The following is a 72089-nucleotide window of genomic DNA, read 5'->3' as shown; positions in this document are numbered from 1 at the left end:
CCGTCGTGGGGTCCGTCGCTTCTGCCAGTTTTTCCAGAATTGAAGTCTGCTGCTCAAAATGACTAAACAGGTCGTTACATTTAAATTCCTAGTTATACACTAACTAATAATAGAAAGTCATTTGCCAATAAATTGATGGATAAGATTTGCGACCTTTTTGGCTTCAAACAACACAATTCTTCTATGTATTATGCAGCTGCAAATGGTCTATTTCAAGCATTTAAAAAGACGTTGTGCAAATTTTTAAAGAAGGTTGTCTCTAAATCTAAAAGAGATTGGCATGATAGAATGAAAGAAGCTATTTGGGAATACCGGACGACTCATCGCAAGCCGACTCAAGCAACTCCTTATTCTTTTGTTTTTGAAACTGAAGCATTCCTTCCACTTGAGCGGCAAATACCATCATTGAGGCTTGTCATCCAAAAGGGACTTACTTTATAAGATAATGCTCGTATGTGTCTTGAAGAGTTAGAAGCTCTCGATGAGAAAAGGTTGAAAACTCAACAAAGTCTTGAATGTTATCAAGCTCATCTTTCTCGTGCTTTCAATAAAAAGGTTCACCTAAGGTCCTTCCAAATTGGTGATCAAGTCCTTCCAGTTAGAAGACCAATTATCTATCTCATAAATTGAAAGTAAGTTCACCTCAAAATGGATGGACCATATGTCATCCAAGAAGTCTATTCAAGCGGATCTTACAAACTTGTGGATACAGACGGCTTGCGGATTTCTCCCATCAATGAAAAATTCTTGAAGAAGTACTATCCTTGAAACGGCAGCGTACTTTTGGAGCGCAAGAGTATAAACTGTGTATGGTTCCAAAAAAAATGTCCGATAGGTTGAAAATCTCGAAAGGGGAGACCTATGCAAAAATTAGGACACAAAAAAAATAAAAAATTAAAGCTCACTTTCGGAACTACATTATGACTTTATCCTTTTCACTAAGCTACATAGGCAGCTTAGATTATTTTTACTCTACGTTAAGTCATAAGAAGAAGAAAAATATAACGTTGTCATGTGAACATCATATGATTCTATCAAATGAAGAGTTAAGCACCTAGATTTTGAGTTGACTTTGAAGACAAATCTGCATTAATTCGTAAATCTTATGGACGTGATTTTTGTACAGACTAAAAATCGTGAAGTTATCTTTCCAACAAAAAAAGCTCATTATTTTGGCACTTCTACTCCACGTTATAAATTTTCTTCCACACGTGTACAAAGCTGAAGAAATCTGATGATTCAAGCACACATATTTTGAGCCAACTTCGAACACAAATCTGTACTAATTCCTAAATCTCATGGATTTGATTTTTACACAAAATTGAATATATTATAGTTATATTTCCAACAAAGAAAGATTTTTATTATTCCGATACTCCTACTCCATGTTATGAATTTTCTTCAATATGTGCACAATGCTGAAGAAAGCTGAAGATTCAAGCACACATATTTTGAGCCAACTTTAAATACAAATCTATACTGATCTGTAAATCTTATAGATTTGATTTACTTACAGATTGAAGATATCAAAGTTATATTTTCAACAAAAAAAGAATCTCATTATTTCGATAATCCTACTCCACGTTATGAATTTTCTTTCACATGTGTGCAAAGCTGAAGATTTAAGCACGCATATTTTGAGTCAACTGCGAACACAAATCTGTACTAATAAGTAAATCTCATGGATTTGATTTTTATAAATATTGAATATATAGAAGATTTTTATAAATATTTAATATATAGAAGTTATCTTTCAAAAAAATAATCTCATATTCCAATACTTATACTCCGCATTATGAATTTTTCTTCCACATGTGCGCAAAGCTGAAGAAATCTGAAGATTCAAGCACGTATATTTTGATCCACCTTCAAATACAGATATGTATTAAACTGTAAATCTCATGGACATGATTTTTATACATATTGAATATCTCTAAGTTATCTTTCCACCAAAAAAAGAAGCTCATTATTCCGATACTCCTACTTCATGCTATGAATTTTCTTCCACATGTGCGCAAAGTTAAAGAAAGCTGAAAATCTTCAGTTTTGTTGCAATCCTCATATACGCTAGCATATGTAATCTTTTTTTCAATAAATAAAGGGGGCTCGTGAAAATAAATAATCAAAACTTTGAAATTCAAGAGGATAAAATTCTTATTGAAATATAAGTCACTGTTTTATTGCTTAAAAAAGAAGAACCACTACACCATAATGACTGGATCAGAAAAATCTAAGAAAATACGGAAAAGGTTTGAAGCTTATGATTTCTTGGCAGATTTTCTCGATCGTCTCTTCTAGATTGGCTAATCTCTCAACTTCATTGTTAGACATCACATTATTTGTCTCAATGGTGTAAGTCTCTCCATTCGTAATGGTGATGTTCTCTTGACTTTTGGACAACTTCTCTGATATTGGTTAATAAGCGCCAATGATATTCTTTTTCTTGGAAGTCAAGACTTTTATGTCTTTCTCCACACATCTTCTAGAGTTGCTTGAAGTTTTTCCATGGATCCATCCAACTTTTATGTGTCAGCTTTGCACAATCGAGACGGCTTTGCGCATCAGAGAGGGCCTTTTCATGTGATTATTTAGTCATTTTGATGATCTTAAAATATCATACTCCGCGTACAACTTGAAGAAATTCTCAACATGATCCTACAAAAGAAGAGGCACCTAGGGTGATTATTCATTAAAGGTGAAACTACAAAAAAAAAAGAGGCACCAAGTATGGTTCGTTACCAAAGTTGAAACTACAAAAGAAGAGATGTCAAATGTGGTTCTTCGTCGAAGATGCAACTACATAAAAAAGAGAAAAGTAGAAGATTTTTCATGTGTGGTTCTTCATCAAAGCCAGGACTCTAAAAGAAGATGAGTAACGCCGCAATTGTAGAAGAAGATGTACTAAGTGTGCTTCATTGCTAGAGCTGTAATTGAAAAAGAAGACACCAAACGTGGTTTGTCATCAATGTTGAAGCTACGAAATAAGAAATATCAAGTATGGTTAGTCGTCAAAGCCACAATTGCAAAAAAAAAAAGATGTTTCATGTTTGATTTGTCATCAAAGCCACAACTCTAAAAGGAGATGATACACATATGATTCATCATCAAAGCAGCAACTGTAGAAGAAAATGTACGAAAACTAGTTCATCACTAAAGCCGCAATTGTTAAAGAAGAGGCACAAAGTGTGGTTTGTCATCAAAGTTGAAACTACAAAAGAAGATGCATGGAGTGGTTCCTAGACAATTATGAATTACACTTCACTTTTTTTTGGTATGATATTGAGACTCTTTGCAGTCCATCGTAAACCTACAAAAAAATGGGGAAAAGTGATGTATCTCACGATGCCAATAGCACAAAGTTTCATATCGACATGGTAAAAATTATGGCATATGCTCTCACACTCGTCATGATGAATGATGTATTTCACGGTGCCAACTGCACAAAAATTTAAATCGGCATGATGAAAATTATGACATATATTCAATCGCTTGTCATTATGAATATGATCCTATTGGCTTAAGAGTTTTATGTTCTCTCCATGTAGGTGATAAAAAGAATCTCAATCAATACGAAAATCAATATGCAATTCTTCGATAAAGATGCAGTGAAGTAAACTCATGAACACTTAAGAGTATATTTTCTATAGAATCAAGATACAAACATTTTGGTGAGATTTCACAAATCTGCAAAACAGTAACGACAGCATTAAAGAACAACGTTGAAAATTAATTCTCGTCAATCCATAAAGAGTTTTACCTTTATTTTTAGATATTTGTAGACATTGATATCTAGTTTCTATAGAAAGAAGTCTCTTGTCGTTCGGAATCTTCTACACCAAGATATAGACGTTTTAGTGGGACTACATAGAGCTACAAAAAAGGAAGACAGATTTGATAGCAAACTTCAAAAATCTATTTATGCTAATTCAGAAAGGTTTTTATTTTGAATTACGAATATGTCGTAGCTCTATATTTCACCTTTCTTTAACATCAAACAGATCATGATTTCAATATTTCTACAACAAGTTATGAACTTTCTACCGCTGGCGTGCTGTGCTGAAAAAAAGTGACAAAAACTGAGTTTTGTATGCCTCAAATTGACAATCTATTCTTGTAAGAGCGTGTGTATTTATAGAACTCAAAGTACATGAATTGTGTTCCGATAAATTATGAAAAAATATGATGATGGAAATTTTATTTTCTACAAATTATGAAAATTATAGTAAATTTTCATAAGAATTAAATTATGGAAATTTTCCGTGGGAATCAAATTATAAAAATTCTATAGAAACCAAATTATGGTAGGTTTTCATGGGAATTAAATTATGGAAATTTTTCATGGGAATAATTATGGAAATTCCATAGAAACCAAATTATTACAAGTTTTCATAAGAATCAAATTATGAAAAATTTCCGATGAAGTCGAGTTATGGAGATCTCATAGAAATCAAATTATCGTAAAGTTTTTTCGAAAATGACATGAAAAATATGCCCGAATGATAATAGACTCGCGTCATGAGAATTTGAATCCTTGTGTTCTATTCAAGTGAAAGCCTAAAAATTGCGTCGAAATCACAAGGTCTCTATCACCAAGTCAAGATTGTATAAGCAATCCTTGCTCATTGAATTGACAGTCATTTCGTAGTTGATGACCCAAATGAAATTACCACGCTATAAAGAAATGTCATGCGGTAATTCTTCATGAGCTTGAAATACTTCAAGTCGAAAATGAGTTGATAAACAACCGAAAGTCAAATGACCTCTTACAAATTAGAGAATATTGTCATAGAGACTCTAGTAAATGTTGATCTCAACATATAGGCATGGTCATTTCTCATGAAGCTTCAAATGCCTCGTGAAAGATTAACTACGACGAAAAAACATTTGCTTCACAAATACTTCAAGGCTTGTCTTTACAAGTTCGACAAATCGAGCACCCCAACAAGCCTCGAAGTAGGGGGCATTTGTTGACTTTGAAGTTTTATTGATAAATCCATATTAAATTTGTATTAAATCTTAAATCATCAATGTTTACCAAGTAAAATTACTGGTTGATAAAGTCGGATTAATATCTAAATCAAAATTGTATGACTTAAATCAAGTCCAAATCACTTGTGTCAGTCCATTAAGTTTACAAGATGAGCCCAACTCATGTTTTTCAAACCCAGGGGTCGACATTGCTCGGACCAAAATACCCCTAAAGCCCTAACTCAAGCCTACATAAAAAGGTCTTCTTCTGAAAAAAACCCACACAGGAATACATAATTGCTCTTCAGTGGTGGTAAGCAAGTCTTCCGCATACAAAGAAGTTTTTGCTCCATGTGTTGAGTCACAAGTATTCCGCCAAATCCAGAACATATGTGAAGAGAATAATCAGGGGATTATATATCTTTTTGAAATATTTTTTAAAGATTGTAACCTTCACATTGATTCAAATACAATTACTATTGTTTTCTTGCTATTTTTCCTTTCCTGTTTATTGTATTTCAGGATTAAACTTTAGACGCATACACACCCATACAGGGTGTCCCTAAGGATAGTGTCTTTCGACACCCCTCAAGCCATGAGAATTTCCTATAGGAGTTATTTTTAGGTTATTAGCATTTTATTAATATTTAACATATTAAATTGCTTTATTTTGGAGTTATAAGCATGAACATTGGATTGGATGACTTCTACATCATCCATTAGCATTGGTTATCCATCAATGTATTTCATTCTTAATTCCTCCATTATTCTTTGTAACCTATGTAACCTATGTAACTCTCATTGTAACTTATGTAACCTATGTAACTCCCATTGTAATCTATGTAACCTATGTAACTCCCATTGTACCCTATGAAACTCCTAAGGCCATTATCTTCACTATTTACTACCTCCATTATCTTCCTATTCATTCCTAGGAAGACTTCTTGTAGTATAAATAGTGGTAGTCTTCATTTGGTTTTACAAACACAATTCATAAGAGAAAACAAAGAGTGAAAGAGTTAGTCTAAAAGAGAGTTCTTATTAGTTGAAGGGAGGTGTTCTTTTTTGTGGAGTTTTGGACTCAACTCTTGTCCAGAGTTGTTCAGTTATACTTTGTGAAGGCTGTTGTATCCTGGAGGGGACAAGTCAAAGAGGACTACTGCTGGACCGGTGAAAACATTTGCTGCAGTGGGCTTGAATCTCCTTAAAGAGAGCGAGATATCCGCGCCTAAGCCTGAAGAGATAACTTTCTTCATTTTATTTTCAATTGTAATCTTGTAATTTTATTATCTTGTAAGTTTTTCCACTAACAATTTTAAAGAGATTCAAAGATGTCTACAATTGAAAAAACCGCGGATGTCAAGATGGGAGATCTTAACAAGCCATTTCGGTTCAATGGTAACCATTTCAAGAGATGGAAGGGTAAAGTACTTTTCTACTTAAGTCTCCTCAATGTTTCTTACTTTTTAACCGAGAAGAATCCAAATAAAGAAGACATCACCACTATGAATGATGATGAAACTATTTCTCATCTAGAGAAAGTGGAAAAGTACGATGGTGATTCCTATAAGTGTCGGTATTATCTTCTTAATTGTCTATCTGATAATTTTTATGATTATTATGATAGAACTTACTCTAGTGCAAAGAAAATTTTGAAGGCATTGCAGAGTAAGTATGATACTGAAGAGGCTGGAGCGAAAAAATATGCAGCTAGTAGATTTTTTCGTTTCCAAATGGTGGACAACAAATCAGTGGTAGATCAAGCTCAAGACTTCATCATGATTGTTGGAGAGCTTAGGTCCGAAGAGGTTAAAATTGGAGATAACCTTATTGTTTGTGGCATAGTGGATAAACTTCCACCTTCTTGGAAGGAATTTCAAAAAACTATGCGCCACAAACAAAAGGAAACCTCTCTTGAAACCTTGATAATGAAAGTCCGCATGGAAGAAGAAGCAAGGGGCCAAGATGCACTTTTACAAACAGAAGAGAACAACATCACATCGAAGGTAAATTTAATTACTTCGAATAATGCTAATCCTGAAACTCACAAAAATACTTCTTTAAATCCTAAGAAGAAAAATTCAAGAAAAATAATGGTAGACCTCCCAAGAAAAATAATGGTGAAAATCACCAAGCACAAAATCAACAAGTTCAAGAAAATGGACCATGCTTTGTTTGTGGCAAGAGTGGGCATATTGCTCGATTTTGCAAATTCCGGAAACGTAGTCCTAACCCTCAGGCAAACGTTACCGAAGAACCTTTTGTGGCGGTGATTACCGACATAAACATGGTTGAGAATGTTGATGGATGGTGGGCTGATTCTGGTGCAAACCGTCATGTCTGTTATGACAAAGACTGGTTTAAAAAATATACTCATTTTGAGGAGCCCAAAACCATCATGCTTGGTGATGCTCACACTAATCAATTGCTTGGAAAGGGAGATGTTGAATTGTGTTTTAAATCTGGAAGGATATTAACATTGAAAGATGTACTTTATACTCCTTCTATTAGAAAAAAATTTGATGTCTAGTTTTCTTCTTAATAAAGCAGGCTTTAAACAGATTATTGAATCTGATCAATATGTAATAGTGAAGAAAGGTATTTTTGTGGGGAAGGGGTATGCATGTGATGGGATGTTTAAGTTGAATGTTGAAATGAATAAAACTTCTACTTCTGTTTATATGCTTTCTTCTACTAATTTTTGGCATGGTCATTTGTGTCATATTAGTGATCGTTATGTTGGAATCATGAGTAGTTTAGGATTAATCCCAATATTTAAAAAGAATTTTGGAAAGTGTGAGACTTGTAGTAAAGCCAAGATCACTACAAGGTCTCATTTTCAAGTTGAAAGAAAAACTGATTTGTTAGAATTAATTCATACTAATATTTGTGAACTTGGTGGAATTCTAAATCATGGAGGTAATAGATATTTTATCACTTTCATTGATGATTTTTCTAAGTTTACATATGTTTACTTGATGAAAAATAAAAGTGATGCTTTTGAAAATTTCAAAACTTATCTCAATGAGGTTGAAAATTAGTTTGGAAGAAAAATAAAAAGAATTAGAAGTGACAGAGGCCGTGAATATGAATCAAATGAGTTTAATTCTTTTGTTAGATCATTGGAAATAATTCATGAAACTACTCCTCCTTACTCTCCTTCGTCTAATGGAGTAGCAGAAAGGAAAAACAGATCTTTGGTTGAATTGACTAATGCCATGCTAATTGAGTCACATGCACCTTTAAATTTTTGGGGTGAAGCTATCTTAACTGCTTGTTATGTGTTGAATCCTGTGCCTCATAAAAAGTCTAAAGTGACACCTTTTGAAAGTTGGAAAGGTTACAAGCCAAGTTTGGGTTATCTAAGAGTTTGGATTTGTCTAGCCTTTGTGAGGCTAATGGATCCCAAGATTACAAAGTTGGGTAAGAAAGTTAATACTTGTGCTTTTCTTGGTTATGCTTCAAATAGTACAGCCTATAGATTTTTTAATCTTGAAGATAATATTGTAATAGAATCTGGTGATGCTATTTTTCATGAAAATAAATTTCCTTTTGATACTAAAAATAGTGGGGGTCAAAGGATTGAACAAAATATTTTGTCACTACCTAGTTCTTCTACTTCAACTTTAAAAAATAAAGAAGTTGTTGATTTTGAGTTAAGAAGAAGTAAAAGATCTAGAGTAGAAAAAGATTTTGGTCCTGATTTTTATGTGTTTAATGTTGAAATTGACCCTCTAACTTTGAAAGAAGCATTATATTCACATGATTCTATTTTTTGGAAAAAGGCTGTAAATGATGAAATGGAATCTCTAATTTCTAATAAAACTTGGAAGTTAGTTGATTTACCACCGGGTTGTAAAACAATTGGTTGCAAATGGGTCTTAAAGAAAAAGTTGAAACCGGATGGTTCTATTGATAAATACAAGGCTAGGCTAGTTGCAAAAGGTTATAAAAAACTAGAAGACCTAAAATTTTTTGATACTTTTTCTCCGGTAACAATAATTTCATCCATTAGACTTTTAGTTGCTATGGCTACAATTTTTGATTTGCAAATTCATCAAATGGATGTAAAAACTGCTTTTCTAAATGGAGACCTAAATGAAGAAATTTATATGGACCAACCCGAGTGTTTTGTTGAAGCAGGCCAAGAATGCAAAGTATGTAAACTTACTAAATCCCTATATGGCTTGAAACAGGCACCAAAGCAATGGCATGAAAAGTTTGATTCCTGCATGATTGAAAATGGTTTTAAAACAAATGAGTGTGATAAGTGCATATATTATAAGTCTTGGAATAATTCACATGTGATCATTTGCCTATATGTTGATGATTTGTTGATCTTTGGCTCTAACATGAATGTTATTGATGAAGCTAAAAATGTTCTTAGAAGCCATTTTGATATGAAATATCTTGGTGAGGCAAATTTTATTCTTGGAATAAAAATAACAAGAACATGTGAGAGGATTTTCCTTGAACAGTCACATTATGTTGAGAAAATTTTGAAAAAATATAACTTTCATGATTGCAAGCATGTTGCTACTCCTTTTGATTCAAGTGTTCACTTATTTCCTGTTGAAAGTGAAAATGATGTAATAAATCAAAAGGAATATGCTAGTAAAATCGGAAGTTTGAGATATGTGACTGATTGCACTAGGCCTGATATTACATATGCAGTAGGAGTACTTGGCAGGTTTACAAGCAAGCCAGGTAATGAACATTGGCATGCTATAACAAGTGTTATGAGATATTTAATTGGAACGAAAAATTGTGGTTTATTCTATAAAAAATATATTGCTGTACTTGAAGGCTTTTGTGATGCGGATTGGAACACTTTGTCAGGTGATTCTTGTTCTACTACTGGTTATGTCTTTACTTTAGGTGGTGGTGTTGTTTGTTGGAGATCAAAAAAGTAAACTATAACTGCTAACTCTACCATGGAGGCTGAACTACTTGCTTTAGCTTCAGCTAGTGAGGAAGCGAATTGGTTAAGAGATTTATTGTTTCAAATTCCTTATTTTGAAAAACCAGTTCCTCCTATTTTAATTCATTGTGATAGCACCGCTGCAATTGGTAGAGTTCAAAACCGTTATTAACACGGTAAATCCAGACCTATAAGGAGGAAACACAGTAATGTAAGATCGTATTTGACAAATGGTACCATTAATGTTGATTATGTAAAATCTTGTGATAATCCTGCAGATCCTCTTACGAAGGACTTAACAAGAGAAAAGGTCTGGAGCACATCGAGGGGGATGGTATTGAAGCCTACAACTCCTTGAGTCATATATGAGGAAACCCAACCTGGAGACTAGAGATCCTATAACCCGGTTCAAAGGGAAAAACTAATCATATGATGACTTGTTGTGAAAAATGCACTATTTTTTTCCCTCCCTATAATGTGAGTGCATTATTTCCTGTAGTTTGTGAAGGTTTAGTTGATAAAACTCTTAATGAATATCTGTAGCCCGTATGGGTGGAGTGTTAATCTTACAGGAGCACTCTCGACAAATTTTACCTATGTGATGTGTGGAAGTAGGTCGCTTCCTATGAGAATGGGGCTTATTCTCAAATGCACTCATGAAACCGGGATAGCACATGGCCACAACGTGCTGGCTGTTAAAGCTCATGTCAACACCTTGATTATTATATGTGAGCAGTGATATTTTATTTCCTTTACGCAGTCATAGTTCAAGTCTGAGACCAGTACGACTCTGGAGTAAAAGTTACTGTTTCACTAAGTGGAAGTTCAATGCAGAGCACACCTTCATTATGCATAGTAGTCTTCCTTCAGCTGATATACTCTCTTATCTAAATACTAAAATGAGTGGGGGATCGTTAGGTTATTAGCATTTTAATATTAATATTTAACATATTAAATTGCTTTATTTTGGAGTTATAAGAATGAACATTGGAATGGATGACTTCTACATCATCCATTAGCATTGGTTATCCATCAATGTATTTCATTCTTAATTCCTCCATTACTCTTTGTAACCTATGTAACTCCCATTGTAACTTACGTAACCTATGTAACTCCCATTGTAACCTATGTAACCTATGTAACTCCTATTGTAACCTATGAAACTCCTAAGGCCATTATCTTCACTATTTACTACCTCGATTATCTTCCTATTCATTCCTAGGAAGACTTCTTGTAGTATAAATAGTGTTAGTCTTCATTTGATTTTACAAACACAATTCATAAGAGAAAACAAAGAGTGAAAGAGTTAGTCTAAAAGAGAGTTCTTATTAGTTGAAGGGAGGTGTTCTTTTTTGTGGAGCTTTAGACTCAACTCTTGTCTAGAGTTGTTGAGTTATACTTTGTGAAGGCTGTTGTATCCTGGAAGGGACAAGTCAAAGAGGACTACTGCTGGACCGGTGAAAACATTTGCTGCAGTGGGCTTGAATCTCCTTAAAGAGAGCGAGATATCCACGCCTAAGCCTGAAGAGATAACTTTCTTCATTTTATATTCAATTGTAATCTTGTAATCTTATTATCTTGTAAGTTTTTCACTAACAGTTATCGATGAAGTACAAGCTTTGGTGAATCTGGTACAAGTGTTCGTCAAGAAGGTATTTTCCGTAAAATTTACAACATCTCAAACCAGCCATCATCTTTAAGTTTAGGATGTCACATAACAAGTTGCAGGCGATTAGAAACGTTCTCTGGCAAACACTGTAACAACATATGTTGCAATACCAAATAAATATTATCAGGTAGCCTTGGATCATCATCCTCTACATCAGAGGGTAGATTGTTGGGTTTTAAAAGGTTTGAATGGAAAATGATGAGTTGCGACTTTCATGAATAGTTTTGATTTTTATGAAGAGTTGTGATTTTTATGAAAAGATGTGACTTTTATGAAAGGTTGTGACTTTTATGAAAGATTGAAACTTTTCCTAAGGTTTGTGACCTTTTCGGTAAAGCAAATTAAGAACTTTTTCACAATACCCTTTGTTTTCTATAACTTGAGGAATTTTCTCTGATTTTAGTTGAATGAACTTTTCTAGACTCCTTCTACTACTATGAAATCTAGTATTCATAGTGTACTTTACTTCTATTAAGTAATTTGCTGACACCGTGGTTTAGGTACCGATACACCGATGAGTAAGATCATTCTATCCTGAGATAATTTATTCCATTAACCTGGGTAATTAAGGGGAATAATTTCCTTAAGTGGACATTGTGCATTCAGTGAGCTCATTTTCTTTCTTGAGAAAAATACTTCAATATTGTTTCTAATATGTTTCTATTTCTATTTTCTCAACTAGCTTTAAAATTCTAATTTTAAAATACTCTTTAAACTTTGTTGTTTCTTAAAAAAATCTCTAAAGTTTTGTTTAAGTATCTTACAAATACAAAATGAACAACGGGTTAAGGAAATTAGTATAATATTGGTATTTCTTGTATTCTGCTGATTGAGGAAAACATATCATGGAAGTAGTAGATTAATGTACTACTTTTTCAGAATTTGGTGCCTTATTTAGCAAGATCATATTGAGAATGTACTAGAACAATTGGTGGTTTTCCAATTAAAGATTACATTAGGTAACCTCCTAACTATTTATCTAAGGAAAAAATAGTTTTTAAAAGTTTATATATATATATATATATTTCAAAATAATTGATTATGTGAATTTTGTTTTGCTATTCTTGTTAAGTTATAATAATAATTTTTCTCTAGGAATAAATAATTGAAATAAAATAAAGGGATAATACTCAATTACCCCCTAGCCTATATCCAAAATTTCTACGACACACCTTATCTTTGATGAGGTCCTATTACCCCCTCCAACTTTTTTTAAGTAATATATTACCCCTTGCGTGCCTACGTGGCAAAAATCGTGATTTCACCCATCTAGGGCGCGTGAGTGCGGAGTGAGTGCAGCTTTTGGCTAACAATGGCCAATAAAAATGAGCCACGTGTCAAAGCAATTTGAAAAAAAATTCAAAAATAAATTTTATTGTTTCTCTCAAAGCATCTTCTTCCTCTTTTCAAAAAATAACCCCATGTTTATGGTTCTTCATTTTTGAAGAAGCTCCATCCATTATCATTCAAGCTCCTTGATTTGAAAAGGTAAAGTAAAATTTAATATATTCTTTACATCTTTTTATGTCGATTATTAATTCTTATTTTATGTCGATTATTAATTCTGAACTTGATAATTATATTAAACCAAATGATAAAATAATAAAAGATCAATATTAACAATTTGAAACAAAACTCATTATCTTTATTCATATAGATTTATTAATTATGGGGCATAGGGAGTGGGGTGGGACGTGAGAGAAGAGGAGTATATTTCATTAAAGTCACTTTAACGAAAACTGAAAAAGTGGGTCATGGCGCGTCTTCAACAAACAAATCGACCTTGCAGATTATTTTTGCCACGTAGGCACGCAAGGGGTAATATATTACTTAAAAAATAGTTGGAGGGGGTAATAGGACCTCATCAAAGATAAGGTGTGTCGTAGGGATTTTGGGTATAGGCTAGGGTGGTGACTTTTATGAAAAGTTGCGACTTTTATGAAGTTGTATCTTTTATGAAAAGATGTGACTTATGAAAAGTTGTGACATTTCAGAAAAATTGTAACTTTTTCAAAGGTTTATGACCTTTCCAGTTAGGCACAATTAGGACTTTTTCACACTACTCTTTGTTATCTACAATTGAAGAATTTCCTCTTATTTTAGTTGAATGAATTTTTGTGGACGTCTTCTACAATACTAAACCTAGTATTCTAAGCAGGGGCGGAGCTACAACCTATTAAGGTTGGTCAGGCGAACACCCTTTGTCAAAAAATTATACTCGATATGTGGGTAATACTGTCTAATATATGCATATTTTATTAATTGAACACACTTATACATAACATAAGTTATTGGTTTGAACGTAATCATGCTAGTTTAGGTCTTTGAGGTCCCAAATTTAATCTTCCAAACTATGTTTTGTCAACACAATATTTTTCTGGGTTAATTTAGGTCTTTGTGGTTAGTGATTCTCTCCTCCTTAGCTGCGTTTTTAACGCAATATTTTCTAAAAAAGAAAAAGCCGCCCCCGTATATTCTTTATGTTTCTAGCATTAAATTTTGACATATTAATTAACCTTAATAATTAACTTGATAAGTAAGATTTTATATTTATTTTTATATTTTCTATCTATATTAAGTGAATTATTAGGCATAACTCATTCTCAAGAAATTATTTTTAAAGATAAATTAAAGATCACTATCCACTATTATTTTTTTATTATTTATAAACTATCTTTTAGAAATGTAAAAGAGTTAAGATTGTTATTAAAATAAGAGGTAAAGATGGGCAAAAAAATTTCAAACAATTTTCTTGAACTTTGAAATATTCAGTTATTTTGGATCATAAAAAAGTCACAACATTCACTTAATATGAACTAGGGGGAGTTATATTCAATTAGTAGCTAAAATTGTTTTTGTTGACCTCTCTCTCTATTAGTTTTGAATTATACTATAGATACTTTTATAATTTAAAGTTTCGATATAAAAAAAAGTTTTCATACGATTTAGTAATTGAGTGATATTTAATTTAATTTTTAAATTTGGGTGCACCCGCTCATCTGTAAATACAAATATTTTTTGCACCCACTCCACTAAAAAAAATTATCAATTCTTTTAAAGTTTGAACACTCTTAGCGGAAACCTAGCTCCGCCACTGATTTTAAGTGTAGTTTACTGTTGTTGAGTGGTTCGTTGACCCCATGGTTTTAGGTATCGATACACTGGTGAGTAAGATCAATCTATCATGGGAGAACATATTTATTAACCTTGGGTACTTGAGGAGAATAATTTTCTTAAGAGAAAATTGTGCTTTTAGTGGACTCAATTTTCTTTGTTTGAGAAATTTTTTTATATTGTTTCTAATTTGTTTATGATTCTATTTTCTCTACTAGTTTTAATTTTCTAGTTTAAAAATACTCTTTAAATTTTGTTATTTCTTACCAAATTCTTCAAAACTTTGTTTTAAATATCTTAGAAATAAAAGATGAACAACACAGATTAGTTTGCACTGCCTCTTCATACACTTTCTTGAGCTTGTCCTGTAGATCACAGGGCAGCTATAAATTGACTCCTTGCCCTCTGGAACCAGAGTTGCAAATCATTTGTTCGATTTAACACCAAAAACTCTAGCTGAAACCTCTGAGGGTCGATAATTAAATCCAAATCATCTTCAAACTTATAAACAAGTTAAGCGGCGTAGGATGTCCGTGGTGAGAGAACCCCAAATCTTATTGTGTCGTCGATATCTACCGACCATATACATTTGAGCTTATCCACCTCTAGAAACGTGATATTTACGATATGGAAAAACACAACTGTCATCTATTAAGAGGGAATGATGACACAAATAAACATATAGATCTTTCGTTGAAAAAAATCAGGAAACGAGTCAGTGATGCGGAAATGATGGACTAATAATTAGAGGGCACAAATCACTCGCAAACAAAATCGGACTCACCACCTGATTGCAGTGATTTAGAGACTGGAGATATTCCACAAACATTACGAGGGCTTGCTAAAGCCAAAATTTTCATAGTCCAATATTTCGGTAGCATCGACAGACAAGGTACACTTCTCTTATATTTAACATTCCAATTCAAATTCTTCATTTTGAATTTTTTTATTACTTTACTGTAATTTTTTATGTGTTGACAGTAAGAAAGGTAACTTCCATTTTATAGCAACCTTAGCGACCAATATTGTTGAATGTGTTACTAATAATGTGTTACTTATTATCCATAAACCAACACTGACTGATACTAATTTCTCTCACTTGCATATAAAATCACTTGTTAGTGAGATGGAGTTCCCAATAAGCAGATAACAAAGTGATAAGCGAGTTCTGTGTCCAGTAAGGCAGACTAATTTTCTTTAACTTAGGACCAGAACCACAACCAGGTCCCTTCTTTTGCATGTTCCTTTGTTGACCAGGCCCCTTCTTTTGTTTGTTCCTAAGTTTGACCAGGTCCCTTCTTCTAGTTCATATTTTTGAAATAGTTTGAGGAACTTTATTAAGATCTCTTCCAAGCTACACACTCCTTCTTCAGATGACCATATTTTCCGCAATGCAAACATCACATATTGTTAACAATCACAACATTTTTGGTGTGGGGATTGTATAAGAAATCTATCTTCTCACAGCTCAGCGCTCTTCTACTGTTGTTACCTTGACTGGCTACATTTGTAAGCATTTTAGAAGAAGCAATCCATTTGAGGGATTTGTTCAATTCCTCTTTTACACGGACCAGGTCCCTCTCTAGCACTAGAATTCTTTAAAGAGTCATAGCAAGTTTTGTTTCAGCGACATTTCTCACTCAACATCTTTAGTTTTCCTTTAATTCTAGATTTTCAGCTTCTAGAACTATGAATTGTTCTTCCACAATGACATTTGGTCAACCAAGACTACCTTTTCTTTATAAAGGATTGTTAGGTTGTTGTTCATCGAGTCCTTTTCAGTTTGTGACTCAGTAATAAATTCAATCAACACAACAACCAAATTTCTTAACTTTCTAATAGAGTAAACATTCAAGTTTTCTTTAAGGTCAGAAAGGGTTACCTCTTCATCAGCTTCTTCATCATCAATTTTTCTATGAAGGTAAAAATGGCATCAAACCTATCTTCATCGTCTTTAATAGTGAGCACTGATGCATATTCATGATGTTCTGACTCCTCTAATTCACTTAAAGAATCACCCAAGACAGCAAATTCTTGCTTCACGACATAGTCAGCTGCAGCTTTTCACCCGTTATTATCAGGGACTGGTTCCTTCTCTTGTATTTATATCCTCCAAACCTTAGGTAGTCTTTGTGTTCGACCTTATGCATGGGGAAATCTATGGTGAAATACCATGGCTTTCCTAACTTATGGAATAAATGGTTTGCAATTGCAGCTCTGTTTGAGTTTCCTGCCTTTTGTAAACCTTTATGTTTTCTCATTATTTTTTGAAACCTTCTCATTAGGTAGGTCATGTCCTCATATTCATTTTCATCAGAGGTTTCACCAAACATCTAAAAGTCAGGGGGGGATTAAAACTCCCTTCAGTCAACTTCCTACTTTGGTCAGTCGTCTCACCTGCATGTTAGTAAAACAGATAGACAGTACTAATAACTTTTAGTAACTAAAAAACACAGAGTGTTTTATACTGGTTTGGATCACCAATGTAGTTCCTCGTCCAGACCCCTTGGTTTACAAGGGTTTCATTAAGATCTTGTTGAGAACTTGGGTGTTAGAAAATGTTACGATTAAGAGCCCCATCTGATATTCAAATCAGACCTTTTTCTTTGACACAACCTCGACCTGTATAACCTACACTCAAATCTTTCTTTCTCTTTTCTTTTCAATTGTTCACTTAAGAGTGTACAAAGTTTTATGAAAGATAAAAGAAGACAAAAAAATAAGTTCAAGTGAAGTGCATGCTTCACATCTAAGACTGAGAAAGGTTTAAATAGTTGTGAAAGTTGATGCCCTGTTTCGGAAACCCAAGGGAGTTGTAAGTCAAGAATCCTTAGAGGATTCTTTGATTTATTTGAATTGATTTGCTGAATCATGTTCATATCAGATATGTACATGATTAAATCAATTCCTTCCTTTGTTAGATAAACTCATTGAATCTTGGCTGAACTTCAATATCTCTATTGAATGTTTGGCCGATCTTTAATCTTTTGATTTTCAATCTCTTCCTTGAATCTTGGCTTATTGATTTACATATATTTCTTTTCCTTAATTTTTTGTTGATTGATTTATAGCAATATCTTTTTTGAATCTTTGGTTGATATTTTAATCTCTTGAATCTTGGCAGATTGATTTATAGATTTTCTTTTCCTTAGTCTTTAGCCTCCTGCCTTTCCTGTTTTGCTTCGTTAATCCAGACTAGGATTCAATTTTGGCTCTATGTTGTTTTTCGTAATGTTTCCACGACTTCCAGGCTGCTCGTTCTATTTTTTATTAATTCCTGCGAGTTGTCATTAATTAGAATATCATAAGTTAACAATCTTCCCCTTTTTGTTATGACAACTAGAACTAATACAAGTTTTAAGTTTAAGTTCTCTGTTTGATGTCTCGCGGACTGACAGACATCCTTGTACTCCCCCTTTTATATGCTCCCCCTTTCTATATGTCGTGTCTACATTTTCTCCCCCTTTGACATCATCAAAATGTAAAACAGAGAAAAACAACGAACGCGATAGGTCAACTCCAAAATCACGAAGAAAGTATTTCAGAGAGGTCAACACATTTCTCATGCTTGTGAAAGTATGAGTGTCATAAGAAACAAGAAAACCAGTAAGCGTAATAAATAAGAACAGTAATATCAAGACATTCTCGAGGGAAAAAAAATCTTTTCTCAAACAAAGATTTTGTAAAAAATCAGCTAACTGCATTTCTGAATTGACAGATTCAAGCAGAAAATCACCATTTTCAACAAGATCACAGTATATTTAGATAGACTAATAATACTTGTATTATTGCAAATAGATACTCCCTTAAAGGATAAATCATAGTCGAAGTGTTGATGCATCATCCATAGTAGTGAAGTTCCACAACTTCAAGCCGCCAAATACTCATGAAATAAGAGATTTTCTCAAAAACTAGCATGTTCCACCGGTGCTTTTTATGTCATTTTTATCACCTGCAAAGTCAACATCTGAAAATCCAACCGAAATTTTCAGAAAAAAAAAGGATACCATAACCCAATTTCAAAGGTTCCAATAAGATATGAGAGCCAATGAAACTGGATTCTTGAAAGAGAATCTCATCTGAATTTCGTAATCTAGTTTTTCTAGAATGAAGTTTTCAGGATAACCGGCGTTGTTTCTCCATTCCCTAGGTATGAGTTATGTTTACTTTATCAACTGGATTAGTCGAATCTACTTCTGCAGTAGCTGAATCTTCAGTGAAAATTTTCGTGGACACTTTTGGAACCTCGTCTGCTAGTTTGGATGTATCAATTTCATCCTCACCTGCTTCACTGTCCTTTTTAACTTCTTGTATCAAACTTTCCCAGATTTTTCTTACCATAATACTCCTGCCCAAAAAGGATCTGGAAGAATTTGATTGAGTAGCCTTATTATTGATGTAATGAATAATTTTTCTTTTCTGCCACTCCATTTTGCTGATTTGATCTGCTTCTTTCTATGTCCAAGTCATATACAAGGATAGCTTGAGATTCTACTAGATTACATGATGGTGATAGTTTAAACTCCAATTACTTCTCATTTTGCATTATTTGAAAATATTACAAATCCTCAAGCAATGTTTTTAATAGTTTCAAATTTTCTCTCTTTCCACACATGTGTCAATTAACCACATTTTTTTTCTTGTAGGTTTTTCTAGTATGCTACTGCAAAACAAGTAGATTCAATTCTTTCTGCTACCATAGTATTTTTGGGCCCTTGAGAGTTAGGATTAACAACTTTTGGTCTCCAAATCCATTTTCCAGAAGAAAATTTCCTACAGTTAAAAGATTTATGACCAATGTCACCACAAGTATAACAAGAGAAATTAATAGCAGATTCAACAGTATGATAAGAGGAATTAGATAAAGATCTGTTGGATATTTTGGAACTTTCATTAGAAGATCTTCTCCCATTGAAAATAGTTCTGTTATATCTGACAGAGTTATGACTAAGAGGTTTTCGGATATTGTTCAGCTGCACTTTTACTTTCTCCAATTCTTGTTCTAGCAAGTCGACTTCAATTTGACTTGCTTCAAGAAGAATCTGTCAGTCTTTCTTTTCTTGAAAAATCTTATTTTATGCATCGATTACTTTTTGTAATTCATCAGTAACCATGTCCAGAGAGTCTTGTTAGTCATTACATTTAGAGAAGTTAAAATATCTTACCACACTTATTTCACCTGGTGCCATGAAACATATGTTGCCGGTTTCATCATGATCATCTTCAGATATTTCTCCTTGAATCTAGGCTTCGTCATTTATTCGATTATTTCTCCTTCTTCATTCTGGGCATTTTTGTTTGATATGTCCTTGTTTTCCATAAAAGTAGCATCAATCATCATTTATTTTGAATTCATTATTGTTTAAATCCTATTGAGGTCATTGTCTTCTTCGTCTAAACATTTGTTTGACTCCTCTATTTATGAGAGTCATTCCTTCTCTTTGATATTCATTGACTTCCTCTTCAATGTTAGATATCTCGATCTTAAATGCAACAACCTTCTTCTTTTCATCCTTATTGTACCTGTTAATGTGATTCTACTCATAATACATTAAATTACCTCGAAGCTCATCATATGTCATGTTCTGCAGATCTCCATCTTCAAGAATGGCCACTTTAGTTTCCCAAGCTTCGGGAAGGCTCCGAACAAGCTTACTGACTTGTAACGAGTTTAATTATACCATTCCAAGAGATTTTAGTTCACAAACAATTTTACTGAATCTTGAAAATATGGATTCAATATTTTCATCATCGGACATTTTGAGCAACTCGTATTCATTTACGAGTGAGCTGATTCAAGCTTCCTTTACTTTAGTGGTTCCTTCATAGGCTAACTCTAGTTTGTCCCACATCTCCTTTGTAGTTTCTCCAATTGATATTTTGTCATATTCTGCTCTGTTTACTGCACAATACAACAAACTTATAGCTCTAGCATTAGTTTGATTACCTTTTGTTGTTCCTTAGTAATATCGAATGATGCAGGATCAAACGGTTTTTTACTGCCATCTTTTTTAGTCAATCCTAGAATAGGCTTCATGCCCTTCTTGATTACTATCCATGCTTGATGATCATTTGAAGAGACAAAGAATCTAAATTTGTCTTTCCGGTGAGAGTAGTCTTTGCTCACGTGTGGTTAAACACTAAATCTGTGAGACCTGCTCTGATACCAATTGAAAGTCAAGAGGGAGAGAGGGAATGAAACTCCCTTCAATCGACTTCCTACTCTTGTCAGTCGAGTCACCTGCACGTTAGTAAAATAGATAGATAGTAATAATAACTTGCAGTAAGTAAATAACACAGAGTGTTTTATACTGGTTCGGATTACCAATGTGGTGCCTAGTCCAGTCCCCTTGGGTTACAAGGGTTTCTTTAAGATCTTGTTGAGAACTTTGGTGTTAGAAAATGTTACGATTAAGAGCCCGTCTGATATTCAAATTAGACCTTTTTCTTTGACACAACCTCGACTTGTATAACCTACACTCAAATCTTTATTTCTCTTTTCTTTTCAATTGTTCACTCAAGAGTATACAATGTTTTATGAAAGATAAAACAAGACTATAATATAAGTTCAAGTGAAGTGCGTGCTTCACATCTAAGACTGAGACATGTTTAAATAGCTGTGAAAGATAATGCCCTGTTTTGGAAACCCAAGAGAGTTGTAAGTCAAGAATCCTTAGATTATTCTTTGATTTATTTGAATTGATTTACTGTATCATGTTCATATTAGATATGTTCATGATTAAATTAATTCCTTCCTTTGTGAGATGAACTCCTTGAATCATGGTTGATCTTCAATATCTCTCTTGAATGTTTGGTTGATCTTTAATCTTCTGGTCTTCAATCTCTTCTTTGAATCTTGGTTAATTGATTTACATATATTTCTTTTCCTTAATTTTAGCTGATTGATTTACAACAATATATTTCTTGAATCTTTGGCTGATCTTTTGATCTCTTGAATCTTGACAGATTGATTTACATATATTTCTTTTCCTTAGTCTTTAGCCTCCTGCCAATCCTGTTTTGCCATGAATTCCAGGCTGCTCATGTTATTCCTTGTTAATTCTTGTGAGTTGTGATTAATCAGAATGTCATAAGTTAACAACATCATCTTGATTTCTAGAGACCTATCTTTCCTAAACTCCTTCTTTTACGCTTCTTGATTTCTGTTCAGTGCAAGAACCATCTTTCCACATGAATCTCTCTTGGTTTTAATCAGTTAGAGAGCATTCGCTCTGATACCAATTGATAGAATGTGTGCATTCACTATCAGTCAACGAACCAGGTCCCTTGACACAACAAGAACAATGCAGAACAGTAAACAATAAGCAAAACACAACACAAGCAATTTATGTGGAACCTTTTTGCTCAAGAGAGTAAAACCATGACCTGTTGCACAGTATTTTAAACTCATTCACTAATTCTTCTTAAGCAAAAGTGAACTCAATTAAAACCAATAGAAAAAAATTTATTAATCTCGCGACCAAGTAATCTACCTATTACTTGAAGACCTTAAGCAGATACAACACTATCCACTAAGCTACCACCCCTATATAACTTAAATTTTTCTAAGCGGATACAATGTCGCCCACTAAACCTCCTAACTCTAGATGATTTAGAATTTCTCCAAGCAGATACAACACTGACCACTAAACCACCACACTTTAGATGACTTAGACTTTAATAAGCAGATACCACACCGCCCACTAAACCACCTAACTCTAGATGACTTAGAATTTGACTAAGCAACAAAATAATTTTGCCCACTAAATCAGTTAACCTTAACTGATTTAGACTTTTAAAAACCCGAAACAAATATCTGAATCCTTTATAGATTAGGAACAGATGTGCTATGTAAGCATGGAAGGTATAATCCTAAGAAAAATAGATAGCTTGTAGCTCTATCAGGTTCCTATTGCTCTTAGGATGATAATTCTTGAAGACGGCTTTGATTTTTGAGCTTTTGGATTTTCTGAAATCCAATGCTTTGTTTGCCAAAACTTAATGTTTGTGTTGTTGGTGAAGAGACTATATTGAAATGAACACAAACCCTTGGGACAAGGACATTGAATGATGGACAAACAAAGTTATTAACTGATAGAGCTATCCATCAGTTATTTGAATGTTGTTTGTCATGTTGAAAGTACCAACAATACAAAGTTATTAACTGATGGACAAACAACCTCTTTCATTCTGATTTGTTCAGTACACTGGCGTCCCACCAACTACTGACAGGACAGCTTTACAGTTGTACCCCATTGTGCATGAGATGAAAAGATCTCTGCTAGGGACATGATCACTGCATTAGTGTGCCACTGAAATAGACAATCTCGTCTACTCTTCTTATTGGTACATTACATTGCACTTTTCACCTACCACCTGACTTGACAATTTTACAGCTCTACCCCAGATGAATATGGACAAGATCACTCTGTCAGGGACCGGGTTCCTATATTTGTGAGGCTCATCAAAACACCTAGAATATAATACACATAAAGTAAACTTTAAACTTCAGCCAAAGATTTTAAAGATAACATAGATATGCATATCAAATTCTAATATGCATAATTAGTAACACATTAAACTATCCTTGGTCAGTAAGGTTCTCTATTCTCTATTTTACTATTGTTACATATCAAAAGCAATATCCACTAAAATAGTAAAATTTAATGGAGAATTTGAATTTAATGATTAATGTAAGTATTGCGAAGATACTGGCTTTAACAAACCCTCTCAATGATTACCGTATTTCTGCAGTCTTTAATCATTTCAATCCGCTGCTGAGTACGATTCAGTTTGGAGAAGATTTTTATCCTTTGATTATCATTCCATCATTTCCACATCATTGACTAGTGACTCCCATCCTGATTTTATTTCAAAGAAAGGTCTCTATATTTATCTGTGTTGTCAACCCCTCTTAATTGATGCACACAAACCAGATATGCTACACAACTAAACTTGATGTTCTAAATGCAATGGAACCATCGAAATATGAATTCGGAGTCTCCTTGACCCAGTACCCATTAAAGTTGCAATTTAATTTTTCCCATAAAGACCAGACTGCCCTCGGGACCTCTGGAAACTCAATCAAGACCGAACCTTAGCCTAAAATCATTATATGAATCCAACGGAGTCGTCATAAATCCAATTTGAGTGTCCTAACTCCGAACGTTGACCGAATTCAAATCTTGATCTATATTCATTTTTAACTTCCAACTCAAGAACTCAAATCCATATAAAGACTTCAAAACATGAAACGACTACACTCCTAGACCAAATTCTGCATTTAGAAGCTAATGGAATTGTCCAAATTTCATTCCAAAGCTCATAGCTTCGGGTGTTGACAAAAATCACTTTTAAAAACTTAAAGCCTCCAGAATTCTAAAACTTTCAAAAACCACAACTTCTCAATCAGATTACGAAACCAATCTCAGTAGTACTTAGGCTAGAATAAATTTATTCAATATCTGCATGGATTCCCCGCAAACTTAGAACTTCCCGTTAAAGCCAATAGAATTTACAAACTAAAAGTATTTACCTGAGCCAAAAGTAGGGTGGGCATTCGGCAATTTCCCTCAAACTCAATGCGTAGAACCCCAGGTGATGACTGAAAATTCTCTTGTTCCTAACTATCCAAGTGTGGTAGACAAAATGCACCCCAGGCTGCTGCAATAACTTCCTTTTGAAATTGCTTCCACCTTGTCCTTTTGAACCATTTAATTGTTTCATAAACTCCTCTGGATGGTAATTGCACCCCTAACCATGTACACATCATGATTTTCACATTTGTGGTCCACCTGCATTTAGTAAATAAGTGATTTTGTGTCTCCAGCACCCTCTCATCACACAAACAACAATTTTCATCCTCTACTTGAATGCTCATTGTTAACAATCTTTCACGCGTGGGTGGCCTCTTTTGACATGCCAGCCAAGTGATAAATATTTGTCGTGGTAGCATGACAGAGTTCCAAATTAAATCTGCTTCTTTTAATTTCGTGAGTGTACCTAATAGAGCTTGATAGCTGCAAGATACTAAGTAGGCACCATTATGAGTGAGAGTATACCTATTATCCTGATACCACTTCACCATTTGTGTTTTTAAGGGGTTTAATTTCCTCCAGTACCAGTTGCAATCTAGTGGAGCATCATATTCCCATATATTCACCGTGTTTTTCATATAAACACAATTCACCCACTTTACCCATAACACGTCCTTCTTCATTGTCACTTGCCACAAAAGTTTCCCCACTGAAGCAATATTCCATTTGCAACATTCTTTGATGTTAAGACCTCCAAATTTCTTTAGGAACAAAGCCTTTATCCCAAGCTACCAGTGTTGTCTTCTATTAGTTGTTTTGTTTATTTTAGAACATATGTAATTATTTATACATAAAATCAGTTTGTTTTATTTATAATTTATTTTATTTGTTTTGATTTATGTGTTAGTTTCTTTTTAGTTTATTTTAAAAATAATACCTCAATATTTTTAAATTCAGTAACTCTTTAATTTTAATATCTTCATTCATTAAACGAGTAGTTACGTGGAAATAAAGGTTAAATAAATTGTAATCTTATCTACTCTAAAAGAAAAAATTTGTGATACTATGTTTGCAATCACTACTCACACATTAGTGTTAACGTAGAATGTGTTTGGTACGAATGAAAATATTTCCCGGAAAATGTTTTTCAATTTTCTCATTTTTGATTGGGTTAAGTGTTTTGAAAGATGTTTTACAAATCAACTCATTTTCCTCAAATTTAAGGAAAATGATTTCCCTTCAAAACTTAAGGAAAACATTTTCCAAAACTCTCTTCCAACCTCCCTCCCCCTCTAACCTACCAGCCTCCAACCCACCCCCTACCAGCCCCCTACCCCTAAGAAATTAAGTTTATTTTTTAAAATTTGTATATCAAATCAAGGTACCAATCAAAAAATCATTACAAATCCTTGATTGAAGAAAACTCCCTTAGATTTTCCTATTAGAGCAAAAGACATCTTAACATTCGACATGTAGATGAAGAACTGGTCAAATGACAAAGGCACACAACTTCACTTGAGCTTATAGAGCAATCTTCCTTTATCTTTCATAAGTTATGTAATAACGTGAGTGAAACAATTGAAAATAAAAGAAAAAGAAGGATTCTGAGTGTAGTCTTACAAGTAGATGAAGTGTCAATATAGAACTTCTGATTTGCATATAAGACATAATCAAACCAAGGTACATATCAAGTTCACTTCAAAACTCTAAAGGAAACCCTTGAAATCCAAGGGGACTGTACTTGGCACCACATCGCTGATCCAAACCAATATAAAAATACTTTGTGTTATTTTACCGCAATTTATTATTATATATCTATTTTACTAACGTGCAGGTGAGTTGACTAGTCAATACATGAAGTCGACTAAGAGAGATTTTAAATCATCCCACTCTTGAATTTCAATTGGTATCAAAGTCAGGTTTCACCATTTCAATGTTTAACGACACGTAAGCAAAGATCTAAAGAGACACACTATCAAATCCTTGGTGTAACATCTCGTAATCATAAATAGCTAGGATTAAACAAAGAAACTAAGAATAGTTACTTTTGGAAAGAACAGGAAAAATCTGGAAAATTTGCTAGGTTTAGGAGGTGATTTTTTGACAATTTCAAATGGCCATAACTTCTAGCTCGAGAGTAGTTAGGAGCAATTCTTTATATGGATGGGAATCCCTTGGTCAGACCTTTCCAACAACATTGAGTATGCTCATTTTTTATGTCGTATGAGGGAGATATGCCTTTCGGAAGTTGAGTTGTTGGACTGAGAAAAGTCCAATCCGAAATTTAGTAAGGGTAAAGTAGTCTTTTTACCCGATTATTTCTTAATTCATTTTAAGGGTATATTAGGGGTAAAACCACGTCCCAATTCAGTTTTAGCAAAGTTGAGAATGCTTAGGGCTTGGGAGAAAAAGAGAAGAGAAGGGTAAGATCAAGAATTCTTCAAGAATGCAAAGAATAAGAATCGTTCCGTGGATTTCGTCGGGGGTAATCCCTTTAAGGTATGTGAGATCTTTCTATGATGGGTACTTTCACCCGCACACCAATTTGATTCCATTCAGCAAGTTAGATTAGATTGAATGATGAACATTTATACTTTAATGAACATTATCGGATTCTTGATTGATTGAGTTGTAGCATATTCTAGTTGATTGGATTAATATTTCTGTGTTGCTTTTCAGATATAATCTATTGGGATTGAGGTTATTAGTGATTCCAAGTGATTGGGGTGATATTCATGGAAGTTTAGAAGGTTTAGAGATGAAAAACGAAGAAGAAAAGTCAAAAATCCCGTATGACAAGCCCTGGGGCGCCGCACCTGCCAAAGCCTCTCAGTACAGTCTCTGTCCATCAAGCTTTGGTGCCCTGCGCCTCTTAGAGCGCCAAGGCCACATAGACATCATGTTCTTTCCCTATCTTTTCGCACTAGTTCTTAATTGATGAACCTATATTTCTGAGTCGATTCCAACACTCTAACGTACATCTAAACATGATGAAATCATCCATAAACATGAGATCATGATCCTTGAATTAATAATTCAATTCAAGGAAATTAGTATCAAGGTCAAGTAAGTTAAGAAGTCAAGTCTAAAGATATGAAGTTAAAGTAATGTTTCCAAGAGTCTTATGTAAACGTTTTAACTTCGTTTGAAGGCTTGATATTAGATTTAAAGAAAGAGTAAAATATAGTTTTTTCTTCAAATATTAAAGGAACTAAGTATTCCCAAAAGAATTGATTAAGATCAAAGGTTCCAAGTCAAGTAAAGAGTTTAGTTCATTTCTCAAAAGATATAAGGGAACTAAGTATTCCCTAGAAATCTTATAAATGTTTTCACGTTTAAGTTAAGAGGAAAGTAAGAATTTCTCAACAGAGTTTGAACAAAAAAAGGGAACATTGATTCCAAGAGGCTTTTTTAAAGCTGAAAATAGTTGAAAAAATTATTCAACCCAGAGGAAAAAGGTTATTTTAAAAGCATGAGCTAAATTATATTTTGGGAGTAGTATTGAGCACCGATGTGGGGATGAGAGTTCATATTAACTCAAGTCTCCATGTAAACCATGTAACCGTCATGGGTATTAATGGGTCATACTTTTTAGATAATAACGTAAGTTTAGCCAGTAGATCCACTAGGTTGAGGATGTTCTATGCGACGACAAAGTATATGACAGTTATGGTAGCGTGGACGAGACGTTGTATCACCACTTAGGCTCATAGTGTTGGTTGTCAGTTAGAGAAACTCCCACATGAACTATATCACTTTCATATATATGTGTCGTATGTGTTTTAAATTACTTTATATTGATACTTTGAGTTGAGTATATATTGAGTCGATTCCAGGTAAGTTCATTTTATTCTAATCAAGCTTAAGATGTTGTTCAGCATTCCAACTCGCATACTCGTACATTCAATGTATTGATGCAAGTTGGCTTGCTTCGTATTATGATGCAGATGCAGGTAACCAGATTCAGCAAAGTTTCGTTGATCCAGTTTGAGCTCCAGTGTCAGTGGTGAGACTCCTTACATTTCGAAGGATCCTTTTTTATTGCTTTCCAGTCTTTCTATTTTAGAATGTTGTGGGGTCTATCTCAACATTCATCAAAGTTGTTTCAGATTCTATTTTTGAGACTCTAGTGTCATTTTGTCCAAGACAGTATTTAAAGTTATTTATGAGAATTTTTTTTCAATTCTATAACTTAGTTAAGTTGAGTATTCTGTTGAGTTGAGTAAGTCAGGCCAAGGGTTTGCCCAAGGTCAGCAATGTACATTGGGTGCCGTCCACGTCCAGGGGGTAGGCTTGGGGCGTGACACTTGGAGCCTTACTTTAAGATGGAAATTTTTCACACGATCACCATACTTCAATGGACAACATTACTCTCATTGGAAAAATAGATTCAAAATCTTTGTCTCCTCAACTGATCATCAAGCATGGATAGTGATCAAGAAAGGTCTAAAGCCCATTCCTGGACTAACTGACAAAGATGGCACTGAAAAGTCATTCAATCTTGAATCATTTGGAATCACTAGAAAACAATAATAGGTAATCCTAACTAATGCTAGAGCTATAAGTTTATTATATTGTGCAGTGAGTGGAGCAAAGTACGACAAAATATCAAATTGTGAAACCGCAAAAGTAATGTGACACAAATTAGAAGTGACGTATGAAGGAACCACCAAAATAAAGGAAGCTCGAATCAGTTCACTTGTTAATGTGTATGAGTTGTTCAAAATAGCCAAAGATGAAAACGTTAAATCTATCTTTTCAAGATTCAGCAAAATTGTCTGTGAACTTAAAACTCTTTGAATAGTGTATTCAAATGCATTACAAGTAAAGAAACTTGTTAGAAGTCTTCCCAAGGCTTGGGAAACCAAAGTTGTCATTCTTGAAGATAGATATTTATATAAAAAATGACATATAATGAGCTTCGTTGCAACTTAATGGCCTATGAATAAAATTAAATTAACAGGTACAACAAGGATTATAGGACGGTGGCATTCAAAACCAAGACACCTGACGTTAGAAAAGAGGTCGATGAAAATCATGATGAGGGAATAACTTTCACAAATCGAGGAGTGAGACAAATACTACGACAAAAATGACAAAGACCTCAAGAGAATAACGACTTCAAAATAAATGATGATCGATACTACTATTGTGAAAAACCAGCACACTTAAAACAAAATTGTTATCAACAAAGAAGAAGAAATAATCAAAGAAACGAGGATCCTAAAACTCTGTAGCATGAAATCAAGGAGAAACAATTGATGATGATCATAATGAAATGACCAACCTATGTTTCATGGAACTAGGTGAAACAAATGAGGTAAGACCATTCAATTGTGTTAATTGTAATGACTTAAAAAAATCATTGGACATGGTTATTGATGAATTAAAGAAGGTTATTAACGAATACAATAAGCTTGCTCAAGAAAAGAAAGACTGGCAGATTCTTCTTGAAGCAATTCAAATTGAGGTCGGCTTACTTACAGAAGATTTAGAGGAAATAAAAATGCAACTGAATAACATCAAAAAATCGCCCAGTCACAGTCCTGGTCAATCTAACCAAACTACTTTATATAGGAGAAACTCTCCTAATCACAGTTTCTACAAATCAAATAAATCTAGTTCTAATTCTTATTCACCTGAAACCTCCGTTAAAATTAACTGCTACACTTGTGGTGATCTTGGTCACAAATCTTTTAATTGTAGAAAATACACTTCTGGAAAATGGATTTGGAGACCAGAGACTTCTAACCATCAAGGATCCAAAAATACTTGGATACCTAAAAGAAACTAATTTATTATTTTGTAGGAGCGGTCTAAGAAAACCTATAAAAAAAAGGAATGTGGGTACTTGCTAGTGGATGCTCCATAAATATGTGCTGAAAGAAACAAAACTTTAAATGTTAAAAAAAGATTGATGGAGGATTTGTGAGATTTGGGGACAATGTTAAAGGAGAAGTAACAGGAGTAAGAACCATTACTCAAAAATCATCATGCAATCTGATAGCAAGCTGCATTGTCAATCATCTTGAGAAAAAGATTACTCTCATTGGAGTCGAGTAAATAATACATATGTTTTAAATAATGTTAATTTTTCTTTCTCTTACCTGTCTAACTGCAGTCACAAGTGATCCTTCGATCTGACATTGAAAACTTGGACAAGCAAATATGCATGATCTTGAGAAACTATCTAGAATTTAACTAGTCATATGCTTACAAAAACTAAATTTTGAGAAAGATCAAATTTGCGATGAATGTCAATTGGGTAAGCAAAGTCGTTCATCTTTTAAGGTAAAAAACATTGTAAGTAATTTTAAACCTATTGATGTACTGTGGTTTCACGGTACTTTCAATGCTTTTTACTTAAGTTTAGTGTTTGTCTAGGGCCTTTTTGTAGTAATTTTATATATTTTTATCTGTGTTTGCAGGAAAGCTGTCCAAAATGGAGATGCAGAAGACTACGTTGAAATCAATGCAGAAGTGATGGTCTACGAAGCCATCGATGGTCTATCGACCCATCGAAGGTCCATAGGTGGTGATCATCGACTAGAGGTTCAAGCATTTGGAAGAAACTCGGGGAAATCTGACCAAGGAATTAGGGATACATAACTTACCACTTTGCATGCAAAACACTAAGAAAGAATTGTTATAGCTAGGATTACCACGTTATGAAATTATGGGGAACACTTACACCCTAGTTTCTCTCATCACTTGATAAACACCAAAGTTATAAACTTGCTATTTGTCTTACTTAGAAATAATTAAACATTTTTGTTACACAACCCCCCCCCCTTAGTTAATTATTTTTAAAAAAGACTTGACTAAATAGACGTAATCGTAGATTGAAGTTAAGTCTAAACCATTTTTCTCGTTGGATCGACCCCAATCTAACAATTGGGTTCTTTACTTGATATGACTGCTTATACTTCATTAGTAAAGTATAATTTCAGCATATCAAATTTTGGCGCCGCTGCCGGGGATAGTGACTTTTAGATTAACTTTAAGCACAATTACAGAAGTTTAGTAAAAAAATTCCTAATTTTACTTTTCTCTTTGTTTTTGTCTCTTTCAGGTCTAACTCTAGTGGATGCCAAATACACGGTGTTGAGGATAAATAGTGCTTCCATTTGATCCAGAACTGAACCGTACGCTTCGCAGAATGAACAATCCACACAATCTTACTGATGTTGGTGATGATATCAACCATCAACCTCCTCCACCGGTTGATGCTCATAACCAATAAATTAGAGAAAATTTCCCAAAATAATAAAGCTTGGAGCACTAGGAAGTTAGATACTGCGAGAAACACTTTTCAATTGCAAGCTTCACACAACCCAGCCGTAGATGAGATTCGTGAAGAGATGGCTCAAATGAGAACTGAGCTTGGGTTGGTGTTAAAATATGTCATCGGGGGTGCATAAAAGGTAAATGCGGTGAACTATTTGGCTAAACCACCATCACCGGTTGATGACTACTACTATGAAGAAGATTTTTATGCAGTGAATGAGTAGACGGGAGGTTTTGGAGACCGAATGCCCAAGGCTCCAATCAGCAGAATTTGCGCCAAGGTCATGGAAATCAAGGTTAAAACTATGGGAATTACAACCAAGATGGTAACTATGCACGAGATGACAACTACAACCACGACAACAACTTCAACCGGGGTAACTATGGTAATAGAAATGATCAGAGTGGGCCCTATGTTCCACCTCAAAATCGAGAAGTTGCTCCTAGGGATGGTGGAGGTAGTATGGCGCGAGTTGAGGATATGTTGTAGAAGATGAGGAGGAGTTTTGATGCTTGTGATGAGCATGCCAAAGAGTTGAGAGGTGATTTAGCAAATATTGGGCAAAAGGTGGATGCACATACAATCTCAATCAAGCATCTTGAGTTGCAAATGGTCCAATTGTCTTCTACTGTGAACCCATGCCAACCGGGTACTCTTCCTAGCAATATTGTCCAAAATCCAAAAAAAATAGATATTGTATAGCAGTCTCTACTCGAGGGGGTAAGCAGACCATGGATCCACCTATGTCGTCTGGCGTCGAAGATGAGAAGAGAGGAGATAATGAGGTAGAGAAAGTTAGTGGTGAGTTGGTATATAAATTGGCGAAAGAAGTTGAGACACCCCAAAAAGTGACTCCCTTTCCTAGACCACCACCTCCATTTTCGCAAAGATTGGTGAAAAGACCAAAGATGACAAATATCGACATTTTATTACTATGTTCAAACAGTTTTCCATCAATGTCCCTTTGATAAAAGCTCCCGAACAAATGCCTGGTTACGCCAAGTTCATGAAAGATATGGTCACTAAGAAGAGATCGATTAGTTTTGAGGATGATGATTGGATGCAACATTGTAGTGTTATTGCTACAAGGTATCTTGTGCGAAAGAAAGAAGATCCGGGTGCTTTCCATGTACAATCGGGTTGTTAAACTTTGCGAAAGCATTATGTGATCTTGGGGCTAGCATCAATCTCATGCCTTTCTCTATTTACAAGAAGGTGGGTTTGGGTGGCCCAAATCCCACTGCGATGTGGTTACTGATGGTCGATTGAACGGTGAAGAGGCCTATTGGGATACTCCATGCTGTGTTAGTAAAGGTGGAGTCATTCATATTTTCGGCCGATTCTGTGATTCTTGATTGTGAGGTGGACTTTGAGGTGCCTATTATTCTTGGGAGGTCTTTCCTTGCTACCGGTTGTAACTTGGTTGATATGGAGAAAGGGCAGATGAATTTTAGGTTGAACAATGAAGAAGCGACTTTCAACATTTGCAAGTCCATAAGGCAGAGTGGTGAGCTCCAGTTAATATCTGCGATATCCTACATAGTTGAGCATTCGTCAGAGGTACATATAGAAGAGTGTCTTGGTGTTGAGGCACTCGTAGCAGTGATTATGAATTTTGAGAGTGATGGTATTGCAGACTATAGGTCATTGGTTGCAGCACTTGATCGAGGTGATGTTCGGTTCAAACTAAAGAAGTTGAGTTAGATATGAAGCATCGCGAGTCTCCACCTGCGAGACCATCTATTGAGGATGCCCCAAATTGGAGCTTAAGGCTCTACCACCTCATCGGAGGTATGTTTTCTTGGGAAAAGGTGACAATTTATTGGTAATCATTGCATCGAATTTGAATATGGAGCAAGTGGAGTGTCTTGTAGATGTGTTGAAGAGGTTCAAGAGAGCTATTAGATGGACTATTGCGGACATTATTGGATTTCACCCGGTATTTATTCACACAAAATCCAACTCATGCCCGATCATAAGCCAAGTATAGACTATCAAAAACGGTTAAATCCACTTATGCAAGAGGTAGTGAAGAAGGATATTATTAAGTGGTTGGATGTCGGAGTCATATATCCGATCGTTGATAGAAGTTAGGTATGCCCTGTTCAGTGTGTGTCTAATAAATGGGGAAAGATTGTGGTCCCTAATGATAAAAATGAGCTTGTTCCAATGAGGCCGATGATCGGATAAAGAGTGTGTATGGATTACCGGAAATTGAATACATGGACTGAGAAAAACCATTTTCATATTACCTTCATGGATCAAATGTTGGATAGGCTTGCATGAAAGGGGTGGTATTGTTTTCTTAATGGTTATTCGGGCTACAACCAAATCTCTATTGCACCGGAACATCAAGAGAAAACCACATTTACTTTTCCTTATGGAACTTTCGTGTTCAAAAAAATGCCCTTCGGGTTGTGTAATGCACTGGGTACTTTTCAGAGATATATGATGTCTATATTCTCCGATATGGTGGAGAACACCATTGAGGTATTTATGGATGATTTTTCTGTTGTTGGCAATTCCTTTGAGCATTGTTTAAGTCACTTGGCGAGGTTATCAAGAGGTGTGAAGATTGCAACATTGTGCTAAATTGGGAGAAATGTCACTTCATGGTGAAAGAGGGTATTATATTGGGTCATCGCATCTCCAAGAAGGGGATAGAGGTTGATCGAGCCAAAGTTGAGGTGATAGAGAGACTTCCTCCACCCATCTCTATAAAAGGTGTGAGGATTTTTCTTGGGCATGCGGGCTTCTACCGGAGGTTTATCAAAGATTTATCAAAAATCGCACTTCTTCTGTGCAAGTTACTTGAGAAAGAGTGTAAATTTTATTTTGATGAATCTTGTCTGAAAGCGTTTTGTGAGTTGAAGGAGAAGTTGGTATCTGCGCCCATTATTATTTCCCCAGATTGGAGCAAGCCATTTGAGGTGATGTGTGATGCTAGTGGGGTTGCTCTTGGTGTAGTTTTGGGTCAAAGAAGGGATAAAATCCTTCACCCCATTTATTACGCTAGTAAGGCCCTTAATGAAGCTCAAAAGAACTATATTGTGACTGAGCAAGAGCTCCTTGCGGCGGTTTTTACTTTCAAGAAATTTCATTTCTATTTGCTTGGCACGATATCCATAGTACATATTGATCATTCTGCTTTGAGATATTTGATAGCAAAGAAAGATACGAAGCCAAGGTTTATTAGATGGGTATTACTGTTGCAAGAAGTTGACATTGAAGTGAAAGATAAAAAAGGGACCGAAAATCAAGTTGCCAATCACTTGTCCCGATTAAAAGATGAAGCTATGCGAGAGTTGGGTGAAAAGGCTGAAATTGATGATACTTTCCCTGATGAGCATGTTTTGGCCACTTCTCAAGACTTGATTTCATGGTTCGCTGATTTTGCAAATTATTTAGCTAGTGATATAGTACCATCGGACTTGTCCTTTCATCAAAGGAAAAAGTTCATGCATGATGTGAAAAAGTTTTTTTGGGATGAGCCATATTTATACAGGAGTTGTGCTTATGGTCTTGTTCGCCGTTGTGTGCCGGAAGTTGAGAAATTAGTGTTTTGGAGGCATGCCACTCCTCATCTGTGGGAAGGCATCATAGTGCTACCCGGACTACCCATAAAATCTTGCAATGTGTCTACTATTGTCCAACTATACACAAAGATGCTCATAAGTTCGCCAAGGCATGTGATAGGTGCCAAAGAGATGGAGGTATTTCTAGAAAGCAATAGCTCCCTTTAAATCCCATTCTTGTAATTAAGTTGTTTGATGTGTGGCATTGACTTTATGTGCCCTATTGTGAGTTCTCATGGGATGAAGTACATTCTTGTCGAGGTTGATTATGTGTCAAAATGGGTGGAATCCATAGCACTTGCAAACAATGAAGGGAGGCGTGTCACCGCGTTCTTGAAAAAGAACATATTTTCCAGATTTGGCACCCCTAGAGCTATAATTAGTGATGGGGGATCCCACTTTTGCAACAAGTTTTTCAAAGGGTTGTTGGAGAAATATGGGCTTCGTCACAATATAGTCCCTTCTTACCATCCTCAAACTAGTGGGCAAGTTGAGGTGTCAAACAGAGAATCAAGCAAATTTTGGCAAAACCGGTGAATGCTAGCTAGCAGAACGAATTGGTCAAGGAGGCTTGATGATTCTCTTTGGGCCTACCGGACAGCATACAAGATTCCCATAGGTATCTCTCCATACCGAGTTGTATATGAGAAGGCTTGCCACTTGCCGGTTGAGTTAGAGCATAAGGCCATGTGGGCAATGAAGAAACTGAAGATGGATTGGAATGAAGCTGTGGAACAGAGATTAAATGGGTTGGATGAGCTTGATGAGTTTCGCTTGAAGGCTTATGAAAGTTCAGCCCTCTACAAATAAAAAATGAAGAAGTACCATGACCAAAAGATTGAAAAGTGCGAATTTGCGGCTAGGGATTTGGTGCTTTTGTTCAACTCTAGGTTGTGCTTGTCTCCGGGCAAACTCAAGTTTAAATGGATTGGTCAATTCTTGATCACTCAAGTGTTCCCTCATGGTGTGGTTGAGTTGGAGAACAAGGAGAACGAAAGGTGCATGTAAACAGGCAAAGAATTAAAATCTACCTAGGGCATGTGGAAAATGTGAATGAAGTGGTTAAGGCATACCATCTTGATGAAGTCGGAGTAATCAAGAGTCTTGCGTCATGCTGCGACGTTAAATCAAGCGCTGATTTGGAGGAAACCCAATATGTATCCTCTATCCAACATTAGGTTTTTCTTGTCTTTATAGGAATAGTTGCATTATTTCGATTTTTACTTAATATCATGTGTGTATTTTTTGTTTTATTTCTTTTAGAGTGTTGGCTAGAGAGTAGTCTAGGATCCGTATCTAAAAAGTGTTTAGAAAATACAAAAAGAATGGCTTATTAGGTGCTCAATGTGCAGGGACCAAACCTAAGGAAATCTGCAAAAATTGGTCTTGTGCACTGATCTACGAACCAATCGATGGGACGTCGTCTCATCGATGGATCGACAATGAATCCGTGGATCCCAGGTATGATTTTTAATTTTTTCTAAGATAGGGCACAGTCGAAGGATCGTCCACTGACTTATGGTCCCTCGGCGGGGAATCGTACGTTCCTCATATCCAATGAACCGACCTGACCCGGCCGGCTATATAATAAATTCAAACCTTTCAGTTACTCCACACCTTTTCAAATTCCCTCCCAAACAATTTTCCTCCCCATTTTCCCCTTAAACTCCCCCAATAACTCCACCATTCATACACTCTAAAATTTCTGATTCCCCATCTTCTCTAAATCCCCTCAGTCCCCAAACCCTTCTCCCCAAACTTTCCCATCCTTTTCTTTCAATTTTCGGGTCGGTGTTCGAATGGGATTGGTGTTGTCTTACAAATTTCATCCTCCCGTTCACTCCACCACAATCTACAAGTATGCTGCTCTCATTTGCTCACTGAATACTCTTTCAACAGCATGCGAAAATGATGAAACATGTATGTGGGTCTTGACTTGGGGATGAAATTGCATGATTAACTTCTTAAAATTTGGTCCCTAGTCCCTTAGAATGATGGAAAGTGAATAGGTTGCGGTGTTAGTGTCTAAATGATCTTGCGTAAGTGTTTTGTTGTTTTCCGGCTTAGGGCTTGTTAGCATCTTAGAAGCTAGGATTAAAATTGAAATAATCAAAGCCCTACAAATGATGAAATGATGTGTATATTGTTATAGAACATGTGTTTAAGTATTATGCTTGAATTTGTGTATGGGTGGAGTGCAAAGGGGGATGGCAACAAATCTGACTCTATCCGATAGTACAAGACCCCGTCTAAGGACCGTCGGTCAATTGACGGACCATCGATGGGGTCCGTCGATAGCCACAACCTAATTTTTTAAACTCTGGAACAACGAATGTGATCTACATCCATCGATGAAATCGACGGACCGTCCTGCACATCCGTCACTTCTAACAGAACCCTGTTTGCTGGAGGTTTCAAAAAAATTTCTAAGTGTCCACCGACGGATGGGGTCTACGGTCCGTCTATTCTTCAACGAACTGTCCTGCACATCTATCATTTGTAACAAAACCTTTTTTCTGAAGCTCCCAAAATTTTGTCCAAGTGGACTGCTACGATTTTTCGTTTTATCAACGAACCGTTCTGCATGTCCGTCGTTTCTAACTGCAACTACTGTAGAACTATAACTTCTAAACTTTTCTAGGTGTCCAGCGACAGACCCTACCAACAGAACGTCATTCCATCAACGGACCGTCGGTAGTACCCATCGTTCAGTTCTGCAGTTCTGAACTTGATTGTGTTTTCTGTACCACCTTTGTTGTTTGCTTCCTTTGAGTGTGTTGCACGATTACGCTGGTACTAGTAACCTTCTTTTGCATGTATAAATGGCCCCCAAGCCTAACATTGTCTACTCCCGAGGACGTTCCAAGCCGGCTGGTGATTAATTCATCAGACGATGAGACTGATCTTGAGTATGTGCCACTAGGCACCCGAACACCGACACGCCCAAGGTGGCGTCCGGCGTAGTCACTGCCTCCTAGTTTCTTATACGGTGCTGATACAGATACTACCAGGGAGCCCCTAAACCCCGAGTTTGACTACCGGTGAAAGATGATTAAGGAGGACCACTTCCAGCGAGATAAGGTGGTGAGAGAGACCACAGATAGATGGATAGTCCAGCACATTTCTGTGGATCGTAAGGGTGCTGATAGGGTTCTTGAGCCCAGAGGCCTTATCAAGAAGGTCAACCTCACATTTGCTGCCAAGTTTATCTGGCTATTGGTTTGTCACTACCTATCCCCGACTGATACTGAAAACATTCTGACATGGGATAGAGCAGTATTGGTAGCTGCTATGGTTGCGGGGTTAGAGGAGGATTTTCTGAGGTTGTTGCTGGCAGTCATACATGAGAGGGACTTTAAGGCCTCGACCACTTTCCCTGTATGATTTTTGAGTTCTACAGGTCTGCTGGAGTACCTATTTGGCACATTGATGTTCTCAAGACTCTTACTGGGACAGCTGACATCGATCTCATCTGGGATGAGGCCAATGAGGCAGCACCCAACAGAGGGCCCAGAGTAGAGCACGGTAGAGCAAGCCCAAGGGGATGATCAGGCGACATCAGAGCCTACCGACATCACCACGGTCGAGTCTTTCTCGGGCTCTAGCAGACCTTCGAGTTCCTCCCGTTCTACATCATCAGCAGCACTGGTCCCACTTGCTAGGGTCCAGAAATTAGAGACCCAAATAGCCACATTGTTGCATCATATCCAGCATTGGAGTAAAAGTCCATTACTGAGGCGGAGGATCGAATCGAGAAAAAGATTGCCCAGCAGACTGAGCGGCAGATTTTGGCAGTCACCAGCCCCTTAATACGTTTGAGTTGAGAGTTCTCACCGACCAACCCCTACTATTGATTTGACGACTACCCAAGTTGTTGTGGCGAATCCGAGGGCTGATGTGGATGCTATACTGGATGTGCGAGTACCTGAGCCTGAGGCCACACTTGCGAAGCTTGTTGAGGATATGGCTCTTAGTGAACTATTCCAAACCACAGAGGTGCCAACCTCCCCGCCACGTGAGTGTGCCAAGAGACAACGACCCAGAGAGAGTGATGAGGCTCAAGCTAGGAAGAGGGAGCGCACTGAATTTGAGGCCGCAAGGAGAGCTTCTTTGGTTGATGAGGAAGCCCGACAGATAAGGATTCGTGAGTTGGTTGTTGGGACGTCTAGATCAAGACATGAGGATGTTGAGAGGAGCACCACTGAGGGTGCAGACATTGCTGCGGACAGTACTGACGGTGTCCCTCCTACTGATAGAGCGGGTTCTGGGCAACCAGACCCAACCGCTTGTTGATCATCAACGCTATGTGTGGTGAGTCATAGTGCGTCGCTTGAGGACAAAGAATGAATTTAAGTTGAGGGTGTTGATGTACTGTTGTTTCGACGGTACTTTCAATGCCTTTTCCTTAAGTTTAGTGTGTGTATAAGACTTTTTGTAGTAATTTTTATATATTTTTATCTGTGTTTGTAGGAAAGCTCTCCAAAACGGAAATGCAGAAGACTGTGCTGAAATCAGTGAAGAAGTGATGACCTACGAAGTCATCGACGGTCTGTAGGTGATCGTCGACTGGAGGTTCAAGCATTTGGAAGCAACTCGGGGAAATCTAACCAAGTGTGGGTCTACGGAAGGATCAACGGACTGTCAACTGATCGACGGATCATCTTGGCAAATCGTCATTTCTAACAAAGAGTATTCCCAGTAGCCGACTTGAAGAAATTACTAAGTATGGAAGGACGGAGGCATAGACGGACCATAAGTGAGACGACGGACCGTGTTGTTGGTCCGTCGAATGTAACAGAGAGGACGCAAAAGTGAAGGCTGAAGAAAAAGTTAAGTGTGGACCGACAGAGGCAGTCGATGGTCCGTCGTTCCATCGACGGACCATCAGTTGGGTCATTGACTGAAGACGCGTTTTGGGACAAATTTTCCTTATTTAGAACCCCTTTTTAGTTAGGACTTTATTATTATAAATAGTGTTAAAACCTCATTTTTGGGGTTAGACTTTTTGTTATTTTTTTCATACTCTTGTTAGGACTATATTATTATAAATAGTGTTAAAACCTCATTTTTGGGGTTACACTTTTTGTTATTTTTTTTCATACTCTTGTTATTGGAAGTTCAACTTCGGATTTTGGGAATTACTTCAAATTTCCGGAATCAATTCTCAAGATATTTTCTTTAATTCAAGTGTGATTTTTGGATTGTCTTAAAACTTGTCAAAGTAAGTACATGAAGTCTTGTTTAATAACTATGAATTGTGTATTTCTAAGCATAGGTAACTAAATCCACAACTAGGGTGTGGGAACCATTGGTAATTAACAAGGTAAAACTAGCAAAATAACAATTCTAGAATAGGTTCTTGCATGTATTGATAATTATTTCATTTAGAAGTCTTTTTAACGGGTGCACGCGTTAGATTTTGCCCTATTTCTACTTTTCGGACCAAGGAGGTAGTTGATAGGAAAAGAATTATCAACATAGATTTAGTATACACAATCTAATATGCTATTTTCAATTGGTGCAAAGTAGTAACTTAGCCATACATTGAACATGATGCTTAATATGAGGTAAAGGTAAGGTTTAGTAAAGTAGACACACGTAGCCAGACCAAGGTACGGAGTGAAATTCTCTAGTTGTCGGACAAAGGAATTAGGGATACATAACTTACCACTTTGCATGCAAGACACTAAGAAAGAATTGTTATAGCTAGGATTAACACGTTATGAACCTATGGGAACACTTATACCCTAGTTCTCTCATCACTTGATAAACACCAAAGTTATAAACTTGCTATTTGTCTTCCTTAGAAATAATTAAACATTTTTGTTACACAAAACCCCCCCTTTAATTAATTATTTTTGGAAAGGACTTGACTAAATAGACGTAATAGTAGATTGAAGTTAAGTCTAAATCATTTTCCTCGTGGGATCGACCCCAACCTAACCCTTGATACGACCGCTTATACTTCATTAGGGAAGTATAATTTGAGTGTATCACCTCTTCAAATCCTTCCTTCATATGATTTATTTGGTCCTATCCAATCTGCTCGTATTAGAGGTAAAAGGTATGCTTTATAATTGTCAATGACTTTTCAAGGTTTACATGGTTATATTTCTCTCTTACAAATATGACACTTTAACAAATTTTGAAGCATTTTGTAGAACAATTCAAAGAGAAGAAGGTTATTTCATCAGTACTATCCACGGTCATCATGGTAGTGAATTAGAGAATAAGGCATTTGAAGAATTCTATGCTTAAAACGGGTTCACTCAAAACTCCTCTTCACCTAGATCACCTCAGCAAAACAGAGTATTGGAAAGAACGAATCGTTCTTTACGTGATACATCAAAAACCATGCTACTCGTCAAAATCTCCCAGACCATTTCTGGGCAGAAGCTGTAAGTACTGTCTGTCACATTCTTACCAGGTGTCTCATCAAACCTATACTAAAGAAGACACCTTATGAACTATGGAGAGGGAAAAAAGCAAATATCAGTTACTTTCATCCTTTTGGTTGTATGTGTTTCATCCACAATAACGGTAAGAGTAATCTTGGTAAATTTGATCCAAGGAGTGATAACAGTATTTTCCTAGGCGCACTATCTAGCAAGACTTCTCGAGTTTTTAATAAAAAAATGTTAAGTTCTAAAAAATTTGTACATGTGGTATTTGATGACATTAATCCACGAATGAAGGAAATAGAAATTGGTAATGATGAAACTACCTCATTCAATCAATCTAAAATTATCTTAAAGGTCATTGCTGAAACTAATACTGAAGATCTAGCTACTACAAAGGTGGAGTCGACTACTCCAGTCGACAAAACTAATATCCCCATCGAATGGAGACATCATACAAGCTATCCTAAAAACTTCATTCTTGGAAAACCAGATGATAAAACCCAAACAAAATCTTCCCTTTGAAAGAAAGCCTCCCTGGCTATTGTATCTCAAATAGAACCAAAACGAATAAATGAAGTTATGGAAGATGAATCATGGATAAAAGCAATGAAAGAAGAGCTTTATCAACTTGAAAGAAATCAAATATGGACTCTTATTGAAAGACCAAAAGTTTGCTCAGTTATCAGAACAAAATGGATATTTCAAAACAAGATGAATAAAGATGGAAAAGTTTTCTGAAATAAAGCAAGGCTTGTTGCTCAAGGATACTCACAACAACAAGGTATTGACTAGACGAGACTTTTGCTCCCGTAGCAAAGTTAGAATCAATTTGAATTCTTTAAAATATGCCTCTTACAAGCGGTTTAAACTTTTTCAAATGGATATTAAAAGCGCCTTTTTAAATGGTTTTATAAAAGAAAAATCTTATTTGTAATTATTACTAATCTTAATTGTTTGATCTATTTATGGCCAGCTTTGATATCAGTTCCTTTTGTAAATTCCTGGACTTTTCTTTTTCTGTAACCCTCTCTCTTCTGTCTAGTCTTTCTTTTCCAATTCAAACGTCTCCTCATCTTCCCTTCTCCTGTTCATCTTCATCCTTCTTCTCCCCACTCTATATCTTTTCATCTCTTCCCCTTTTTATTCATTATTTTTTTTCTCAATATGACTTGCACCAGATCAATGAACTCTCGTAAAAATATTTCTGCCTCTCATTCCAGTTCATTTGAGATTAACTATCTTCTAATTCTTCAGAATTTGATTCTATCGGTCTTTCTTCCTCGACTAAAAAGCGTCCATCTATTGCGAAGAAGAAGTCTCCAAGAAAGCATGACTTGCTCTCCCCGACTCCTTCACTGATGAGGACTCTCTGCGATTTTAGGGGCTAGAGCATAAAATTTGTTTTGTGACATTTTCCAGGCGTCCTATTATACCATGAAGGGTGGTCAATCTAGAGCAGTTGGAGCATCTCATTATGTTGTAAGTATGCTTTTTCGTGCTCAGAAAATATCTAAGTTACTTTATCTTTGTGGCCTTGAGTTCTTTGAGAAACATGTTCGTCTGTGTTATGCTAACCTTCGGGTATCTGCTGATAGTGGTAATGGGAGACTATTGTGTTGGGTAATCACATTGTTTTAAATGATTCTTTGTTTAATAATGTGTTTGGATCTGATTTTTCTGGCGATATCCTTCATGCATGGCAATATGTGGTTCGGAAAACTTTGAAATCTCTTTGAAAAATGCGGAATTGTTTGTGTTTGAAACTGGTGCTGATATTACTAACTTTGGATCCTTATCTCTTGGTGTTGATAACTGTATTCTGGCTCATACAGTCGCTAATACTCTAATTCCGTGAAAGGGATCTCTTAGCAACATTTCCAACTGAGATGTGTATGTTATTTTTTCTCTGTTGAAAAAATATTGTATCAACTGGGTGTTATGATTTCGTGAGTACATGGTGGAGAACCTTGAGGATCCTGATTCATCCTCCCATCTACCTTATGGGTTGTTGATATCCCGCATCATGGTTGACTCATTAGTGAATCTATTCTATTTTTGACCTTCTTTTATTGATGCTACTTCTGATACACGCACGTTTGCCAGCATGTGATATGTTTTGATAAATGATAAGTGCTATAAGAAGGAGTTCATTTAACAATAGGTTGATGCACATAAGGTCACTCGCATCTCATCCGACTCAGCTACTCTGTTTCTCAAAGAGGCAGTTGTCACAACAGGAAAGTAAATTTAAAAGCTTTCTAATAAAGTCGTCATTATCGAAAAAAAGGGAGATTGCTAACTTAATATATTTTGAATAATGTCAGGAAATAAAAGAAAGCAAAATTTGTGGATGTCTACAAAAGAAGACAATAAGATAAACCAACAAAGTGATTCAAACAGAAAATCTGGAGATCATACCACCTTCATCAAAGGAGTATAAATGGATACTACATAAATCAAATATTCATTTATCAGATGCCAAAAAGAAAATGAAAAGACAAATCAATTTAAGTCAATCAATACCAATCACCAGAATCCAAAAAGGAGAAAAAGAAAATAGACAACAACTTAAGATGGCAAGAAACATCAAAAAAGATCAACTCACTAATTACTAAAGTTAATTAGGATACAAAGGAGCGTTGCACAAATCACCAACCAATTTCTGATTCAAGGCAGAACTAAAATTGGTATATCAAATCAAGGTCTCAATTAAAGAATCATAAAAAAATCTTGATTGAAGAAAACTCCCTTGGGTTTTTCTAGAGACACCTCAACACTCAGCATATAAATGAAGAAATGGTCAAACGACAAAGGCACACAATTTCACTTGAGCTTATAGAGCAATCTTCTTTTATCTTTCATAAAGCTTTGTAATCACTTGAGTGAAATAATTGAAAAGAAAAGACAAAGAAAGATTTTGAGTGTAGGTTTACAAGTAGATGAAGTGTCAATATAGAACTTTTGATTTGCATATCAGACATGATCAAACCAAGGAAACTCTGTACATCTCAACTTCACTTCAAAGCTCTAAAGGGAACCCTTGAAATCCAAGGGGACTAGACTAGGCACCACATCGGTGATTCAAACCAGTGGAAAAGCATTTTGTGCTATTTACTTACTATAAGTTATTATTATATATCTGTTTTACTAACGTGCAAGTGAGTTGACTGGTCAATACAGGAAATCGATCAACAAAAATTTTAATTCACCCCCTTTTGAATTTCAATTAGTACTGTAAAACGTTACCGCATAACATGAAATTGTCAACGACATCATAAGTCATTGAATCTTATGATGGTTACTCTGTAGTATTTGACGAATCCAAATGTTACTTGTCATTAAATAGAAGATATAGAAACAAAAGGTGTCAACTTCAAAGATTTCAAGATTGGTGTGCTTATAATGTTCTGACACTTGAGCTCAATTATGTGTCCCTAATATACATTGATGAATTTCTATTTTTCGTAAGAATGTGCATATTATTGTTTAGGAATATTATAAGATAAGCCTCAATTAGACATGATTATGGACCATAATTTTAGATATTTTATAGATTATGAACCTAGTATAATAAGTTGTTATGTAATGTATGAAAGGAAAGTCCAAAATTATCTATAACCATCATAATTCACATTAATATTTTGTCATATCATGATATTTATGATGGATATAATATTAGGGTTGTGTTTTATCCGTAATTAATGAATATGTCAGTAAATATTAGTGTTACATGGTCTTTGAGCCAAGTGGAAGAAAGATGGATTTTTTGGGGGGGAAATTTTTCAACACAACAATATTTTAACATTTAATAGGATCCATTAGCAATACTTTCAATATTTATTAAAAATGGAAATATTTTAGTTTGCTATGGGTTGATTTATATTTATTTTTTATTTATTTAACTTAACATAATATAATTAAGAAATAACAAACTAGGGGAAATCAAGGGAAAAATATTTCAAATTAGATTAAATTGCTAAATATTTTCATTACTTTCTTAACAAAAGATTATGAGACCTAAAATAGGTGATTTTTTCCTTCTTCCAAAGGCCATTATTTGTCCTTGTCTTTTCGAAATTAGTTATTATTATGAAACTTTTCTTTGTCTTTCAAAACTAGTTATTATTATGAAACTTTATGATAATACCTTGGGAAAATGCACAAGTATCCCCAACATTTGTCCGAAATCTCAAAGACACACTCATACTATATTAAGGTCTTATTATCCCCTTGAACTTATTTTATAAATAATTTTGTATCCTTTTATGGCCTACGTGACACTATCTTGTGGGCCCAACGCGTGTTGACATTTTTTTCATGCTAGTGCCATGTAGGCCTAAAAGGGGTATAAAATTATTTATAAAATAAATTCAGGGGATAATAGGACCTTATTATAGTATAAGTGTGTTTTGGAATTTCAGGCATAGGTGGGAGGGGGGGGGGGATTTATGTATTTTCCTAATACCTTAGAGTTTTACCTATTAAATTTGATTTTTAGAAATTTACAAATTTGAACACCTACAGTTTTATATGTTATTTGACATACTTTTTTCACAATGTATTATTTTATTACTAGAATTTTGTATCCTTTCTTAAATCCTTCATTCCAATATGTATGTCATTTGTATTTGTATTCATTCTAGTTTTCATGTTTTATTTTGTATAATGAAACTTGTATTTCTTGATTAGTTTGTATGCATTCCAATAGGTGTATTCATTCCAATAGGTATGTCAAATGGATTTTTAGTTATTTAAGAAATATATTTCTATTCATGTATTTTTTTCGTTGTTTATTTATTTTTCTCTTCAAAAAATTTTTTCCTTTCTTAAATCAAATTTTTCTCAATAGGAATATTATTTGTATTTGTATTCATTCTAGTTTTTATATTATATTTTGTATAATGATGAAAATAAAACTGAAAAACAATAAATGCACATTTTTTGTGATCATTCTTAAATAAAGTACATAACTAATTGGTATACCTTTGGAATGAATATATATTAGGAATAAATATAAGATTCATAACCTATGTTGAGATTTATAATAAATACTAATAACATACATAGTGGTTTGAAAACGAATTGAGAAATGATACAAAATTCCTAAGAAAAAAAACTATAAAAACAAAACAAACTAATAGAAAGTTGTTCTTCCTATAAATAAAATACATAACTAGTTAGCATAACTTTATGATGAATACCATTAAGAACAAATACAAGATTCATGGACTATGTAACATGAGATTTTGAATAAATAACAAATATTAAAAGCATACATAATGGTTTGAATACAATTGGAGAAATAATACAAAATTTTAAAGAAATTATAAATACAAAACAAACTAATAGAAAATTGTTCTTCACCTTGGCCTTGATCATGTTTTTCGCAAGAAATTGTTTAAAAGACTAAAAATCTGATATAAATAAATATTTGATGATTATCTAACCAAACTCACATTCTACTAAATCTGAAATATTAAAACAAAATGACAAGAAAATTGAAAAGAATTTATTTAAAAAACTAAAAATCTGAAACACATAAATATTTTATGATTATCTAACCAAATTCACATAAGAACAAAAAAAATTGACGAAAAATTCAAAACATATAAAATCCAAAATACAATATAATCAGTGTTTTCAAAAACAAAATCAACATAAATATCACTAAATAATTGAAATTACCTTTAACAATTGAGATATTTCTTGAGTTGAATTAGAGATTTGTCAATAAAATTAGAAGAACCATTCATAATTTGTATTTCTTGACCTGCCAAGAAATTTCAAGAAAGAGAAAATATAAAAATTGAATGATGGGGAAGATCAACATGAATGATGGGGAAATAAGATAAATTGATATTTTTTTTCCTTTTTTATTTGTTATTGATTTAGAATTTGGTTCAATGATGGACTGTTTTGGTGTAAAAAAGTGTAAAATAAATAATAATATTTGAATATAATTATTTTGTAAAATATTGAAATTTTGATATTTTAAATAAATTTTTATAGTGTTGTTGTTTTTGACTAATTATGTTAGATATGTTAAATAAATTGCTAATTTTCCCTTTTTTATTATTTTATGTTTGACTGAATTAATGTAAAGCCCATAACAAGGGTTAGAGCTGATCCTCCCTCCATCATTATGGTTAGAGCTGTCAAAGTGGGTTTAACTCGTTAAGTCGGTCCAACCAAACCATTAAATTAGGTGGGGTTGGACCTAGTTTCTTTGGTTCATTTAGGAATGATGTTTTCTAGCCGGCTTCATTTGGCCTGCTAGCCTCGTAGGCTCAAATATTTTTAAAATATAAAATGAAGTCTAACTCCTTTGCATATCTTTTACATTTTAGGGTCATTAGCCCACTAAAATCAAGTTTACTTTTTTTTTTATACCTAACTTTCAATTTTCCTTTGTTGTCTTGTTTATGAAAAAAGTGATTATGTAATATTTTTTGCTCGAATGAATCTTAGGATGTTGTATCTTGTGTGTTATGTATTTTTGTAAGTATTCACTTAAGCGCGTAATTCATAAATGAATTTTTGTATGTATTGACGTCGTGTTAATAAGATATCAACGCTTGAAACTCTTAGATATCCTTTCTAAGACACCAATGTTGCTCAATTTTTGGTTGAACGGACAGCCCGTTTCAACCTGTGGCCTGTTTAGGGTTGTGTTGGACTGCTGTTTTTATAGACTTTTAATTAAAAAGGTCAGCCTGTCCTAACACATTTAACTTTCTAACCTGTTAGGATTGGATCAGGTTGGGTTGAGTCAACCTATTTTGACAACTCTAAGTTTAGGGTTATCACATATAATTATTTGCACAATTTCATCACTAACAATCCACTAGTAGTGTAAGGTTAGGGTAATGAGGTAGAAATCGCTTTTCAGTCAAACCTTTCACTTATCTATGTATGATAATTCTTATGCTTTAGGTATGTTCTTTGCAACAATTTCTAATAAGATTCTCATTTAATATCTGATATATATTAAATTTATGTGATAGAGTGAACACATGTACTTAAACCGGGCACGAAGGTAAATCAATTTCCAATTAAAACTTCTATTTTTGTATGCTAATGCGTATGCTTTAGGTATGTTTTCTGCAACGTGTTCTGGTATAATTACCATGTTTGAAATCATGATATGCATTAAGTTTATGTTGATAGTATGAACATTTATGCTTAAAACTTATATTGACATCAACATCTTGAGTTCTTTGAGTGTCACATCTATAATAAGCCCCAACTCGTTTTACTATTAAAAAAACTTATTTTTCTACTTGATCACCTTATTTGTTATGTTGAGGATTGATTGATCTAGACCGAGTACTTGATTATATCTAGGAAAAAAATATTCTCATATCCTGATTATGATTTGTGTGGTGATACCAAATGTCACATACATAATTTGAACACACAATTTCAAATAATATTCATATGCAGTATATTATATATGAAAATCAGGCGAGAAATTAGGTAATTAAATACTCCCTCTATCCCTATTTATTTATCCATATTTTCTATTTTAGTTGTCTTTATTTACTTGTTCATTTTGACAAATCAAGAAAGGACAAAAAAAGATTTCCTATTATACCCTCATTTAAATTTGGAAATTTTCAAGTTTTAATCTATCATTTTTGAAACCATAATTAATAAGGGTAAAATTATAACTTCACTATGCTAATTATTGTTATCTTAATATGTGTGTCATTTCTAAAGTGGACAACTAAATAGGGACAGAAGGAGCATTGAATTAATTTGTCAATCAGAGTTAAGATAGAGTGGTAAGTATTCTTTTATCCTTAGTCAAGAGGTCACGAATTTGAGTTCCTTTGGATAGGAAACCACCTTTATTAGGAAGCGCTTTATCCCTAATATGACACTTTTCGGGATAAATCTAAATTTAATCAGACTCCAATATAATTACCGAATCAAATGAAAAACCAAAAAAAATATTTAATCAATTTGTTAAAGTAAGTATTAATATTCCATATTTGAATTTTGTTTGATAAATTTGGATTATATATGAAGTATAATTTTACTAACATTTGATGGGAGGGTAAAGTTGGATTAAATATGATGCATGTATAGTTGGATTAAATGTTAGTATACTATTGTCTGTCTGCCTCTTTTTCAATTCAAAATTGTATACTGTACTACTAGTATTACGAAATTAAAGACTTGCTATTATCACACTCCGTTTCCCTTTTATTCATCATTTATTTTTAAAATAATTTTTTTTTTCACTGTTGGTATTTTAAGAAAAAATAATTAGTATTTTCTTCCACGTTTCAATATTAAATACTTATCTTTCAAATCAAATTTCAAGACCTAACTAAACATCCTTTAATAGGGAGAGTATGTTAAATACCTATATGAATATATAATTGTTTTCTTAATGTGTATACCAAGTTAAACAATGACAAGTAAAAATGAATGAAGAGAATAGTAAATTCATAACCGTTTATCTTTACCGATGCTCTCATGTCCTTTTTTACTTGTCCAATGTTTCCTAATTTAACGTCCCTTTATACTTGCCATTTTTGACAAATTACGGAAGAACAATTTTCTTTTTCATGTTATATCCTCGATTTATTAACATTATGTTAAGTTTTTGAAGAGTGTAATGAATAGATATAGGTAAAAGACTCAAATATGCCATCAAACTTTCAGAAAAGGCTCATTTATACCATCAGCTAAAAGTTTGTCTCATTTATGTCATTACCGTTAAAGAAAAGACTTATTCATGCCATTATTTTTTTAACGGTAGTTTTGCAAAACCATTTTTGTCACGTGGCCAATTATAATTCGGTCACTTCATCAATTTTTTAATTAGATAAATAAATAAAAAAACAATTCAATTTTTATTCAGAATTTTTGTATTTTTAATTAAAAAAATTTAAAAAAATTAATTTAATTTTTTTTTAGAATTATGATTTTTTTATCAAAATAAATTTATGACGTGAACGAATTATAATTGGTCACATATCAAAAATGGTTTTGCAAAACTAACGTAAAAAATAATGGCATAAATGAGTCTTTTCTTTAACGGTAATGGCATAAATGAGCCAAACTTTTAACCGACATAAATGAGCCTTTTTCTAAAAGTTCAATAACATAATTGAGCCTTTTTCCATAAATATATTTGAGATCCTATTAATTAATAGAATTAAAATGATAAATTCATTATATCAACCATTATTTTCTTAATAGACGTGTAAAAATTTAACAAATAAAAAAATGAAAGAAAGTATTCATATCAAATTATTCACTCTAGTTACTTTTACGTGTTCATAAACTATCCCTCCCTCAGCTTTTACTTGAAATGCTAAATTGCTAATAATAATAAATATTATAGTGAAATAGACTCATAATTTATTATGTCCTCGGCTAGAAGCAAACGTACTAATGAAGACGTGTTTGTTTCTACACTTTTCTATATAGTATAATAAAATAAAAATACTACTAATAGTTTACATGATAGTTGAAAGTTGGATGACTCTAAATTTTTAAATAATTTAGGAATTTTTGAGTTAGTTACTTATGATAATTTATAACAATATTTTAAATTTAATGAATGATACTAAATTTGTTTAATTAATTGAAGGACATTTTTGGTCATTTTTCAGTAATACGTGCATCTGCCATAATGAGGAGTACATACAAATTTCTGCAAAAGCAACTGCTCCTTTCTGTGAAAGTCTCTGTCAGTCTGCTTCTTCACCGTTGATCAAACACACCCCCCGTTTGTGTTAATTGTTCTCTCTATTTGGTTCATCATTTTTCTCTTCACAAGTTGGACAAAAGAGGTTATCAACTTCAGGTATTATGCTTTAATTTGCACCTTCTATGGAAGAAATGAACTTGAATATCATCTCTCTCTTTTGTTTTTTCTCGTTTCTTCAAGTCATCGCTGTATTTTTTCACTGATTTTATCATGCATATTTCATTTTTTTTTGGTTTGTGAACTGGGTTTCTGTAGTATATTATGTTGCGTGGTTGATACATATGAACGGATTTTTTTGGAAAGAAGGAAAAAAAATGCTGATAGTTAGGGCTTTGGGGTGTAATGACTTGAGATTTTTTTTCTTTTTGAATGATACATAACATTTCAGTTTATTGCAGTCATTTTGTTGAAATGTTGGTGCTACTTCTGGATTAAATGTTGGATTTTGGGTTATTCTGGAGAATGAAGCTGTAGAGAGAACAAAGTAAAACTTGTCTTTTGCTATTTTCTGAACTACACATTTATCTGTTGTTGTGTTCACCTACTGTTATTAGGTCTGTGTGTAAGTTTTTAATTCTGGTATTATTTGATTTTGTTATTTTCTTCTTCTTCTTTTCGTTTTTTTTTTTTTGTCTTTAATGTATCATGAAAAATTGTTATATGAGTAAGAGAAATCCTTTTGACACATGGGGATGAACTGTTAGCCGCTAAAATGTTATTTTTTGTTCTACCTCTGCATTGTCTTTTTCGAACTGACTTGTTATGTGTTACTTGAGCCTCTCTATCTCCATGAGATAGGGGTAAGGTCTTGGGACACTCTACCCTCCCGAACTCCATCTGTGGGAATACACTAGGTATGTCGTTGTTGTTGATAAATAGCGTATGTGACTGTTTAATAATGTGTTATTGTTGATGCAAGTTTTTGTTAACTATGACAAATAGGTAGACACTTCAAAATTATTGTTCATGGCATCATCAGACGAAGAGGGTGAAATTGTTCCCAACTGCATAACCAATTACCATTTTGTTGATAGCAATGGAGGAGTTGCTTCATTTTCCATTTTGCCTCTTCAGTGGGGTGAGGATGACAAACTTGGGGCACTGAACTCAGAGATATTTTTGCGTGGAACTGCAGATGATGGTCTTCAGCCCATCTATAAGAAGGTTCTAGCATGGAGATTTGAACTTTCTTATGCCCTGCCAGAAATTCATGTGCTCTCCAAAGATAAAATCTGGATCAAACTTCTTAAACCCCGAAATGGTTATGTAGATACCATCAGATCTGTACTCATCACTGTTCATTTCCTCCACTTTGTGAAGAAGAACCCAGAAGGGATTGTGTGGAATTACATTGAGAAAAGTTTAAGGTGCTGAAAGTCACACCTAAATCCTTTAAATGTTTTGTTGCCAAATTTGGTTATAATGGAATCTACTAAGTCAGTTCTTTTAGTGCATATGAGGTACTACCTTCTAAAGATGATCTACTAGAGCACATGCCAACAATCAAAGAAGCTGCAAGGAGGGATAAAGATTTATCTAATTCCAAGGTTGTGATGCTTTAGTTATTGGTATAACATGTTTGTTGTCGTGTTGACTTTCTGCACAGCTATTTAATTCTTTTGGTGTGTAGGTAGCTGAATGTAGTTTCAAAGTATGCCTCTTTTCTGTAAGACCAGAGAGAGTTTTGCACCTAAGGGTGTATCCTAGTGGGTCAATGAAATGGCTTGTAAATCATGAGGTCTGATGTTCAAATATGTAATACATGATGATTTCTTCTCATTTGTCGAAGTCTTGATGGCTTTAGAGTCATGAGGCTTAAGTTATGTTTCAGTGTAGTAAGCATGAGTATCACTATCTGATCCTTATTTGAGTGTCGGTTACTGGTGTATCATTTACTTGCTTTTGAACTAGTTCTTCTTGTAGTTGCTAATGCCCTACCTTGTTGTGCTATCACCTGCTTCTGCTTTTTCAGTGCATATACATTATCATTTCCGGCATTATTCTGTACTGAAATTTATATTTTAAAACAGAGTTTTGATGCATTTATTTTGGAGACATCACGAAAGAGGATACACAGTTATGAGGTTAGATGCAATTTATATGTTATCTCATTTTATGTTTAATCAAGAATTATCAGTTCTTACTTGTGACTTGTCTAGCAGTGCAATCAAGCAAAAAAGAGACCCCGGTTTATTATTGAGACCAATAATGATGCTGATAGTGGTGGCGATGATGATGCAATTGAAGATGAACAATTTGATCATGTTTGTGCTCTTTGTGATGATGGGGGAGAACTTCTATGGTAACTCAACATTTCCAATATAATCTCTCTATATCTTATCTAGGTGTAAACATTAAACATAGACGGGCTAAAATTATACATAACTCAAGAAGTGTTACCCATGACTCTAGGAAGAACTTGCGTACATCATATGATCATTTGCTTTTTTTTTCCTTTCTCTTTATTAGTTAATGGTTTTATTGATATTAAAGGGGGAAATCCCTTGTACTAGCTACTAGGTATATATACAAAATTTAAAAAAATCTCAAACAGAGGTATATTTCTCTGATAGGAGCATAACCATCTATACTGATTGTAATCTCATGAATGCGCCCAAAATTTGCTAGAAGACAAAAAGGCAACTTTTGGATGTACTTAAATCACTTCGATACCCATTGATTTCTTTCTTTAGAGATAATTTATAGGGGTGGCAAAGGGGCATATCCCATGCTTTATTTCTTCCTTCTTATCATTCTGATTTCCAGCTATGGAGACTGTACTGTACCCTCGTTACCCATTGAGTTTTGAACTGGTTCGAAGCGACACCCCTTAATCAATATGCTAGCAATTAATAGCTGACATCTCTTGATCCCCCCACCCCAACACGTATTAACATTAACATTAAACCTTCTTTCTACTTCTCGTGTAATTTCTCTGTTGTGAAGATGGTTTCTCATGCTTCTAAGTGCAAACCATTCAAAGCAGTGGTGCTTTAGGATTCCAGACTAAGAAGTGAGGGTAAACCACACCCTCCTTAGCAGGCTATATTGTATAATGATTTTCGTTGGGTTAGACTTATTTCTCTATCCTTCCAATTCCATGTATCTCGACTCGTGATTGATATTTGTTGCTTATAGAATTGCTCAAGATTTGGAGCTTCACAAAATTTGATCTTACAAATCTCTACTAAATTTTAGGTCCTTTGGAATTTCCCCTTCCTCCTTGATACTAGTTTATCTGTTTAATGTTAGTAAGTTGTTGGTTGGATATGTTGGAATTTGTTACCTAGTGGTTAAGTCCACTCTACATCACATAGGACTGGATTCATTCCACCAAACTGTTAGGACCGGAAATAAGCAGGTGTAAATGCGGAAGCTAGCAATGCAAACCTCGAAAGACCACGAGTAAAAAAGACAACGAGAAATATACCAAAAGACACGAAGATTTAACGTGGTTCGGTCAATTGACCTACGTCCACAAAGGAGATGAGCAATCCACTATAAATATGAGAGTACAAAATACAGAGAGAAACAACCTCAACCAATTCACTCAGAATACATGGGAGGTTCACACAAGTGATAACGTATCAAGTTTGTGACCCACAAATTCTCCCTCTAACCAAAACTCTCAAAACCTTTAAGACTACATTGTGAATGCTGATTAAGTTAGAAGGAACATGTCTCTATTTATAGAGTCCTAAACCTTTTCCTACAAGAAAAGGATTGGTCAATCCAAAACCTTTTCCTACAAGGAAAACCTATTTATGGTAAGAAATTTAGGGCAAATAAAACCCAACAAATCTCCCCCTTGGCCTAAATTTTTGACAAAATAAATTTGTCCACCTTCTCGACTTAATCTTCAACAACTTGCTTCTCCTTTCCATAATCTTCTTTGCAAAATTTATGTCTCAACACAAAGAATCTCTCTGAAACAATTACTCCAACAAAATCTTCATTACTGTCAAAAAAGGTTACTGCTAGAACTACACCGCCAAGATGAACACATCTTTCTAACCTGGTTCAATCATCGATTATCGAACCACTGAACCTGACTCCGTCATTGAATCTGGCTCTGATACCACTTGTTAGGACCGGAAATAAGCAGGTGTAAATGCGGAAGCTAGCAATGCAAACCTCGAAAGACCACGAGTAAAAAAGACAACGAGAAATATACCAAAAGACACGAAGATTTAACGTGGTTCGGTCAATTGACCTACGTCCACAAAGGAGATGAGCAATCCACTATAAATATGAGAGTACAAAATACAGAGAGAAACAACCTCAACCAATTCACTCAGAATACATGGGAGGTTCACACAAGTGATAACGTATCAAGTTTGTGACCCACAAATTCTCCCTCTAACCAAAACTCTCAAAACCTTTAAGACTACATTGTGAATGCTGATTAAGTTAGAAGGAACATGCCTCTATTTATAGAGTCCTAAACCTTTTCCTACAAGAAAAGGATTAGTCAATCCAAAACCTTTTCCTACAAGGAAAACCTATTTATGGTAAAAAATTTAGGGCAAATAAAACCCAACACAAACACTTAACCTTTCCCCAATATTCACAGATCCACCCTCCAAAAGAATTTAAAGGGGAAGTTATTAGTCCCAATTGAATGCTATGGAACATAACTCCAAATAATAATTCTTCAAGTCTATGATCTCTAGCCTCCACTATACTTCCCTTCCCCTCCACCCAAGAAATATGAAGAGAAATTGATATTTGTCCTTTACTCCTGTTAGTTCATTCTCAGAGCTAAGTAGCATGGACCCTTCACTTTTGGTGCCGCATCCTGTTGACCAGACATGGGTGTGGGATCCGTAACGGATGTGATCAATTGATTTTGGGTACTTTGAACAAAATCGATTGAGAAATATGCAACTATTTCTGAAATCAAAACAAAAGCTAGGTGAATTCATAATTTAGACATATGTTTTTTTATTGTTAAAAGATATTTCAATTTAAAGGTCTGCATCAGAAAAGTGCTCTAAAAATATTTACGTCAATATCATTATTGAATATGCAATGAACTTAAGAAGCCCATCATGACCTCTACATCATTTGCAGTAGCCATGTTACACTAAAAATTATGCAAGGAGATGCCTTTGTACTCAATAATAATTATATATTCAAACTTGCTGTCAATAATTCGTGCATTCCTTCTGAATAGTCCACCATAATTTAGGGATATTTAAATAACTCAACATTTAAAATATTTGAAATACTTTTAACCAAATGTCCACACCCATATCCATACCCTGGGTGCTCCCAAATTTCAAAATTTAGATCATGAAGGACTCGACCTCTAGATCTGCACCCATGCCGGACACCTGCACCCAAGTCCGAGCAACATAGTCTCTCAGAAGTAAGCTGGGCTGATCTAATTAACTGAGATCATAACACAAGTAACTAAAACTTATATTGGACTAAATCATTTGACTCCTGTCTAAAGCTTAAAGATGTTAGAGAAAAAAGAGGCTAATGGAAAAGATCATCATTGAACTCTTTTTAAAGGAATCATCTTTTTTCTTGCTGCCTTTGGATTGTATAAATCGTTCTTTGTATAGAATTATCCCATGGATTTACCTTCATTCATTAGTATGATTTTAATCCTAAGATGTTTGGGAAAAACTATGGTATATGTCCTTCAACGTTTGCAGAGTGTTGTATTGCTTTAATGTTGTCTGTCTGAATGCTGTTTGTCAGTTGTGAAGGCCGCTGCATACGATCTTTCCATCCGACCGTGGAATCTGGAGCTGAATCTTCTTGTGAATCTCTTTCTTACAGAAATCACCAAGTAGGAGTCTGAAATTTTTGTTCCTTAACCTGGTTTGTCAAAATTTTGCTGCTTCTCTTTATATTTTGTCATCATTTGAGGGGTTTATCCAACTGCTGTAGGAAGTGCTTCAATCTTGGTTGTTTGTAAAGTTTCAGCATGTGACTTCCATTTTAACAATAAGATATAGGTTTTAACATATGGCTGTTTCACAGGCAATCCAGACCTTCTTGTGCAGAAATTGCCAATATCAACGACACCAATGTTTTGCTTGTGGCTTGTTGGGGTCTTCTGACAAATTAACTTGTGCAGAGGTTTGAATTTCTTGCCCTTTATACACATGAAAATCTTAAATGTAGAATCAACAAAATGCCAAATTTTCTAATTTTCTTCTTTGACTTGGAAGACAAAATTCTGCAAATCTATGTTGTAAGTCCCTTTTTTTCCCTCTTATTTCGAGAAGGTAACACGTTGTACTATAAACCCTACTGAAACCCCCTTTACAAAAAGTAAGCAGTTAAAACAGAAAATTCCACAATTCTAGCTAGATTCAATAACTTCTAGGATAGCTTTTGCAGCTGGGGGGGGGGGGGGGGGTTACTCTTTGTACACTAAAAACACAATAACAGAATACAGTCGGTTTTAATCTTCTGTAATGCTCTACTTCTGTCTTCAAAACACCTGGCATTCCTCTTCTTCCTAATAGTCTGCCAAATACAAGCTGGAATGGTTCTCCAGTAGCTCATGTTCTTTGCACCAATCCCAGCTTCCTCCCAACTAGAGAGAGTGTCAACAAGCTTGCTAGGTATTGTCCAATGTATGCCTCTGAGATTGATGAGAATCTTCCATAGTAGGTCAGCAATTCTGCAGTACAAAAACAAATGTCAACTGTCTCTACACATAAACAGCTGTTGTGAGTTGTGACTCAGACGATATTTCTCTTTCTCAAGTTTTCATGGGTCAGTACAATCTTCTTTGCTTGCAGCCATGAGAAGCATGCTACCTTCAGAGGTGTTCTGGCTTTCCAAACTTGTTTCCATGGCCACTTTTTGGTTAGTGGAAAGGTCATGTCAAGAGTCTTCTACCCTGAACTCACTTTGTAAACCCCTTTTCTGAGTCCATTCCACCATAGTCCGTCCATCCCATCCTTTAGCCCTTATAAGGTTTCAAGTGTTTTAAGAGTTCAAGCAGTCTTTGGATATCCCAGTCATTCAAGCTTTTTCTGAAAATTAACTCCCAACCTCGAGGAGACAACATGTCAGCCACAGTTCTGTCATGTTATTGAGCTAAATCAAACATGCCTGGAAGTATCTCCAAAAAAAATTCTGTTGCGTAACCATATGTCCTCTCAGAAGGCAGATTTGTTGCCATCATGCACTTTTATGACAGTATGGTTCTTAAAGTAGTCCACCTTTCTTATGGATCTACAGACAGTTACACCATAAGGATTGTTTGCCACCTTGGTAACCCAAGCATCCATCTGCCCATGCTTCATTCTGATCACAGCACTCCACAAAGATTGTGATTCTTGAGCACATTTCCAGTCACTTCAGTTTTAGGGCCTTTGATTCTTCAATTTTTAATGACAATGCCTACTTGCTTGAGTTCTGTCCTTATTGTTGAGAAAACTGATTTTACCGAATAAACTGTGTTTCTGTTTTTTTATTTTATTTCACTTCATTTGGTTAATGTCTTTTGGGTTTGAAAGTTTTATTTCATGACTCAATCTTGTTTTATATCACTCATCCCCTATCCCCTATCAATTTACGAGGAAGATAAATATTTCATTATAGTAAAACAACATGTTTTTCACATGCTTAAGTCTATCAAATGATTCAAATCATTGTCAGAGCTTTTACATATGCACATGTTTGAAAAATCTTTAAACATTAAAGAAAATGCTAGATCTAGACAAAAGGCAAGTTATTGGAGAGTGGAGAGAAGGGGTAGCTTCTCTCTCCTATTCTGTACTCTTTTTACCGTACTCATTGTTGCATTTTTCCAAGTGTCCCTGGACCATCCCTAGACAGTGTTTGAGAAGTTTTAATATCTGGTTTTGCATTATGCTTCTACATTTCTAGTTAAGCACTTCCAAAGTGGTCTTTTCAAATTTTTTTCCTTTGTAGTCCTTAGCGGGGATATTGTAGTTTTCTCTGTGTTAGAATGTCAACATAATGCACTGGATTATTCATTGTAAATAACAGCATGACTAGACGTGTGAGATGAAATCATTTTTTTGAAGTTGAAGTGTTGTTTACACATGAACTTGGTTTTTTTAAGTTGTATTTTTGCATAAACATGAAAAACCCACAAGTTGTGAAAACTATCAAAGTCTCTCCAACTCTTACGCATCTTATCAAATGAGCAAACCATAGTTCATAAACAAGATATTGGAATATCCTAATATGTCGGATTAATAAATCACATATCTCCACATTCCCTTTATAAATAAATGTTTGGTGATTACAAACTTCCAAATACACATAATTTTATATAGATCCACTAGTCAACAATAGTAGTAACTAGTTACGCTTTAATATAATCCTCAATTAAGTCCTCTCACAAGGTACAATCAGTCTCTTCACGGCGCACATGAGTCTTCTTTTTTTTTTAAAAAAAAAAACAACTAACTTATGCGTCAAGTTTTACATTTTTAAAAAATTGAAATCATGATGTGGAATCCAAATCAGGTTTTTTTAGGGGATATTGGGAGTTGAAATCATGATCCCAAATCGCATGTCCAGCTGTTTTGAAATCATGACTTCATATCATATGTCCAAATACAAGCTAAGACAAGAGTTTCTCTTGTGGTATCTGTGGAATAACTATTTTCTGAATCCACACATGACTCAAATCTCGTATAATTTGAGCTGACTCTATATCTAACTTGCAACAGTGTCATATGTCATTTTTCTTCATTCTTGTGTCCAGAGGCTGATTTTGGAGTATTGGTGAGGTGGAGGGAGCTTGTGGGAAGCTTATTAAGTAGAACTGTAGAAGGAGAGAATATCAAATAGGCTGGAGGGATGATTGAACGGAAGAATTGATCAGGTTTAAGGAAAAATGGTTCTCTAATGAGGAGAGATAGAAACCAGATCTGACGGGTTAAAGAAATGCAGGAAACCACTTTCTTTTAAAAATGCAGAAAATCAAGAGAGAAATCGGATGGGAAATGTGGGTGGGAGTATGCTAGGATTAAAGCAGGTAGTCACCTCAGAGTACGTCTGTCTTCTATTTCTCATCACTGGATAGTGCTAGCATGAAACTGGTACTACATGCTACCTTCTGGAAGAATGAATTTTTTTTTTCATATAATAGAATATGGTTATTCTTCTACTATCTGATCTGTGTTTTGCTCAAATGAAGAGTACTAGAAGATGGTTGGAGTTTCTGCAGTTTAACCAGAGCCATTTCTGATTTCCAGAATATGGACGAATTGGGAATTGGATAATACTGGAGATACTGATATATGTTTCTTCTACATATTTCCCAATTCTTCATATCACTGTTATTCTATTTTGATATCCGAATTGCTCACCTACGTTTAATTTGCACAATTTCCCAAAGGTCTTCCCTTGCATTTCGGCAACTTGTGGACACTTCTTTCATCCTAAATGCGTCTCAGAGTTACTTTATCCGGGTGATAAATGTCGATCCTTAGAGCTGCAGAAGGAAATCGTAGCTGGAGAATCATTTACTTGCCCTGCTCATAAATGTTCCGTCTGCAAGCAAGGGGAGGATAAGAAGGAATTTGAGTTGCAATTTGCAATTTGTAGACGCTGTCCAAGGGCATATCACCGCAGATGCTTACCAAGGTTTCCTTGATCTTATTGTCTTGATTTTGAGTGCTTTGATTATATAATACATTAATACTTGAGGACAGAAGTATTTGGCATCTCATGTTTTGTGTTTTCTTGTTGACTTTTCTAAGATGCATTTCTTTTGAGGCCTCCCATTATGACAAAAACATCCAGAAAAGGGCTTGGAATGATCTTTTGCCCAGACGTATCTTGATATACTGTATGTAAGTTTCATCTGCAACTTCAAGGAATCCTGAACCATTCATGTTCTTATTATGTGTTAAAAGAATTACCAAAACCTACCTCTGCCCAGGGACCACAAGATCATTCCTAAAATTGGGACTCCAAAAAGGGACCATATTGTGTTTCCACATATTGATGGGAAAGCAAACTCACAATCCTCAGGCCTTCCATCAGGACCTGTGAGGATGCTCTCACGAAGGAGTAAGGTTCTTGGTGCTCTCACTGAAACAAGCTTCCTGCACATGAAAAGGCCTTTTGAGACGAGTCACAGTGCTACTGAAGTTGGTGATTCTTATGGAAAAGGTGCTACATGGCTTATACAAGCTCTTGTTCTGTAATTGGTCAAAGCTATTAAGTCTATTAAAGATATTAAAAATTTACATCTATGTCAGGAAAACAATTGAAGCCTCCAACGCAGGAAAGAGGCAAATCGAAGGTGCCACTAAAGTTGGTCTGTGCCCCACAAAGTACTTTTAGTGGCAAGACGGTGAATGTCCGTCCAGTTATGCCTGTGATGAAGAAGACCATCATTACACAGCAATTGGCTGATAATGAAATGAAAAAGAGGTACTCAATGGACTTCATCATGTTCTTAAAGTTGAATCATCCTTCCGTTTTCCATCCAAGATATACTTTTAATGGATGTTTAATGCATTTGGTTAACCTATTTACTTTGCATTTGATACTTGGTTTGCAGAGTGATGACTTTGATTAAAAACTCCACCTCTTCGTTTAATGTGGAGGAATTTGTGAATGAGCAGTATCGGAAATGTATAGATAGTAACTCTCAAAAGAATTTCACAGACAGGGCCATTACCTTGGGAAAAGTTCAGTGTTCTGTAAAGGTATATCTACTGGTTCAGTATTGAAGAGAATTTTATCAGTTTTTCTTCATATTTCTTCTGCAGTTTTCTTTTATATAAAACATTCCTCTTTATTTTATGGACCAGGCTATTCAAGTAGCGTTGAGGAAACTAGACGAAGGATGCAGCATTGAAGACGCCAAAGCTGTCTGCGAGCCAGAAATTCTTAGTCAGATTTTCAGATGGAAGGTTGCTCCACAGGGCCTAAAATGTTCTTACCTATAAACACAGGCTTTATATAGCTATATTCTTGCTCCTGACTTGATGTGTTATTTTGTGATCAAATTTTTGACGAGTTTCATGCTCCACAAATTAACGCTATGTTGTGCAGTAAGTTTCCTGGTTGGGTTGATACATAGGGAGTGCATGTCATGTCCAACAATTCTGAAAAAAGAGGAGTGTAGAACATAGGAAGTGCATGTCATGTCCAACAATTCTGAAAGAAAGAGGAGTGTCAATATGACAACAACATACCTAATGTAGTCTCACAGAGTGGGGTCTGGGGAGGGTAGGGTGTACACAGGCTTTACCTCTATCTCAGAGATGAGGTAGAGAGGCTGTTTCTAATGGCCCTCACTCAAGACAAAAACCATGTAGAAAAGACGTAATGAATGTACAGGAATTGAAAATAACAAAAACAATAGATAGTGGTAGAACAATACTACAGCAATAATCCTACAATCGAACTACAAGAAACAACAAATAGTAACATAAGTGGAAGAACACGAAACTACAAGAATAGTACTAAAATAGGAGTGTCGATATGACATATCATATATACTTGGATCAGAAAGAAAGGATAGAGGAAAAACTTTTAGGATTTAAATCAGCCCTGGAAAAGCTTAAAGAGGCCTAGTTCTCTTTGTAAATGTAAGCCCATGAAAAATACTTGACAAAACACCATTTTCAAGAAAGAGAGTCGGTTCATATTAGTGACATCTTTTTGTTGGAGCTAAGTGAACTATATCAATAGAAATGTAGTACCTCTGTTACTTCTTTTTAACCAACAGCTGAGATTTGTATCTTGCTTAGATGGTGGTGATCTAGTTGTAGGAGTATATTAGATTATTGAACTTACTAATTGCACCAACAGAATTCTAATGCACTTCTACAAGTTTCCACATGTGATTAGCAAGATGCTGTCGTAGCTACGGGTTAACAGTCTCCATGATAACATAAATTATTTTGTGCAAAAATATAATAACCCCCTTTGATGGTCTAGCTGTTACCTAGTCCAAAAATTAAACCAAAAATCTGCCTCAGCTGCTGGAAGTTCCTGCATTAATGCATGCTTGGAGCCCGATTCCTTCATTAGCTCGTGGAATAGAATTACTAGCTCTTCTTTCTGATGCACTTTTTTGATTTTGTCTAGATCGTTTCTTGCTAAGTCTAGGCAAATAATTCATGCACTTGAAGGTAGTCTCTATACTTGCATGCATTGCATCACAACAAGTTGTATATCACAAACAATTAAGTTTTTTAGTTCCACCAAATGTTGTTAATTATTTTCAAGAGTTCAATCTTATTGGTGTGAGAAGAAGAATCTATTGTATGTCAGTATTTGGAGAATCGGCACCATAAGATTTGTATTAGTATGTCATGTCATCTTACATAATACAATATACTAGATATATATCTCAGTGTTAATAACCTATTCCTACACAAAGATATGGTTATCCTTTCTGTACTGGAGACTGTTATTTCTACCTTGAATAGCTGGTAAATACAGCTAAAAAATCTTCGTTGGCAGTGTTGACTGATTGCAAAAAGTTTTTTTTACTGGAGAGTGTAATTGGTGATTCCTTTTGCATCTATTGCTTTACCTATCAAATATGACCATGCTATGAAAATCTAGACACATACCTTCTCAATTATGGATACTGGAAGTTCCTGTAGTTTATGAATCTTCGTTCTCTACTCAACATTTCATTCTCTATCAAATGACTTGCCAATCATTTCTATTATTAAGCTGTATTTGAGCCTTCAATGGTTTTTTTTTATTGACTATCTGATGAATGAGTTGCAAATATTCATTTCTCTCTTGTATGTTACAGAAGAAGCTTGGATCTTATCTTGCCCCTTTTCTTAATGGGATGCGCTATACGTCTTTTGGTCGCCACTTCACGAAGGTGGACAAACTGAAGGAGGTATGTCCTGTTTTTGCATTTTATTATTAGATCTTGTATCTTGATGGATATGTTGTTGTATCTTGTATCTCAATGGGAGTGATAATATCGCTGCATCTCACTAGTAAACACTGTCTTACATCTTCAGAGTTTTTCTAACCGATGCAACTTTAAAACAAACTCAACAAAGCCGGTATACTAGTCAACCCTGTCTTCCATCGTCATAGCTTTTGTATTTGATGCAATGCTACCTGAAACATTTCATGAGGAAGCAGATTAATACCCTGGAATTTTGTATGCATGTTTTCAGTTTTCTAACAAGGTTTACCAAAAGTGCTTCCTGAAAAGTAAATAGAGATGTATAGTTTCCGAATATGATGTAGAAGAATAACAAATCTCAAACTCTCTGTCATTTGGCTAAGCCTAAATAAAAGTCAAGATAATCATTCAGAATATTGTAATAGAATTATTGATGATTATGTCTTTGTTGAAAGTCAAGAGAGCTATTAAGCTAGTGTTTGGTCATATATTCCCAAATATTTTTGGCCAGTCATTTTTGGGTGAAGTTTCACCATGTGGGGAAAATATTTGACTTAAATAAATATGATTTATATCCATAAGTTTTAAAAACTATTAAAAATACTCTTTAAGTTTGTATTATCATTTTATGATGAACATGTTCTGTGATAAAAATTAAACTCATAAATTATAAGCTCCAATCTTTGCATTGCTTTTAACAAGTTCTATGGAATAATACCATTACATACTTGAGAGTCGGATAGCAACAAACACATCATAAACATTAATACAATACATAAGTTGAGCGAGTGCCTTCATGGTGCGTTTCTCAAGCTTGTCAAGTTGGGATTAATAAATGTTGGGGTGTTATTATAAAATATAAAAGTTTGAGGCAAATTTTAATTTTTTAAAAGTTCCAAAAAATAGAATTTGGCCCAAACAGTAGTTTTTTAAAAATAGTTTTTGGGATTTTATTTTTTGCCAAAAATATGACATGTTATATGACCAAACTCTTTTTGCCAAGTTTTATTTCCAAAAACTACTTCTACTCTTTATGGAATAATGGATGCTAAGTATGGCTTTGCATAATCTTTGAGTTGAAGTTGAAATGTAGGATTTGAAGTTGGAAAATGGTCCGTGGAAGTCACGTTTGGACATGAACTTGGATGGCAAGTTGAAGATTTGAAAAGTTTCGTTTGAAATGCTCATTCAGACTGCTATTTCAATTTTTCACTTGTAGTTCAAATAATATTTTACTTGAATTTCAAATAATTTTTCACTAGAAACCAATATTTCATGGCCAATCAGTATTTGCAAATATTTTTCTACAAGTAAACTGTTGACAAAATTATTTGATGGAGAAGCAAAAGCCATTACGAATGTTGTCTGGAATATGTAATGATTATGTCATGATAATTAGGAATCTTTTTGTATGCGCAAGGGCTTGTATTAGTTATGCTTAGATTATTTCTCATGCAGTGTTTGGTTTGGTGTATTAAAAATAACATGCATTGTATAATTTCTAAAATATTTATTTACAAAAGTACCCTCCTCAAATATGGGGAAAGGATGGGGAAAAGGTTTTGAGGGGCATTTGTGTTTTTAATCATGGCATGCATTAAAACCCTTTGCATTACTAATTTAATGGATTTCCATATTAGTTATACATACCTTAATATCAATTAGAGTGTAGTACAAATGCATACATAGGTGAAAAAGTGTACCAAACAAGGTACAAGTAATACACAAAGCTATTGCATGCATTATTTTTTCTAATGCACTCTACCAAATGACCTATAAAGAAAAGAGAATGAAGTATTGGGGAATGAATAGCTTAATTATTCCCTCAAGCAAGTTGGGAATTTGCAATGGTTACAAGTAATCCAGAAATGGATATGAGAATAATTCCTATTTCTACTTACACTGTTCCAAGGATTGTAAATCATTTCCAATACAAGGAATGATCACTTAGCTTGTTTACTTGTTCCAAACATAAACTTTCTTAACTCCCTCTCAAGTTGGAAATATAAAACGGTGTTGTCAAAAGCACGCTTAAGCACAGAAGTGAGGCTCAATTTACTCAAAACATGTTGAGCGCTTTGCCTCACCTCACTAAGGATGTTGTTCAGTGTCGTCTTTAAGGTTTTAAGACAAATTTACCTTGCAAACGAGCGTCTCCTGAAGAGGCTACACTAAGCAATTGTTATTTCACTTTATTGGATTTTTTTTCTAAATTTCTTTGTCTATATATTTGTTATTCATTGCTTATACTTATTAGTCTTGGACTAATTATATACTCCATAAATTTGCGTGTATTTTTCTTTCTATTTTCGCCTTTTCTCATTAAAGCCCACATTTATTTGCTCTTTGCACTTAAAGCCCTAACAGGCCTTAGAGCTTTTATGTACTTCTGATAACATTGGTATAAAATGTACATTAACATTTTTAGTACTCCCTCTCTAGTAGGGATGTATACAATGTATGCTCCTAACTTGATTCACATTTTCTTAATACTACGGCTGCAAATCGGTTTTGTAAGAATATACGCCACAAACTGATCATTTAAGTTGATGAAACATGTCATAATGCAAATACTTGTTTGACCATCAGTATTTGAATATTTTGAATTTTGCTCCTCAAATTACGGTATGGTATTTAAATACTAGTTTAAGGAGTAGTTAAAGTGATATAATGGTTTCCATCTACAAATATTCGACTTTCACATACTTTGTGAGATAAAGTTCATTTCCAAAATCCAAACACAACTTCAACTTCCAGATACTCCTTTTCAACTTAAACCAAAATTTCCCAAATGCCTACGTTATATTTTAATGTATAACCTACTTGTATTTTGCACTTGCAGCACATGACATTATATTCTATCCCACTATTTTTTTGTTGCCCATAGTTATAAATGGTATCAGACTTATTATGTGTTTTTATGCAAATTAGAGGCTGAATCCTTGTGCAGGTGGTTGACAGACTAAGATGGTATGTGCAAGATGGTGACACGGTAAAAAATCCTGATGAGTTTGCTTCTTTATTTCCTTGTAGTTGTCTCTCTTCTTATATTAACATCATAACCTGCCTATCTTTTCTTTTTTTCTTTTGCTTCTTTATTTCCTTGTAGTTGTCTCTCTTCTTGTATTAACATCATAACCTGCCTATCTTTTCTTTTTTACTTTTACTTATTTATTTCCTTGTTCTTGTCTCTCTTCTTGTATTAACATCAAAACCTGCCTATCTTTTCTTTTTTACTTTTGATGTGGAGGATGTAAATTGTATTTGTTGACTTAAAAGGTGATTTCTGAATTTCCAAAAATTTTCAGTCTGGCCAATTTTTGTAAAATTCAGATTACAAATTCAGTTAAACAGATTCTTTTACTTCTTCAATTTTGTCATCGATAAATTTGTTCTCGAACCTTTGATATTTTCAGTCGAACATCTCTTCTCATGCACTTGTTTGCTTTGTTTGTTTTTTTGTTTTTTTTTGGTTTCTTCTTCTTCCTTCTCTTTCAAGGGTCTATCAGAAAAAAACCACCTCTCTACCCCCACAAAGGTAGGGGTAAGGTTTGTTAATACCACACCCTCTCCTCACCCCACTTGTGGGACTATACTGGTATGTTGTTGTTGTTCCTTCTCTTATCTTGTTCAAAGGATTGCAGCTTTACATACTTCCTTGAATGCTGAGGTGTTTCCTGTTCAGATAGTCGATTTTTGCTGTGGATCCAATGATTTTAGCTGCTTGATGAAAGAAGAACTAGACAGAATGGGGAAAACATGCCATTTCAGAAATTTTGATCTTGTACAAACAAAGGTAAATTGTTTCATGACAATCATATCAGCTACCTTCATTTTGATTATCTGAATTACAGGTGAACCAGATTCCTGCTGGGAATTCTGTTTTGTTTTTGGGTAAAACACAGTAAATTAGAGTTTTTCCTAATATTTCCTCTTTCATCAACTCTTCTTGTGTGATTGTTGTTGGATCAGTCAGAATAGGGGCCCTTCATGTTACAACTGCTAGTCTTTTACTCTTTTTTGCTCCAGTCGTACAATACCTTAAGATTTGTTCATTAACCAAATGTTACAACGTAGCACTCCATAACCAGCATGTGGTATATTATTACGCAAATAAAACGTGATGGGTTGTAACTAGAATGATGAAAGAGAATGAAAATATGTGGTGTGGTCTTTTCTTAATCATTGGTAATTGAGGGATGAGTTATTCTTTTAGGGCATGGTGAAGTTTCTACGTGTGTCAATACTATTTAGCTTCAGTTTGTGTTGTCAGACACAAAATAGGTTGAGCAGAGAGATCCTCCAATTTCACTTGGAAAATGCCTCGTAGATACGAGAAGTCACCAATACGGTAAACTATTTCTACTTCTGGACCACCGACCATCCTTGACAATTAGGTTTATCGCCACTTGTAATGCTCCATCAAGTGAGAAGATTTGCTTGTTAAGAATATTGCTTTAAAATCTGACTGAAATTACCACATCTAACCTAGTCAACTCGAGTTTTTAAAATAATTTGACTCATGAAAAAGACTATGATTAGTCATGATTAAAGCTCAATCTTCTCACCAGAATCTAGGGAGTATTTAGTTTGTCAAGCCAACTCAAAAGCACATTACTATCTAATACAAGTTATTCACGACATCTGAGGTGCTGGAGAGTCAATAGTTTCATATAGTTATGAAAGTATTGCCATACATATTCCTTTTTATGAAAGCATTATGAGCAAGGTTTTAATTTTTAACTTATCAGATCTTCAATTTTTCTGAACTCCCTGAGTAATACAGTCCATTGTTTAGGTTTATGTCTATAGACTGTTGTTTAACTAAATAATCTGTATGCATTGATGCTTCACAATAGCATGCATGTATTGGTTTCTGGAGATTGATATAGATATTACTCTTTTTTATTTTATATTATCTTATGCTGATTTTGCAACTATTGCTTGAACTATTAGGGCATTATGAACCATTATTGTATAAATTAAAGAAAAAACAGGTTGTCTTGGACATTTTTTGATAGATTGAATGGTAGAGGGAAGGGAGGGGATAGAGTTAATGCATATGTACACCTATGTTAAGTCTCCTCTTGTGTACTTCTCACGCAAACTACGAATATGAAACTTTCATCCCACTTTTGCTCTGTTTCCTTTAAGTCCACATTGCCCTTGTAAGATTGTTTGCTTTGTATTCATTAACTTAGTGTCTTGTCTAATTTTGTCTTATAAGTTAATGAATAACCTCTTGAAATTTCACAACTTTCCAGAATGATTTCAACTTTGAGAAGAGGGATTGGATGACTGTTGGTTTAAGAGACTTGCCAGAAGGATCCAAATTGGTATGTTGGAAACGCTCGACTTTGAATAACTTGACATTGTTTTGAATAACCCATTTTATCTTGTGCCTTGAGTAGATCATGGGGTTTAATCCCCCTTTCTCCACGGCAAATGAATTTATAAGCAAAGCTCTCACATTCAGACCGAAGCTTCTAATTATTACTGTTCCAAAAGAAACAAAAAGGTGAAGATTTATATTATGAAAGTAGCATGTTCAGTTATTTTCTGCTTACCACTTGATTTATCAATCTTCTGCCACTGCAGACTTGATAAAAGAAAGAATCCTTATGATTTGATTTGGGAAGATGACGTTATCTTGGCTGGCAAGGTGCAAAAGATTGAAAGATTTTTATTGCCTGATTTTTCTCTTACAAATGATATGACGCAGTTCTTTTTGTTATGCCAGTCCTTTTACCTGCCAGGATCAATTAATGTTTATAACCAGCAGATGGACCAATGGAACATTGTGTCCCCTCCATTGTATCTGTGGAGTCGCCCAGATTGGACTGCCAAGCACAAAGCAGTAGCTATGCAGCAGGGGCATATTAGAAAGTCCGAAGCAGAAGGAAATATAGTACATACAGGGATCACAAATTACTTGATGCAAGAAACACATGATTGCTATGGTGACTTTTCCGACATCCTCACCAGCTGTGGTGACATTAGTAGCTTGCTGGATGATATTCCTGAGATTTCTATTGATGCTGAATGTAATCAAAATCAACATTTTGGAGTTCCTGAACAGGATATGTGCTACGAAGGTAAGGATGAAAATGAAACGTCACCAGCTGAGGATATGTGCATTGACATGGATCTGTCAACTCCAACGAATTCCCCACTTCACTGAAAGATCGAGTCTCTCTTCTCAATGCTAGGCCTTCGTCTTCACTTTTGTATTTACAACCCATGCTGCGTGCTAATATCCTCAAGCATGTTTTAACTTTTGCTACTGTAGCTTGAAATTGTCATTTTCAATGACAAGGTTACTATATAGGAGAATATCCACAGATAATATTACAAGTAGATTTGGTTATCTTACTTGCTCTGCAGACTTCCCAAAACTGAGACCATTGAATATATGTTGTTGCAGAATGAAGGTTACCTGCACGGTTTAATTCTTATGAGGTAGTGGATGGTTGAGCCTAAATAAGAGAGTTCAGTTATTTTTTGTCGTATGAAGGTGTCATTTTTAGGACTGAATAAAAGTAGTGTTTCACACAGTTTGATTAGGAAGAAGTACTAATTTTTCCCTGAAGTTTCTTTCAAATATTAAAATTATCAATAAAATATTAGGGTTTATCTATTTATTTGTATTTTTTTAAAATTGTTGAATTGAAATTTCAATTGTGGTTAAAAAAGTTAAATAATATGTTAAAAATATTGAAATCAAGCGGGTCATGACCTAATCCAATTTTGAATCCAAAGTAAATTTTTGACGGGTCAAGATTCAATTCAAATTCTATTTTAACTCATTTTAATATTTCAAATTTCAATACAATCTACCTAAAAAAGTACTGATTTATAAAATAAATCAAACATTAAGGAGTTTATTTATCACATATTTGATCAAACTTTTAAATCTGTTTACTTTATAAGGGTATTGTGATTTCAAAAGTGTTCCTCAAAATTTGTGCTTTCGATGAAAAGTCGTTTGTGTTGAACTAATTAATCTGAAACTTACTTTTAAACAACAAAAGTCTTTCTAATAATATTTTCTCAAAAGTACTTTTAGCTTTTGAAAAGTAACTTGATATTCTACTTTAAACATTTAACTTATTTTTCACCAGAATCTTGGCAAAACATTTCACTTTCATAAAGAAAAATATATATAAAAAGATAAAGATAAAGAGTCACAAACCTAAAAAGGCTATGCAGGTTAGTTTCTTACTTTGATTTTCACAAATATGATATAGTATATAATTCAAACAAAGAAAAAACTTTAGTCTAGTGATTAAGATTAAGATTGTGAAAATTTTTTGAGGTCATGTGTTTTTAAATTTTTTTAATTACAGTCATGGACACTCGAGTCTTATTAACCTCAAAATTATATTTTTTATTTTAACCATTATCATTCTTTAATAACAAATCTGAATCCGTTGTATGACAACCATTTACAATCATTGACGCTCCTTAATGACAAAAAATCTAAAACTGCTATAAAAAAAAAAGTTATAGATATATCAATTCTGTTTTCCTTTTTTTTAAAGCCGCCCCTGCAAGTATTTCAACGTCAACCCGCCCCTTGTTCTTAATTCGTTATGTAACAAATTCCATAAAGCTGGAAATGAAGATGTGACATGAATTCAATAGAGTTTGTTTGAATTGAATCTAGTCATAGTCTTTTCCTCAAGGATGCCTAAATCATGTCAAACTTCTTTTGTTGTTTATGATTACCATTTACCAGTAAATCAAGTTAGATAATTATTTAATTTTTTAAATAAACATTAATATTAATCTAATAAAATTTTAACTTTTACAGTATTCTATGGTATAATATATCAGCAACTAGTTGGGGTCTTTAGCCAAATACATTTGACTGTTTATTTTCACATTTTTATTTATATTTAAATTTTTTAATAATTTTCAAAATATTTATAAAATAAAAATCATCAACTGCCAGTGTCTATTTCATCATTTAGTCTTTTTGTCCATAGTCAACAAAAGTGGACAGATAGCTCAAATTTTTTATACCTTTTACATCTT

At 34.6% G+C, this 72089-nt stretch overlaps 1 protein-coding gene across 1 annotated transcript; it reads left to right on the top strand.

The window, feature by feature from the left end:
- The first annotated feature begins 51132 nt into the window (after positions 1 to 51132).
- On the top strand, positions 51133 to 70565 carry LOC101265782 (protein ENHANCED DOWNY MILDEW 2-like). The gene is made up of 20 exons (XM_010329139.4): positions 51133 to 51295; positions 52142 to 52566; positions 52650 to 52746; positions 53230 to 53283; positions 53362 to 53501; positions 56912 to 57002; positions 57197 to 57295; positions 60549 to 60796; positions 60913 to 61005; positions 61095 to 61327; positions 61417 to 61591; positions 61722 to 61869; positions 61975 to 62076; positions 63942 to 64034; positions 67003 to 67044; positions 67738 to 67848; positions 69317 to 69388; positions 69464 to 69570; positions 69651 to 69714; positions 69793 to 70565. Exons 2-20 carry the CDS (start codon positions 52166 to 52168, stop codon positions 70231 to 70233), a joined length of 2811 nt encoding a protein of 936 aa, XP_010327441.1. The 5' UTR covers positions 51133 to 51295; positions 52142 to 52165; the 3' UTR covers positions 70234 to 70565.
- Positions 70566 to 72089: the final 1524 nt, after the last annotated feature.

This window comes from Solanum lycopersicum, chromosome 10 (genome assembly GCF_036512215.1).
Source record: "Solanum lycopersicum chromosome 10, SLM_r2.1".
Classification (NCBI taxonomy): domain Eukaryota; kingdom Viridiplantae; phylum Streptophyta; class Magnoliopsida; order Solanales; family Solanaceae; genus Solanum; species Solanum lycopersicum.
The sequence above is the reverse complement of the archived record's forward strand: the minus strand, read 5'-3'. Positions and strand labels throughout refer to the sequence as shown.

Coding starts and splice junctions, on each gene's coding strand:
- LOC101265782 (XM_010329139.4), top strand. CDS start 52,166: ATGGCATCATCAGACGAAGAGGGTGAAATTGTTCCCAACTGCATAACC. Junction 53,502..56,911: donor GATGGGGGAGAACTTCTATG/GTAACTCAACAT, acceptor GCTGTTTGTCAG/TTGTGAAGGCCGCTGCATAC. Junction 64,035..67,002: donor AGGTGGACAAACTGAAGGAG/GTATGTCCTGTT, acceptor ATCCTTGTGCAG/GTGGTTGACAGACTAAGATG.